Source organism: Cryptomeria japonica, chromosome 6 (genome assembly GCF_030272615.1).
Source record: "Cryptomeria japonica chromosome 6, Sugi_1.0, whole genome shotgun sequence".
NCBI lineage: Eukaryota > Viridiplantae > Streptophyta > Pinopsida > Cupressales > Cupressaceae > Cryptomeria > Cryptomeria japonica.
Window position 1 is genome coordinate 527,909,552 of NC_081410.1, and position 72,089 is coordinate 527,981,640.

The following is a 72,089-nucleotide window of genomic DNA, read 5'->3' on the forward strand; positions in this document are numbered from 1 at the left end:
GAAGATATTATTGTACCTATGAGAGGGAACAACCAACCTTTTGGGATCATCGACTTACAACCTCTTATATCAATGTAAGATGACATATTTAATCCCCCACAATATTTTTTCCCTATATCTTAGTTAAATCCATGTACTCTTTACAATTGTAATGCACGCCAAAATGCCCTAGAGAAAATAACTAATCTAACTAACAAATAGAGATAAATTAAAAAAAAACCATCTACTAATGCAACATATTACGCTACAAGTACTCATATGCTTAAATCATCATCTACAAGAATGCATAAATATCTAAAACATAACCATATTCTTAACAACATACTACACAAGCAGATTAACAATACAACAACTGTCCATCCCTAGGGAATCTCAATGCTATTACTTAACTAGCAATAACACATAAACACATCCATAAACATGATACCATTAATATTCCTTACATTTACTTCCTGATCAATTGCTTTCTTCCTAATATGAGAGTTATGAACTATCAAATGCAAATCCTACATATCCAAGCATTAACTCTTGGATTCATTTTAAGGCACCAATCAAATGTTCCTAATTCCCTCTTTAACCAATCTAGCATGATAATATCCTCCTTCCACATAAAATATCACCTAACACAAATCTAATTCATTTCCTTTAAGAGTAACCATATAACCCACAAGATACTCATTCATATACATATTCTAAAGATACCAACATTAACGAATAACATCTTTTCAATTTAGTTCTTTTGCTTATAGACATACATGAATCATTTTACATTCCACTATTGTCCATAGATACACACAAGATAATCCAATCACATTACTTAATCATTAAATTCCTTTCCAATCTAGAATGACACACATAATGAATATCCAATTACAACAATCATAATCTTTTACAACTCATCATGATCTCAACCTACTGCAAGTCCTATTATGCATGATCACAAGATACCAATTACATAATCTTTTTGTATAATTACATCTTTCTCATGATATAAAATACATGATTTCAATCTCAATTACATTTATTATGCTCCAAACATCCGTCCACATGAAGAGAAGATATAAATTCACATCAATGCATGCTAGCATCCAATGAAGAACATCCCAATGGAAGAAGGCATCAAGCCACCCGACTATGTGGAACCCATAAGGAACCACCTCTCGTGCTAGGAGATGACACAAGGTTCCAACTAACACTCTAGACCTAGGCTGATACCTAACAACCAAAAGATAACTCACAATCATAGGAAGGAAACCACACAAATAATACAACAAATCACATCACAAGGCTAAGTTGAAATGTAATAAACTCTCAGAAGCATACCAACAATCAAGGCATAAGGATCATGGACACATGTAGGGAAAGAATGTCATCACATTCTATCCTCACATAGAATGGAAAAATCCACACCCTGATAGACATGTGGAGCCATCTCAACCTATGAGAAAATCAAGGGAGTTTGGCTTACCGTCTCTATGGTCTTTCCAAGCTCATCTCAAGTCTTGACTCAAGGCCATGAGGTGGGGCTCCAAAACTAATTATTATCTTATTAGGTGAGCCCTAATTACCCATCCCACTAATTAATTATTATATAGTTATCACTTAAAAATCAAAGCTAAACTCCCCATGTGGTTTCTTGGCAGGTCTAGACCCTAAGCATCCTTACAAGGAACCTCCTAGAAGCCTATTGCTCCTGTATTGGCAACAACAATGCAGAAAACTAAGAGGGGCGGGGGGGGGGGGGGGTGTTAATCAAAATTCACCAAAATTAAAAAAATTAACCTCAACTTTAGTTTTGATCAAGAACAACAATAGAAAAGATAAACACCGCATCAACAACATACATAACACACATTTAATAAAAAACATACATAACACACAATTTTTTGACATGGAAAACTTGATTAAGAGAAAAACCATGATGGGAACCTACCAATAATATGATGATACTTTGCAGTAGTATGTGTAAATATTACAATGGAGAATGCACATGCATTCAGACACACTTCCTAGAGCTTACTACTAAAAAACAAAAAGGGGGGGGTGAATCAAAATTCACCAAACTTAAACAAATTAACCTCAACTTTAGTTTTGATCAAGAACAACAATAGAAAAGATAAACACCGCATCAACAACATACATAACACACATTTAATCAAAAACATACATAACACACAATTTTTTGACATGGAAAACTTGGTTAAGAGAAAAACCATGATGGGAACCTACCAATAATATGATGATACTTTGTAGTAGTATGTGTAAATATTACAATGGAGAATGCACATGCATTCAGACACACTTCCTAGAGCTTACTACTCAAAAACAAAAAAGGGATACAACCCTAGGAAGGCTCATTGCCTTACAAAGATCGAACAACAATCTAGATTACATGAATTGAAATAATAGCATCTTCACATTCCTGATCACAGTTCTGGTTAAGCACATATACTCAAACTCTTCTCTTCACACTTTTGCACACTCTTTCACACTTCTTCACTTTTCTCCTCTGCTAATGAAGAATCAAAACAATATTCGCACACACAGATACCTCTCTCAAATGAATATTACATGTATTTATACAATTCATCAACCTTAACCTCAAGGTCGGATCAACACGTAAGACCTAATTACAAAATTACATCACACGATACATAAATCATAATGCGGACCAATACAATGCCGACAAGGACCCAAATCAAAACCTTGAACATGCAACACCACCGAATATCTCGCCAAGATCATCCACAACACATAACAACCATTGGGTCGGCTAGAAATTCCTATAGCACAAAGAATACCACAGGACCAATGAAATCTTCAATAATACACACCATGATCAATGCGAACCACCAAAACGGATAGAACATGATCGAATAACATCAACAAGAAACACAAATTCCTCCGCAATAACTGCAACAACTCAGATAACTAGAATCACCATCATTTTCCTTCTGGACCTCAAGAACACTAACAACAATCTGAAAGATACGCGTGTGCAGTTCCAAATCATGAACCACCCAAATTAAGGACACACATGAACATCCCAAAAACTCTCCAAAATCTGCACAACATAAAGAATCAATTCCAAACCAATACAAACTAGAAATCACATCTCTGCAATACAAAACCAACCATCACACCGGATCACATAACTTGATCAAATCCCCTTCTAGAAAATTGAAACTCATACTGAATCAACTAGAGATAAGTATCTCAAAACCCATTATTCCACATCAGCACATCTGCAACCAAACCAACTCTTTGCAACACAGAAGCACAAGAAACACATGAATATGTTGACATCAATGATAACAACACATTCCAACAACTCTAACATCCAACATCATGACCTCGGTCCACACATGTAAGAGCCCACTTTCCCTAACCATGGACCAATACCCTAGGGTAAAACACAAATAACCAGATCACAAGGAGGCTCATACAAAGAGATTCCACATATAACATCAACATACTAATACAAGTCTGAAGCATAACTAAGGCCATAAAGCCATCTTGGAAATCAAGAGCCTCGATCATAGATAACACAAAAATAAACAAGAGTAAGTCATAAGTCTATCTTACTCAGCCACAAATAAAATAAAATTCTCAACATCGGAGCATATCCATCACACTGGAGCTTACATAAATCATCCTCAACAACAAGGCATCCTCCTACTTGGTGGAGCTAAAACAACATATATGCACAACCCTTCTTGTCAGAGCCAAAAACAACAATAAAATGACCAATACAGAACATAAGAATCATAGAGAAACTTGGGCCATTCACTAAAAGCCTCTCGTACAAGCCAAAATCCAAATTTTGATCATAAAAGGGCAAGAGCTGACAAACTGACAAAACTGGGCAGATTGGCGCATCCATGGAGCAGTTTAGTGCATCCATAGTGCAGATTAGTGCATCGATGGTGTAGAATGGTGCATACATGGTGCAAAATGGAGCATCCATTCCATTCTATAGCGCATTAGTGGCATTTTGTGGCGCATTGAAGCTAGTGACCCAAAACTCCAAAAACGAAAGAAATAAAGTCATGATTTTGCCTAGTATTGAACATAGGCTTACAAAAGGGTACATAATCATTCCCAAAAGGTGAGTAAGATTGAAATAGAGCCAAAGTAAAACACAAATAATGCAACAAGACCATACAAGAGCAATTTAACATCATGCAAAGTTATCCCAAAGCATATATTTGATCAAAATTCTAAAAAATGGGACTCCTGACAGGGTCGAATAAATAATCTACTCACAAGGAGAAATAAAAAGACTCTCTTAGTCACATGGACAAATCCACCCAATACAATGCTACTCTAGACAAGAGAAAACCATCAAAGATACATAAGACATTCACAACTTATAGGAAACATTGTCGACATCCACACATAGACAACATACATTTATTTATATATAGATATGAGTATACATTCATTTTCCCCAAACTGTATAATAATACTATAACACATAATATCCATATTGTATTTTTCCCACAACCAATTTCATTCATTCATGGAGCATACAATTTTTTCCATAAAATAAAATTTGCAAAGAAGAGGAAACTCCACCAACCTGGAAGAATAGAACTTATGGAAATGCAAATTGTAAAAGAGAAAAATCCAATTCCAAAATTAAAATCAAGCCAAGCATTTCCAACTCCAAGCAAATCAAAAAATCCCAAGTTGCAAAAAAATCACTCTGAAGCTAACCACAACAACACATAAGGAAAACCAATAAATAAAATTGAAACCGAAACTATAGAAAATTCCAAAAAACTATATTCTATACCTACCATGCATGAATATGAGGTAAATAATATAAAATAGTATTATTTACTTACCCCCTCAAAATTACCCAATAGAATAATAGGATAGGTAAACTCTAAAATATTTATTTGCCCAATTAGTAACAAGAGGATATAATAATATAATATCTATTAATAAATAATGATCAAAGCTCAATTAAATAAATCTAAACCAATTTATATAAATGCCACAAAATAAATATAAGAGCATAGCCAACATTAGAAACAACAATTAAATAATAAATAAATAATAAATAATCAACTAAACAATATCACTAAACCAATTAAACAAATATCAAAGCACCAATTAAATATAAACCGATAAACCAATAAATCATTAATCAAATAAATGAATATTAAACCTCAACAATAAATTACCAATAATAATTAAATATCCAAACTATAGCATAATTTAATTTAATTTAAAATTTATAAACTATACAAATCCAATATCAATTAATCACATAATCAAACACTCACAAAACCTCAAGACAACTTGACACAAGGGTCTAACAACACATTACAAGGCACCACAAGACAACTCAACTAAGACACTAAACTAATTAGGATATCGACTAAGACCTAGAGTATAAGGAAGGAAACTTATGCCACCTCCAACAACTTGCCATTGGAATAGAGACACGCTCAGACCCATGAGACCAAGTGGAGTCGATGTCTAGTACCTACAATCCTACAACTACCAATAACCACGAGACAAAATATGCAATAACATATACATATCATAAATGATTAGGTAAGTGATAGAGAATCACTACATTATATCATGCTCATAATGAGTGGTATGATATTGTCTCTAACATGAATACACTAGAAGACAATCACAATCATTATATCATCAACTCAATCATCCTAATCATGGAATAGGGTTATCATAATCAAAACATCATCAAAATCCCATAAGTGATACAATCCATCATGAACAATGAGCACATACAAGATCATCAAGTAAGTCCATCATCATAGTCATTCAAGTTATGTCAATCATCCATAAGAGTCGTCATATAACATATGTTAATATGAAATGTCTATTATCATTCATAACATCTAATCATATAGATAAAGTCATAAATAATCACCAAAATATCAATGGTATGTCTAAATAATTCTATTGATGCATAAATCAAAAGATGAGTCAAGGAGGGACACTACATAAATTGACATAATTCAGTTATGTAGGTTTTAAATGCTTTCATATGATGTTGGGAGCTCAAATCATGGCCATCACCTTAACCTTAACCTTAACCTTCATTACTAGACATTGTCATCATTGGATGCCATCAATATCCCTTTCCCTAATTGCAACACACATTTCTACACTACCAACCCATTTTTCAGACTATGTTGGACAATTATGTGTTGTTTGTTGTGGTTATAGGCTACCACAACCAAAAATTTAGCTACATAATAACTCTAATCACTTAGCACTACAGTTAGCTCACCTTAGTGGTCTCTTTGTCCCACTCTGCTAATGTGTAAGACGTGGACAAACAACATCGATACACCTTGTAAAGGGGAGATACGCAAGGTCAAAATGTATCATTGTGTAGGTTGAAGTTATGGGATATTACCTTAAGTGTTAACACAAGCCAAGAATACTTATTTGATTGGTCTTTTCATACTCACATACAAATGACATAACTGTGATATTGATGCAAATAGAAGACCAAGAACCCCATAGGATTTTTCAATTTTTTCAACATTCAAGCACAAATTTTAAAAACCATACAATGAAAGTGAACACATGCAAACACTTACAACATTCTATCAAGATATCAAAATAGAATAAAGGCTACACAAGTCTTCAACAATATACTATATATGATATTTCTCACTATTTATTATAGATTTGGGCCTCTCAACCAACCCCACACTCCATTTTATTTATCTTGTAAAAGATACCACTATATTGTTGTCACCTAAATGTTCAATGTCGATCAATTAAGAAAAAAAAAATCTATTTTAAAAATACTCCAGGAATGGACAGATTCTCTTCACATTACCAGATCCTCCTCTCTCCATTCTTTTCTCTTCCATCACTTCCACATACCATATCACCTTCTCTATCTTCAATACAATATTTTTTAAGGTTTTTATCGTTTAAAAAAACAATATTTTGTTATTTTAACAACTCAAAAGGTGAGTGGTTGTCTCACTACCCGCACCTGTTTCTTCCTTTTTTCTCTCATACTAACCTCAAACTCTCTCTTCCATTCCATCCTACATTCTATTCTTTAAAAATAAAAATAGATTTCAACTATGTCTTTTGCTTTGCAAATAGCTCTAAATCCTCAATCGTGTAAAAGATTTCAACTTCTAACTCCAACTCCCAATTTATAGAGAAGTAATGGAGGGAATTTTACTATTGTTTCCAAAAAACCATGAGTTGGAAACCAGCTCCAAAATCCCATGCCAAGATAAGGAAGTTGACCATAAACTTAGAAAGTTGCTTTAATTGCTTTACTTGAAATGCACATGGACGCCTCCATCTCAACCAGTCAAATTAGAAACTTCAATAACTTTCTTGAGACTTGAAATAGGCAAGAGTACTTGGGCACCAAAATTTGAATTGCAAAAACTAGAAAGTTTTAACACGAAATATCGTGGTTTCTTTCCACTCCCAAGTTGAATGCTAAAATGGAAAATTTTGAAGATATTCCTTGAAGATGCCATCAACATGTGTCAATCTCTTATGCAAGTTGAAACATTAGGACTTGGCCAAATATTTATTAAATATTTAGACCTTATTACATAATTTATTCACCTAAAACATTATGACCTAGAACTCACCATAAAAATTAAATTAAATATTTGTTTCATTGATGCAAGATTACTCTTACCTAAGCATTATATCCGTCAAATTTATATCGTGATCAAACTCATTTAATATATAATTCAATACCAAGTTATCCATTTTTAGGTAAGATTACTCTTACCTAAGCATTATATCCGTCAAATTTATATCGTGATCAAACTCATTTAATATATAATTCAATACCAAGTTATCCATTTTTAACTCAAACGGCACAGATCTAATCTCGTAAGATTTTAATTTTAAAGATTCATAGAATATTACACTACCATCAAGTACATTAACACTTCTCAAAACCCATTTAAAGAATTTGATGCTCTCTCATGCCAATTTCTTTGGAGTGGTAATTTGTAGTCTTCAAAGTGGATCCTTGTTAGATGGGAAGTTGTATGTCGTCAAAAGAAGGAAGGGGGTCTGGGTCTTCGATCTTCTATCTAGAATGGGTAGGCTTTAGCAGCCAAATTGTATTGGCGCTGGTGTACAAGTCAGAAACAACTTTGTGCTCAGATTCTTAGGATCATGTATTTGTTCTTTATTGGTCAGGTGGATGTTGGTCATTATCCTTTAGAGGGTAGGGGCTCTGTGATTTGGCACACTCTAAAAATTGGGGCCCATCTTGTTAAAAAGGGCCTTTATTGGATATGTAATCGAGGCTCTTAAGATCTTTTTGTTGAAAGAAGGGATCACTGGGGGGGGGGGGGGTGAATCAATGATCTACTGTAAATTGAAACAACAAACTTATTATTTATCCACCGGTTAACAATGCATAACAGATAAGAACATAAACATGCAACAATAAAAACACAAATGCACAACACCAAATTTTTTACATGGAAACCCGAAAAGGGAAAAATCACGGTGGGTCTGGAACCCACAATATTCATATACTATGGCCAGCAGTACATAAATATTACATAGATGTGAATGCATTTGCATTCAGGCTCACTAGCTAGAGCTCATTGCTCAATAAAGTTTCCCAAAGGGCTACAACCCTCAAGGAAGTCTCACTGACTTACAATTTGTTTACAATGTGTAAAGACAATGAAATGAACTCTTAATCAACATCTAACTATGCAAAGATGAGTTCTGGTTAGGGTCTGAATCTCTGACTGTCTTTGTTCTACTAAATACTTTGTCGTTGTCTCAGTTAGCTACCAGTTGATCTGAAAGCAAAATGCACATGTTAAATTGCACTCAATCGTATCAAAATGGAACACCATACACACAACACAACAAAAATCAATCACCAAAACAATCTTATATATCCGGTCTTATCACAAAAACAATCTTTTTCAATTCGGCTTCAATAAGTGTAACATATAGATCAAGTCGGCTTCAATCATGAACAAAACATAGCACCAGAAAAAAATATTATAACCACACACTTCCTAAAGGTCTTCCATATCATCAAGATAACAAAAATAATCACTAGAAACATCGTAATCACCAGAGATTATTCCGGATCAAAGCATTATTCAAATACCCTATTTTGCCCTATTTTGTCGGTTAACTGTCTATCGGTTACCTCCATCTACCGAATAAGTTGAGTGATGACCGCCAGATTGATTCACCATGAAGATTTTCTATCAATGACAACCCTAAACAAATAATAAACCACCAGAAGTCTCCTGAAATCACCAGATGAGTGTCAATTGCCAACAATCTCCCCCTTTGGCATTGATGGCAGCACTTGTGAAAAATGGCTAAGTGTTGAAACCTATACAATCGAATGAAAGAATACAAGAATTTAAGAATTCTAAGGCTCCCTCTTAGATCAATAATCCATGAATCTGCAATACACCAGACTGTACATTCCATACATATAATCAATCTGTACACTGTATATTTTTCACCTCATCTCTCCCCCTTTGACAACAATACCAAAGATAGGGTGTGTACCATAATTACCTATACACACACACACACACATGCACCAGAGGATTAAATCTATACATTCTTCAATACATCCACATATGCCATCTTCACGAACCCAAGATATGTGCTCCATCCTGCTCGCAACTTCTCCAAAATTGAAACAAAACCATTCAAAACATAAGCATAAAACTCTATAGTTGCGATCTCAGTAGGAGTCTCTTGAGACATGTTCTGAATGCACTCCATCCTATGATACACTAAGGTGTCCAACTGGGGACCAATTAAGTTCCGAAGTTCACCTATTTGCCTGATCATTCTCTCCTTCTCCTTCTCAAAATTCCTAATCTGCTCAGTGATATTCAAAATTTGTCCCTCAATACTGCCGATTAAATTGGCTATGGGATCATAGGCCTGAGAAATATGAGCTAACTGCCCTTTACAATTCTCTATTTGCTTGTCTATCTCAATAGTAAAATTGGTCAAAATTAGACAAGACTTGTAAATTTTACTGCCTTCCACCAAGGCCTCATCAATCAGTTTCAATTCATTATCTAACTGTGCCTTATCATTATTAATCATTTGCAGAATTGTTTGAATTTTAGCATCCTTAAACTTCTCCATACCTTGTCGAGCTAATGCTTTAGATAAATAATCAAATTGGGTGGATATATGATCAGTTAAATTGTGAAGCTTACCAAATGAATTGATACTTGCATCGAGTTGTAGATTCGGTACCACCTGTTCCAAAACTTTAACAGATTTTTCAATGAGTTTCTTCTCTTTAGATTCCGATTGTGCTAAATCTTGATTGGCTTGTGCCTCAAGAGCAGCAACAACTATCATTCTCTTAGCCAGAAACATTTGGTCAAAGGGTTTATCAAAATTGATGTTGAACTATGGAAAACTCCTTAGGCTTTGGGTTTTTGTAGTGTCAATTGCCACAAGTACCAGAGTCTCCATTCCCTTACCCTTATCCTTATCTGATTCATCTTGTTTCACCTCTTCTTTCTTTTCACCCTCAACATGTCCAGATTTAACTTCTATAGGTGCCACTTGTGCACCAGTGTCACCACTTGGTGCACCATCCTCTACCTCTGCTGGTTTGTCATTATCTTTTGTAGGCTCATCCACAACAGAATCCAAATTTTTTTGTTCACCAACGTTCTGAGTATCCTCTTCTTTATTTACATTGTCTATCGAAGGATCTTCTGTCTGACTAACATTATCTGGAGTGGTAGTATCTACAAGCTGGTTCTCAGTGAGAAACTTTTTCCAGATTTCATCGGTTTCTCTCCTTATTTCTTCAACTCTACCAACCATCAAACTGTTAACCCTCTGCTTACTTTTGAATTCCTTCTTATTTGCTAACAAAATTAATCTATCAATTTCTTCTATTCCTATGATACTGTTGCACTGATTAACCAGTTCACTTTCCTTAATTTCTCTGTCCATTTGGCTAGCAGATTTTTTCCTAGCATCAATTAGGTTGTACAAATCTTTGGGAAGATATTTTTCTAACTCAATTAATGCCTTACTAAATATATCCATATACAAAATTACTACTTCCTCAATCTACCTCTGATCTTTATCATCCATATTTACATCTTTAACAATCATACGGGGATATTCTTTAAATTTCCATCTTTAATAATCTCATCAATTAATTCCTGAGTAGATAATGGAGGAATAATATGATACTTTGTTTTAGAGGATTTCATCATACTTGGAGGATTTCATCATACTTGATTCTAAGGCCTCATCCAGATCAGACTTTGTCTTCTTTCCTTTCTTAGGCTAGCCTACCGGTTCAGGTTCAGATCTAGGCTTCTTCTTCTATTGCACAACCTTCTCACCATCGATTTGGGGTTTCTGGATCACTCTATCAAATTCACCTTTCTTTGGTGCCTTATGAATTTCTAAATCAGATTCAGTCTCTGATTCCATCAGAGAAACAACTACATACTCTCTTTGTGTCTTCTGCTTCTTCCTCAGAACACCTTTCCCCTTAGCAGATACACCAGATGTCTCGGCTTCAGCAGGATGTGTCTTCATTGGAGTGGGAGAAGGTCCTGTTACCTTTATTTTAATAGGGGCAGATGCAGTCTGCTGTTTCTTTTCTTTTTCAACTGCATCCCTTGCTTCCCTAGCATCCCTGACTCTTTCTCAGGGATGGCCTTCCTCTACAAGAATATCTTCAACAATCTTTGCCACCTTCCTCTTCCTTGCCAGTTCAGTGAATTTGGAGTGTAACTCCATTGACTTCTCTTTGGAGGTTCTGAGCCTCTCCTCCTTGGTGTCTTGTGAAGAATTTAGCAAGTGTTCAACATATGCTTCCAAGGTAGGCTCATCGACCTCATAACCCATTGGCATTATCCAAATAGTCTAGAGTTGAATTGCTTCCATTAGGCATTCATCCTTATTCACCATAAAGAATATTGTCCTATCATATTTCTTGACAATTTCTTTATGTATCCTCACTCTTTGCTTCATTTTATCCTAGAAAGTTTTGAAAAAATCCCATAATGCAACATTTTGATTGTCTTGGTTGCCAATACTGACAAGTCCTTTCTTTATATGTTGCGCTTGACCGGTCTTTCATAAGCCCACTGGACTCTGCCAGTTCCGGGGATTTGGTTCATGAAGTAGAGGGTTAGGCAGATAATCAAAATTCCAAATTTAAAAACATGCTTCTTATCCTTTTTAATCTTTTTAAAATTTATCAGCAACTCCTCCAACAACACACAACATAGGTCATAATGATCATCTTCCTTGACCATTTTGTAAGCAACATGAATTGCGGTGCCAGATACCGAATTCAGTCTGTTGGATTGATACACCTAATAACCAATCACCATTGAAGAAAATTTAACATCATATTCTTTTATTGTAGTGATCTTCATTGATCTCCCATCAAATTCTACATTGGTTAGTTTGTTTACGGTAGGGTTTGTAACCTTCCGTAGCCCTGGCTTCTCACCGATTTGATTCAAGTAGGTAACTACCTTAATTGAATCCATAGTGACCTTGTAAGGTTGGTCCAACCACATAAATTTAGCATGGATCCTGCTCAACACATATCTTACCCACTCCTCATCAAAAGTCGAAAGTTCACAAATTGGGTGAAACCCTTTTTCTTCAATTGTGCAAATTCTAGCTTACGATTGCCGATATCATCCATGATTTTGTCAGTATACAGGTCCAAGATGTCTTCCGAGCTGGTTTCTTCAATTTCATAGTGAATATAAGCTCGAACATCATCGACATGCAAAACTTGATATGGAACAAAGGAAAATGTTCCAACTGGGTCGTCTTCCATTGATTTGTAAGGGCATTTCTTGAATACAAGACAATTCATGTCTTTAACCTCAACCACCAGTGGAGTAGCAATGGAAGATGCAGATGCCATTTTAAAATATCAGAAAATCAGACTCAGAAAAATGCCCTTTGAGAAATATCTTAACCAATTGTCGGATGCCCTAGATCGCTTTGCCGAATTTCTTTAAGCTCTTTGATCGCCTGGAAACTTTGATCGCCTTGTTCTTTAGTTTCAAAACACTATTTTCAAAGTGAAGAATGATTCTCGTATCTACCCTTTTAACTTTGCAAACCCTAATTTCACTTTGAAATAAATGCACCTCAAATATTCAATCAGATGCCCTGTTCAGCTACCGTATGCCAAAATCAACCATCTGAGTTCTGAATATCAACTGCCATCTGTAATCCATTGACCATAGATCTGATCAAAAGGGTATTGCAAGATTCTCATTGGTTTGCCTCTCCCTAAGGCCAAAATCCCTAGTTACCGGATGAAGATTTTGCACCAGATTCAGGTACAGATCTGTTATCTACCTTAGATCCATCCTTCTTTACCCACATCTTCTTATCTTGATCTCTGATCTCATCAACTTTTGCCTTTCCTTTTTCATCTAATTTGTTCTTATCAACCAGAGCACTGTTTTTTCTTCTGCAGTACTTTGCAATGTGCCTGGTTTTGTTGAATGTTTTACAAACAATATTACTCTTCATAGGTCTGAAGTTCACCTGGTTCTCTCTTGTCTTGCACTAATTAGAGATGTGTCCAAACATTCCACGGGCATAGCATCTTTTGTTCTGAAAGTTATTCATGATGACTCTACACACATTTGACTTATGTCCAAAATTATTGCATATGAAACACTGATCAGTAAAGGTAGAAACATTGTTCGTATTGTTCATCATATTGTTATTGTTTATCATTCCATTATTCATCCTACTTCTGCGCTGACTTGCCATATGACCAAATTTGTTGCAAGTAAAAAATCTACCATTGAATTTATGAGCATTAGGTTGTCTTACCGGAGGATTCTTGTTCCTCTTCTGATCAAGTTTAGCATTGTCTTGTCCAGATCCGGAGGATTCAGCTTTCTCAAATCCTAGGCCTCGCATATCCTTTCCATGTCTCTGACTTTCCAGCATCTCATCAAGTCTTGCTGAACTGGCTTTAAATTTATCTTTGTATTCATTGGCAGTAGCAAGTTAATCCCTCAAGGTAGCAACCTATCTTTCAAGTTCTTGACCAATATTCCTTGATTGTGTCAATTCAAGCTTCAACTAATCATTCTCGTAAGTAAGCCTGAAGCATTCATCAACTCTTTCCTTCAATGATTGTGCCAGATTTTCTTCATTCTTTTTTTGGTCCTCGATCTCCTTAGTCAGTCTCATCACAATGGATTGCATATCATTCTTCAAAGCATCATTCTCTCTCTCAAGCTTGTTAACCTCATCATCTTTGTCCCAGTATTCCATTATTTGATCTTCTTTCTCCTTCAACTTGTCCATTAATTCCTTCCTCTTTTCTCTGTAGATACTTGCTTGATCCTTCAACTCACTAATGAATTCATGAGAAACATTCAAATTCTTCTTCAAGGTACAAACCTCACTTCTAGCAGCATCAATATCCTCAAGTGCCACATTGAGTTGTCTCTGGAAACTAGAATCCATTGAATTAATCTCCCAGATCTTCCTCAAGTGGTCAAGCTTCCTCAAAGGAACTAGGCTTTGATACCAATTGTTGAAATTAGGGATCATTGAGAGGGGGGGTGAATCAGTGATCTACATGAAATTGAAACAACAAACTTATTCTTTATCCACCGGTTAACAATGCATAGCATATAAGAACATAAACATGCAACAATAAAAACACAAATCCACAACACCATGATTTTTACGTGGAAACTCAGAAAGGGAAAAACCATGGTGGGGTTGGAACCCACAATATTTATATACTATAGCCAAAAGTACATAAATAGGAATGCACTTGCATTCACGCTCACTGCCTAGAGCTCACTGCTCAATAAAGTTTCCCAGAGGGATACAACCCTCAAGGAAGTCTCACTGACTTACAATTTATTTACAATGTGTAAATACAATGAAATCAACTCTTAATCAACATCTAACTATGCAAAGATGAGTTTCGGTTAGGCTTTGAATCTTTGACTGTCTCTATTCTGCTAAATACTATATCTCTGTCTTAGTTAGCTACCGGTTGATCTGAAAGCAAATTGCGCTCAATCGCACCAAAATGGAACACCATACACACAACACACCAGAAATCAATCGCCAAAACAATCTTATATATTCCGTCTTACCACAAAAACAATCTCCTTCAATTCAACTTCAATAAGTGTAATGTGTAGATCAAGTGGCTTCAGTCATGAACAAAACATAGCATCGGACAAAAAGATTATAACCACACGCTTCCTAAAGGTCTTCAATATCATCGAGATAACAAAAATAATCACCAAAAACACCATAGTCAATGGAGATCATTCTGGATAAAAGCATTACTCAAATACCCTGTTTTGCCTTGTTTTGTCGGTTAATTGTCTACCAGTTACCTCCATCTACCGGATAAGATGAGTCACGACCATTAGATTGAACCACCATGAAGTGTTGCCATCAATGACAACCCTAAACAAATAATCAACCACTAAAAGTCTCTTGAAATCACCAGATGAGTGTCAATTGCCAACACTTTTTTGGTCGGATTTTTGGGATGGTAATCCTGCTCTTCTTACCATGTATTCGCATTTACAGTCCCTCTATGATAGGTTTCTAGTAGCTGGTTGGGAGAAGGTTATGCATTATAAGTGTGTTTGGAATATAGGCCTAACTGTGGGGTACAAATGGAGGGAGCCTGGTAAATGGCTGTCGAGGGAGGGGAGGGTTTAGAGGAGCATCGAAACGATGGCTCACATTCTTGCTTCTAGGGCATGCAACTCTTTGTCTGGGTAGGATGTTTTGGCTTGGGGCAGTGCCTCGATGAGAAAACACTCAGCTTTTGTAGGTTATTTGGAGCTTCTCAAATAGATGTTTGGAGATATGGAGGTACTGTGGTGGAAGCAGGTCTTGAGTAAATACTCTTGGCCAAAGTGCAATTTTTTCATGTGGCTGGTTACTCATAATCAATGTCTTACATGGGATATGTAATGCCCCGCCAGAAACCCCTAAGGAAAACAATCCAACTAGGCAACTAAAAGTGTGTAAATTTTTTTTTTTTTTAAATTAAGTGCATAATCATATCAATAGCACGTTTAATGACACAACGGAAGTCTAACACCTGATTCCCTAAGGGTTACCAACAAAGATTACTTTGTAGATTATATTAACACCATGGAAAATCCTATTGTTTAGCTATTTAGGAAAATTAAATGTTTAAGATAAAAACTACACATACATCTGAATTCCATAATGAAAGAATCAAAGTACTCCAATATATTTATTTCCAATAGATCACATATACAAGAGATTATAGCAACTGAATAACATACATTCCAATGACTCCTTTTTACAACATCCATAAATACATGGTTACCAAAAAAATGCCATGAATTACAAAGTTAAAATATCAAGGTTCCATAAAGGTTTGATACAATGACCTCAATACTTCAACTGAACAATGATCACAAACAAGAACTGGTACATGAAACCACGAACCAAGAACATCAGCGAAGTCCTTCCTCGCTTGAAGATACATTCCAGAACATCCGATGGGAAGTGGCACTACCACCCGACCATGTGATTCCGAAATGGAACCATCCCACTGTGCTGGAGATAGTAGATAACCCTCAAGCAAGCAAAATGAGACAAGTACGAAAGGACTACAAGACTCCACAAACATTCATGTGACTCAACTCACAAACACTAGTGACTCTAAGGAGATAGTGTCATTGCATAGCTTACGATGGATACCATGGTACAACCTCCTAGGTCCCAGCTCTCTATCCTGGTAACCTCTCCCGGCTTCCAACTCCAACTAAGTCTCATGCGGACCCTACCAATCCTTTCATGAAGACAAGGTGGTTAGTTTGCCATTCCAGGCCTTCTCGTAGCATTATGAGCCCTGTACAAGCACTACACCTATGCACGAGGCACATTATCTTAATTAATGTTTATTTCATCCATATCAATTTTTAGGTTATCACTTTTTAACTAACTTTCGACGGGTTATCTTGTCATCCACTTTGGGCACGGCCCCCGCTCGAAAGCCACTCTCTCTCATAGGACACTACAGGATAGTTCTCTTTATTAGAACTCTATGTCGACATGGACAACCATACCTAATCCTGACATACCACAGGTGAAGGAAACAAATTTCACTAACCATAGATTGACCATGTGGACAAAACACGCAATGGCTCAGGTTATACAATCTACACCTGACCAAGAAATATAATAACATTGAACACAATGACATCTCAAACAAAATCACAACGGAATTTAAACTTGACTGCAACACCTTTTACACAAGACCTAATACAGACAATCTTTCTTAAAACAGCCAAATGTATAAATAGCTTGCAATTTAAGATTTCCAAAAAATAATAAGAATTTCAACTATATTAAACCAAATAAATCAAAGTCGTCATTTGTTGAGAAAAGAGGTAAATAAATCAGGGCACATGGACATCTAGAGAGCTTAGAATTTTAATTCATAAGAAATGTCGATACTTTCTTAAAGAAACATATTTGCTATATTACGTCTTCCATAACATCTATCATGCTCCCTATCCACTAACCCTATAATATAACTACAAGATTAAATATCCCTATTCACTACTATAGAAATTAAATTAGTTAACATTTATTTCACTATGATTTCCATTCAGCTATTTTAAACGACTAATAATTATATTTTTAATTAACAATGATATAAGCATAATCATATAAATCACCATAACCTATGTTCAAAAATACAAATTCCACCCTTCCTTAAATATTAAACAAAATCAAATGAAACCCTGACCTCTTTGCAAGCTTGAATTTGATTTGTGAAACTTCTGACGATCTTCCAGCAATTAGCTCTATGCCTTGCTTGTCAATCTCAAACTTGCTATTCTTCAACTCACTATTCTCCAACTTGCTATTCTCCAACTTGCTATTCTCTATTCCTTCGTTGCATCTCCATCCCCCCTTCTCTTCCCACTCAATGGTTATATATATAGTGTAGCCGTCTACCCACTTTCCTACTTTCGGGCTATCTCTACTAGAGGTGGATTGATTCCAAGTGACACCACTCAAGATCTAATTACAACATAACAGTCCTAGTCGTAATTGAACACCTATGTGTTCATCATGTAAAGTTCTTCATTACCTATTTCATGACACCACACTTCTAAAGCGGTTAAGTCCTTATTTATAGATAATACATGTGGCTTTTGACTTCAATACTAAATTGACTTTACTAAAAATAGCTTCCTAAAAATAAGCAAATTAAATAACTATCTAATACACGTTGATAATGGTGGATATGGGTGGGTTTACGTGGGTTGGTAAACCACATTATTCTCCAAGTTACTCCCTACATTACCTCCTAACCCTTCATTAATTCACTCCACCACATACCTTAATGGATATGGTTGCATGTTAATCGGTGCCTCCATTGAATTTGCATGTTAACGTGGGCTATGCATAATGTAAAGGGAGGAGGGGCAAGTATAATAAAAAGGGAGGAGGGTGGTCGGTAGAAATACTGACCCCTCCCTTTATTAAGGAGGTGGTCGATAGTAATATCGACCACCCTACTTATTAGTTTTTATTAAAACTTTATTAAAACTTACAACCCGCCACCCTCCAATATTTGCTATTTATATTATGTTATATATTTTTTTTAATTTATTTTAATTTCCATTTTTTTTCTTTATTATATATTTTTATTATAAAGTTAATTAATTAATGACCCTTTTATTAATATAAATATTTAAACATTAATATTTAACAAATTAAATATATATGTAAATATATATATTTTGATTCTTCAATAAAACAATATTTATAATTAATTTTTTTTTTTTTAAAATATATTTTTTTAATATATCATAATTACATATTTATATATTTGTATATGATCGATTCATATACATATGTATAATATGTATTTATATTTATTCTCACGATAATTGTTTATATATATATATAGACGATCGATTTCACAATTATCTAACTAATATTTATATAAAATTTGTATTATTGTAACCAAAACGATGCTTACTAAAGATGTATTTCTTTTTGTATGAAAGACAATAAACATTCGATATATAGTACGTTACGTCGTAAAATCCAACTTATAAATAATCCTATTAAGAATGATCAACATAATTGAATATGACTCATAATTACCTACGTGTATATGAATATGTATATGTCTGAGTCCGAATCTACATATTAAATACGTATAACGATAGTATAAATTGAAAACCAATCATCGAACATAGTTTTCGATAATTCGCCTACTTCTACACGAAGGACGTTAAATCCTAGCATCACTATTATCAACAATCTTTCACCCTTCATGGACAAATAAACACAAGAAGCAATAATTAAAATCACTAAACACACAAACAAAGCAAACCTCAAGCAAATACTCACAAAAATCAAACAACAAAATATGAAGGCCGAACAAACTAACCGGACGACCAACTGACAACACTGACACGAGTGTAATTGAATCAAATAGGGTCAACTACTATCTCCTCCATTTCCATCGGAAACTATATAAGGTACGCTCATACCTGTGAAGCCAGGTGGAGACGATACCTCGTACCTACCCGGTACTTGTACCTGCAATATCTTGCATCATTGAACCACACATGCATATATATAATATAGAAAACACGACATACACATCGATGAAGGAGGATCATGACGTTCCCTGTCTCATCGAAATGAGTGAAGGAAAATCGTCCCATTGCATCCAATACACTCGCAGACACACAACATATAATTCCACATTGCATAGATAAAGTAAAATGTTAGTACATAGCAATAATCCATAAAATGCCATAAATCACAAGTACTAAAATACTGCAAATAAGTTATGCATCTCATTCAGATAAAGTGTGGAATAATGTCATATAAGTCTGAATAACAAATCATGGTAATGTATCCACTGAAAGTAAACAATAATAAAATATGAGTCTAATGAGTTCAAACGAGTAGGGGTACTACAGGATAATTTATGTAAGCGGGGATTCCAAGGTCCCTTGATGTGCATTTTGTGTCACATTGATGTGGAATCTGTCTCTCATCTTTTCTTTCAGTGTTCCTTTGCTAAGGGGATCTGACATGTATTGTTGTAAGTTTGGGGCCAATCCTGTTGGCATGTCTCTTCTCTGGTTGAGTTTTGGGCCCATTGGGGAAGAACCCCTATGAAGACCTCTTTCCTTCAAGTGACCTAGGCTATTGGTCCCTCTTTAGTTATTTGGCATATTTGGTTGGAACTTCTAGGAATCGTAGTATTTTTTAGGATGGTAGGATAGTTTTTTAGCATTTGTGGTGGAAAATTGTTCATTCTCTTCAGGAGACTGTTCTTGCAAAATGTGACTTTTTTGGAGGTGTGGATCCTAGGGAGGTTATCATTTGTACTTGCCTTACTCTCCCTCTTCAAGGAGGTACATCGCCAATTGTTGGTCAGGTTATGAGGAATTGGTGTAGACACCCTCTGTGCAGAATAAATAGGGAGGGTCGTTGGACCCATCCACCTCAGGGAGTTTTCAAAATTAAGACTAATGGTTCCTCCCGTGGGAATCGTGGTCATATTGGTATTGGTGGGGTTGGTCGTGATAGTTTTGGGGACATCGAGTTTATTTTTTCTGTGTATAAGGCCTTTACATGAATAATCTTATGGAGGCTATGACCATCTTGTACGTTGTTGAACATAGCTCTATTCTTGGGTGGAGAAGAATCATTTGTGAGTCTGATTCTTAGGTGGTGGTCACTTTTCTTAATAGACAACAGTTGGATGGTGTTAGCTAGCAATTATAGTTGATTATTAGGCAATTCTTTGGTTCTGTTGCGCTTTCGATTATGTTGTTTTTAGGCATATTCCTAGGGAGTGGAATGGGGTTGCTAATTGTTTGGCCAAATGGGCTTCTGATCAAATGTATGCCTAGAATATTGATGATAAGGGGCAATTGCCTCCTGAGATGGCTGCTTTGTTAGATTGTTTAGTGGACAGTGACAAGGCTCTTTAAGCCCCTTGTGGGACAACTTGTTCTTCTTTGTATCTTTCTTGTTCTTGAATAAATTTTTACCCTTCTTTTAATTTAAATGGGAGAAATATGTCTTGTCTACATGAACGCACTTATTATAACTCAAAATCATATACAATATATTTAATGTGTTTGGCTTAAGCTCATCATAGTTGTAGGGCACATGCATTGAATGCATTAACATGAGGAGTGACATGATATCTTATAACTATAACTATTGGTGCATGGAAAGTGGCACTAGCTCAAAACATTCTTCAATTTAAATTATAGACATAAGACTGCGATGATGGAAGTTCAGAAAATTGTGCCTCCCAACCTGATTATTCTTATCTCTTTTAACCGTTACTCTTGTTTCTTCAAAGATTGGAGGTGGCTAAATAGTTGCAACCTTAGATCCTCACCCCTTAGAGATCTTTACAAGCAACTAGTGTCGGACATAACCTTATCTCATCAATTAGACTCTATTTGAAGATGCAAGCTAAAACAAACCAGCTAAAATAAACTCAGCCTCCAAATTTGGAAATCCAAAGCTGACTCCCAATCCCAGCTTATTATTTGGAAGCTTCTCCATGTGAAACTCCCAATGGGACCCCGACTTAACTTCTTCGTCCCACCCCCTCCTTGTTCCTTTTGTGGTAAGCTTGAATCCTTCAAGCATTGCTTTGGGTCTTGCCCTCATGTACAACTATTATGGAATGAACTTTTTGCTTTCTTACCTGCCCTTTTCCACTTTCCTTGGTCTTAGAAAGCTGATCTTCTCTGATCGTCAAATGCTCATAACATGATTTCCAGTTCCTTCCACTTAACCATAATCAAACATATTTTAAAATTTAGATGTTTGTTTGCTCTATCCCACTCCTTTTCTCCTTTAGAGATTGAAGTCCAAACTATTTGCTCAACCTCTTAACTGTAATGATGTTCATACTTAGCTCTTTATAAGATCAAGACAATGCTAGCAGGGTACAAGCAGAAGATCTCCTAACTTAGTTGAAGCATAAGATTTCATTCTTGGATAGAAAATTGAGACTATTCATCCAACCAGACCAATGGAATACTGCTGGAGACCATGAAGACCCAGAAAAGGAAGGTGCCTAATTCTTCAGTAGCTATCATTGTCACTCAACCAACTAGTTGTAACTGTTTTTTTACAGACTTCAACATCTTTAGATGGTTCTTGTTCAGCCTGTTACAATGAAGTTTTATTTGGCTAAGTTACGTTGTTTGTTAAAGTTTTTAGTCCTGATGCTTGACGTAGAATTCCAGTTGATAGTACAACTGATTTGAGTCCATTGTCTTTGAAAAAATTTGTTGCCAGCTAAGTCTTCGCCACAGTGAAAAGTTCCATGGCTGAGTTTATATTGTTTTCTGCAGTTTTCTATAAGAAAGCTTCAACTGATTGCAGTTGAGATCCGGTTTGTAATGTATGAATTGCTCTTCTACTTTTATTTTTTCATATATATAAATAACAGCAGCTACGAGAACATGCGACATCTACGCTTCTAAGTTCCTTATCTTGAAAGCAAGACTCTTATCTGTTTCGTCAATTTTGGTAGGCTGAAACAAAATAATGCCAGTCCAAGTCAATTTTGATGGGCTGAAATAAAATAATGCGAGAACAAGTCAATTTCAATAGATCGAAATAAAATAATGCGAGACCAAGTTAATTGCGACAGGCTGAAACGAGATCATGCTACACTATATAATGGCGAAGAGTTGTATATGCTAAACATTGTAACATAACATTTCAACTTCATTCATATCTGCACAGAAGAAAATACTGTAATGGCGAATGTGGGCACGAAAAAGTTGGGGCAGCAGGGACTGTGTGTGTCTGAACAGGGTCTGGGATGTATGGGTATGTCCTTTTTGTACGGCCCTCCCAAACCTGAGCAAGAGATGATTGACCTCATTCACTATGCTGTCAACAGAGGTGTCACTTTACTTGATACTTCAGACATGTATGGACCAGAAACAAATGAAATTCTTCTAGGAAAGGTCAGTTTTGTTACCAAATATTAATCTCACACTTCCAGGGCTTTCAAAAAATATGCCTAAAAGCTTTACAGATGGTTGTCCGTGTTCTCTTTCAGAAGTGTCCTGTTTTCAATTCTTAATCATATTGTTCTAACTTAATGTATTTTCTCATTGTTCTAACTTATGCATATTGCCTTTATTGTTCCTAAATAGGCTCTGAAAGGCATCAGAGAGAAGGTCCAGATTGCCACTAAGTTTGGAATCACTTGGGCTAATGGAGAGTTCGGCGTGAGCGGAGATCCTGCATACGTCAGGGCTGCCTGTGAAGCAAGCCTCAAGAGGCTTGATGTAGACTACATCGATCTTTATTATCAGCACAGGGTGGATACTACTGTACCCATAGAAGCTACTGTAAGTCTTCAGATCTCAAACCTGTAATCTTTCACCAAAATATTTTTTATCAGCTACTGTAAGTCTTGAAGATTTGAAACCTGTAATATTGCGGCAAGATATGCTTCATCAAGTTACTGTAATTCTTAAGATTTCAAACTTGTAATCTGGCTGCAAAATGTTCTTTTATCAAGCTTTTACTGAGGTCTAGCAAAACAAAATAAATCTGATAACAAGCAATTGACTTGGCCTTTTACACAGATGGGTGAACTGAAGAAGCTGGTAGAAGAGGGAAAGATAAAATATGTGGGTCTGTCAGAAGCCTCTGCTTCAACAATCCGTAGAGCCCATGCAGTGCATCCAATCACTGCTGTAGAGCTTGAATGGTCTCTCTGGACTAGGGATTCCGAGGCCCAAATTATTCCTACCTGCAGGTATACAATATGACAGTACAATAACACAACAGTCAGTAATTTCATTTTTCATTCATTTATGTAGAGCACTGAGAACAAATATTTGTGAATTTGGGTTTATACCAAAATTTGAATTGGAGTTTTTAATAAAAAGCTTCTATGAATTTAAATAAGTCGTTTGAGATGCTGATTAATTTAATTTTGCTACTTCCATTCGCAGGGAGTTGGGGATTGGGATTGTTACATACAGCCCTTTAGGGAGGGGTTTCTTTGCCTCAGGAGCAAAACTTCTTGAAAGTGTGACTGATTATGACTACCGTAAGGTATAGGATTGAATTTTTCTTTTGGTATGTAAATTCAAGTTCAAACAAAATAAAATCTGAACACAAATCTGTTTTACGAGATCAAAGTGGAGAATTGATGGTGACAATTACTTTGAGTTCATTTTATGATTCTAGATTAATCCAGATCGTATAATTGATTTGTTAAACAGGGGAGTCCAAGGCTTCAAGGTGAGAATCTTGAGCACAACCAAGCTCTATTCCAAAAGCTAAGTGAGATCAGTTCACGAAAAGGGTGCAGCCCAAGCCAGCTTGCTCTTGCATGGGTTCAGCACCAGGGTAATGATGTTGTGCCCATACCCGGAACCACCAAAATTAAGAACCTGAACGATAACATATTCTCGGTCTCTGTACATCTGTCTGCAGATGAGATGAAGGAAATAGAGGCCATTTTCCCTGTAGATGCTGCAGCTGGAGGTCGAAGCAGGGAAGAGGAATTGCAAATGAGCTGGATGAATTCAGAAACACCCCCTTACAGTACTCTCCATTGAATGAAAGCACATAAATGTTTGTATGTAACCTGCGTGAAATAAGGGCTTTGCAGGGCAGAGCATTTGCAATTGAACTAGATAAATTATGGCATATGAAGCATTAGTAACCTAGAAAAAGTTCCCAATAAATAGTTTTTTTGGTCTTGTTCTACTATATCTTATTAGATATAGTATTTTCACAAACTATTAATAAAGAGCTTTGGTTTTTTTCAGTCTTGTTCTACTATATCAGTAATATCTTATGAAAGATGTACTGTTTTTCAGTCTTGTTCTACTATTAGTACAATCTATTAATAGAGAGCTTTTGTTAAATAACTGTATAAAGATTTATAAACCTGATAGAAATATATGTCATTAATACTATTCATTAATAGAAAGACATAAAAATGAAATTGAAATATATGTTTAAGACCAGTTAACTATTTCTATTTCTCTATGAATACTGGGATATTAACATTTTGGCAGGACAATATTTATGGACTTGTGATAAACCCAAACACTTCCAGTCAAGAGTTTGTAATATAGATCTAATAAATGAGCTGTAATGTCCTCAACCTTCTCTCAAAGACATAATTTGTGGGTTCGAGCATCAGGATAATCTAAAATGCCCATCTGGTGCCAATTACATGTTTTATTACCAAGACTGTGTACAAGAACCGGTGGCTACAAATAAATTCACATTTCCTTGAAACAGTATTAGACACACTCAGAGAAGTAATATCATCACCGAATAAGGACCATATATGAAAAAAACCCATACACAAATTCTCGAGTCATTTCTGATCATTTTAGTTTAAACAAAAATAATTATATAATGGTAATAAGTTGTATGTGGGAAATATTTGTCATATCACTTTCAATTTTATTGGTATATAGAGAAGAAAATAGTGTCATGCAGAATATGGGTAGAGAAAAGTTTGGACAGCAGGGTCTGGGATGTATGGGTATGTCTTTTTGTAACAGTGGTGTCACACCTGAGCAAGAAATGATACACCTCATTCAATGTTGTGGACAGAGGTCTCACTTTTCTTGATACTTCAGAAATCAATGAAATGCTTATAGTAAAATTCAGTAATATGATTAAATCTAATATGACAGCTCCATGATAATTGAAAACAAGATGGCTTTGAACAAACTGCCTGCAAGCTTTACAAACAGTTGATTTGGGACAAAGCATTACTTAAAAGTGATCTAATGTAACTTTAAAGATGCATATATTGAAACCATTAATCGAAAAATATTGTCCCTGGTCTCTTCCATCAGTATATATTGTTTTCAGCTATTAAGATACATTGTTTCCAATACTTAAAATCTATTACTTATATGCACTCAATTTATTTTCTAATAACTTACTTGTAGGTGAGGTTGGCCATGGTCTTGTTTTCTTTTCCTTGAGGCATTGATCAAAATTGTTGAAAAAATATTTCTTCCCTTCTCTCTTCCATACAACCTTTGCAGGAATTGAACCAAAGTTGTATGCAATTCCTTCTTCAAACAGGTTGTATGGCTTTGGAGGATCAAGGCCTAGTAATAAGACTAGATTACCAAACCCAAAAACTGCTATCAAGCGATTGACTTTGCCATTTATACAAATGGGTGAATCCAAGAGGATTTCAGAAGAGGGAAATATAAATTATACAGCCTCTGCTTCAACAATTCATAGAGCCCGTGCAGTGCATCCCATCTCCGATGGTCTCTCTAGAGTAGGGATTCTCAAGCCCAAATTATTCCCACCTACAGGTATACAGTGTGACAGTATAATAGCTCAATAGTCAGTAATTTCTTTTGTGCAGAGATCTGAGAATAAATATTGGAAGGATTGAAAAAGTATCTTGGTACAATTTTTCACAATTACAAACTTTGTAAGAGATATTTGTGACTTGCAACTCATCTTCTCATGGTGGATTTTGCTAAGTCGCTATTGACACCATATATTTTAAGTTGTATGGTTTGTTATTCTTGAACCTAAACTAACTTCTTTTACCTAGTGTTTTATTTATCAATAAACATTTATCAAGGCCTCTTGCTGGGATCTAAATTGCCTCATCTAAGGATTATCAATCTTTCTTGTTTATTTCGTAGACAACTTGAGGTTTTAAAGAACTTTTTTTTTTCACTAGACTTCAAGAAGCTTGGACTTGCATTTAAGGCTTGATAGTTTTTATGGCACATGATTTTATTAAGAGACCAACCTTGTCTCTCTTTTAAATTTTCTCGTATTTGACATGCTTTCTAAGTGCAGATTCCTTGTAGCGTTTGGAAAGACGAGAATTTGTTATTTTGTTGGTTGCGTAGTTATTCATTTTTTGTTTTACACTAAAGCTATGATTTTCTCTAATGTACTAATGTAGATTTAGATGCAAGCAAACAAGGTTGCATTTGAAGTTGCTCACTTATAGGTTCTTCTAGACAAATGGGTAATGACATATGTACTATTTCTAGAGTGCCATCTCCTTTTATCTCCCACCAAGGTCACTTTCCTTGACATAGACATGGACTAGTGAGCCTACCAAAAGAGATCACTGCTCCCAATCACATTAATTCCAATCACCTTCCATGCAGCCAAATGATCAAGTTATCTATGGCTGGTTCTAGCCTTCTTGCCCATTTTTCACTTCTTCACTTGGATAAGGTACTTTTGGGTGGCTAGATTATGGCAGATTTTTCACTAGAGTTGATTGTAACTTCTCTTGTTCATGTCTAGCAACTTGTATATGGAGATCAAGAAGAGGAGGGTGCTCTTTTAGTTGGGAATTGATTTGTAATGGTTGCTTCCTCATTGATGTATGAGGTAAGCTAGATTACCGCGATCTATTCTTAATGGTGTAGCTCTCAATGTCTGACATCTTTGCTAGTTCTTGATATTTGGACTTGGGCCCCTAGATTTTATTTATTGTTTGGGCTTGGCATGATAGACTTTGAAGACGTGCCTCTACCACCCATGTTTTTTTTTTAGACCATTGGGGCAATGACCCTTGTAGTTGCTAGAGTGTCATCTCTTGCTATCTCCTATCAAGTTCATTGGACTCCTAACATATATGTGGATGTAGTGAGCCTACCAAAAGATATCATGGTTCCTAGTCACGTGTATTTCAATCACCTACTAGACAATCCGAGGATCATATTCCTTATGGGTGGTCCTAACCTTCTTGCCCATCTTTGCCCTCTTCACTTTTGAAAGGTACATCTAGGTGCTTAGATTATGACAATTCTTTTCCATTATAGTAGATGATTTCTCTTATTTATGTCTGGCAACTTGTAAATGAAGATCAAGAAGTGGATAGTGTTCTTACTAGTTGGGAATTGGTTCCTAATGGTTTATTCCTTGTTGGTGTATGGAGAAAACTAGATTATCATGATTCCTTCCTAACAGTGTAGCTGTCATTGTCTAGCAACATTTTTGGTTCTTGTATTTTGTGCTTGTCCCCCTAAATTATATTTTAATTTTGTCTATTTTTTGAACTTGACCCTACATCCACCCTTTATTTTGTGAAAAATATAATATTCTCTTTTTAATATAAATGTTGTTATTCATTAAAAAATAAAAACAAAACTAAAATGAAAATGACATGAAAAGTCAAATCTCATCATTACAAATTTAAAGATTACTTTGTTCTTTATGCACAAAAAATTGGAAGTTGTTTCTTGTTATTAGAATTTAAACAAAATAGATAAGAGAGAATCTTTCTAAAATTATATTTTTATATTTTTTATTTTCAAATATTAAAAATAAGTCAGGTAACGATAAACTTCCAACTGATCTATTATGTCTAATCATGCGAGTCCAACTCAATTTGGATATATACAAAACATCCGTAATATAAGATTTCAAGTTGATTGATATCTGAAGAGGGAGTTGGTCTCATAACATTTCAAACTTGATGTAGAACGTGAGTTCAAAAAAGTTGGGTTAGCAGGGACTTTATAAACATGTATTTGACAGTCATCTATAAAATGGGTGGTGAACAAATTGAATGCTCCTTATTTACAACAACTGTATTTGGTCTGGAATATTCTAGAATCATATCATGGGATGAGCTCAGAAAATGGGAGTTAAAATAGTTTTTATACTCTATCTCATCACTACGCATAGGAGAGATGAACCCAACTTGACTAAAACTAGTTTAATAATGGTATTTTCACATTGTAGTAAAGTAATATTCATAATTTGTGAGCTTGCGTAACAGGATAACAAATTCAAGTTTCAAGGTAGACAATCTAAACTTTCTATCTGGTGCCAATTATCAAGACAAAGCACAAGATTCTATAGCTACAAATAAATTTACATTTCCTTGAAGCAATATTAAACACATTCAAAGAAGTAATATCAACATTGTATAAGGTTCATATTAAAAAGAAACACAACACAAATTCTAAAGTTAGTTCGGATTATTTTAATTGAATGACTAGCGCTTGCACCAAATAGAGGTGTAATGGTAACAGTGATAGCAATATATGCTGAAAGTTTTGCAGTTTTAAATATAATATAAGATATTTGTACAATGCAAGATGTGAATCATTGTGTTCTTTGAGTTGGGTACACTACATACATTTGTCTCTGGAGGTTGAAATGTTTTTGCTCATCTCATTGTCATTTAGTTGAAGATAGCAATGCATGGCATGTGCACAAGTTATGAATCACTATAATTTTGATGCTCTCGTATATGAGTTTTCCTTGCAAGATGGAAATATGTTAGAATTAGCAATAAATGGGTTGTTTATGCTAGAATGCAGATGTGGAAAAATAAAGTTTGTGAGATATGTAAAAATGTAAAAAGTATGAAAGAGATTTAGTTTACAACTGTGTACCTTTTTCTCTGAGAGGGACGATTCATGTAATTGGGCTTCTTCTTTCTTCCTTATAATCGTATATGGGTTGTGTTGCATTTTAGGGTACCACTCGAAGGAGAATGTTGATTTGATGGAGGTCATGCAATGATTTGACTCCGGATATAGCTATGAATGTCAAGCCTTGTCTTTTTGTTTTCCCAATATTGATTGTTGTCTTCTAGAGTGTTAATCCTTGGGATTTGTGTATTGTAATAGCCCATGCCATTGTGAGTGGTATTCGCCTATAATTACCTAGTGAGACAAGTGTTATTAGTACAACTTTTGGATCGTCTGGGTTCCATGGTGGCCAGTAGTTATCAATCCTTGTTATAACACATGTTGGGATGTCTAGGGGTTTGGATCCATGCACATACATGATATCAAACACTTCACCTAGAGCTCCATTTACAAATCTTGTTTGTGTCCATATGTTGATTGTTAGCATGATTCACTAGCCCTTGCACAGTAATACTTTTGTCTTGAGTTGTTCATCATCAACATCCGAAGTTGGTTTGCTTCAAGTATTTGTTGCACTGCTTATCGCAATTGGTCGATTCAATTGTTTTTACATCCTTCAATCACATAGTCTTACGAAGTCATTAATAACAAATAAGTGTATTAAATTGTTAAATTGTTCATTTTAACTTGGTGTAAGTTATTTTTTTGTCCATGTCATTAACAATTGCCAATCCTCTTGTATTGCAATTGTGTGTTGCCAAAATTTACTACCAAAAGTAGGTTATAATAACTATTAAGTCCATGGTTCCTAGATTAAAGCTAAACTTCACTAGCTTAAAATTAGAGACATGGTCTCTAGAAAATTCTTCTAAGCCTTGTGATCTCATTTTCCATTGCAAGCAATTGAAAAAGTTAAAGATGTTTGAAACATATTTTAAGTAGTCTTCCTAACATCCTCCAATATTGATTTGGCATTATGTGTCATTTTTTGAACCTAAGAAATTATGCTTAGATGAGCTATTACTTTACTATAATCCCTAAATATGGTACCTTTCCAAGTTTCCAACTTAACAAATTCTTTGTGATCAATTACTCGCAAAGGAGGATTTATGTGTTGTTGTGTTCAATATGTTCAATGATAAAGATCCTAGATGTGAGAGATTGCCTTCTAAGTTTTATACTCTTTGGGATATTATGGGCAACAATTTTCATAGTTTATCTAGAAGCTTTCCATTATAATTATTTAGGGTGATCAATCAATGAGGACAATAATAAATTCAACCTTAAAATTGATGACCTAGAGGATATTTGCAATTGGTATACCATCACCTTGTTGAATGTCTCCTATAGAATTATTACTAAAGCTTATGCTCTTAAACTATGACATCTTCCTCAACTAGTTTGCCAAGAGCAATGTTTCTCAAAGTTGACTTTTTTAGGACTTATGGATATATTGAATGGCCTTTCAATCTTTCCATACTTCATGCATTATGATTTGGCCCATGTTTGTGCATTCAATTAAGATGCTTTTTCTTGTATCACCATTAATGGTAAGTATTCCAATCCTTTTGAGCTCTTTAAGTCTATTTGTCAAGTTTTCTTTTTAGTCAAAAGCATTTCCTAACCTAATATCTATTCAATTCATCAATTATCACTTTTAGATGACTCCTTTGTCACCCTAATCAAGGATGAGGATAATTAAAATTGAAAGGCTTAAGGTTCAAGAATCCAATTGCAAAAGACTCAATACTACATATAATTTTTCCTTCCTAAGCTTGGCTAATTTGATTCTTTTGGTTGGAAGTGGATTTCTCATGAGGAATTCTTTAGATTTATTAGCACCCCCTTTAACTTTCTAGGCACCCCTTGCTAGGTTATGGAAAGTTTTAATATCCATAATTAAAAAAAAGTTGGCTTCTTGGATCACTAAGCCACTTTCATGCCTAGTAATCTTTTTATCTACTTTATAATTTTGGTAGTTATTCATGTTTACTAATCTTTATGTTGGATTCCTTCTAAGGCTTCCTATTTGAAAATTGAAAAACTCCTTAAGGAGTTTTCAAGCCTCTTTTGATAGTCACAAAGGATATCACATATGGCTTGGGATTATTGACATCTCCTTCATGATTTTAAGGGTCTAGGATTACTCTCAATCTATTGTCAACGCTTAATACTTTGTGCTAAGTGGATTATTAGGACCTTCGAAGATGAGGAAGCTTAGAAAGTTGTCACCTAGCATTATATTTCCTCTATTATTTCCTTTGACTACCACATTGGAAAGGCTTTAACCTCCATACTCTTCTCATTATGAAGGAACTCATTTAGATAAAAGGGACATTTGTGATTAAATAAACATCTAGAACTCTATGTAATCCATCAAGCCTTAGATTTTGTGGGTCAAAAATATTTTCATAATAGTATTTCTATTGATTAATAGTTTATTTAGCCACCACAAGTTATTTCTTGTCAAGACTGGTCATTATCTAAAGCCCAAATTGAGTTTGAGCTTGATTTTTTTTAAATAGAGAAGTAAAAACACCACTAGATCTTCTCAAAAATCTCACCATGAATTTTTTATCATAGCCTAAGGCTAAGTTGAAATTCTAGCTTTATAGCTAGGGCCATCTTTGCCTTCTTCAGTTGGATAAGGTACTTTTGGATGGATAGATTATAGCAAGATTTTTCACTAGAGTTGATTGTAACTTTTCTTGTTCATATCTAGCAACTTGTATATGGAGATCAAGAAGACGAGGGTGCTCATTTAGTTGGGAATTGTTGCCCATCTTTGCCTTCGTTACTTGGATAAGGTACTTTTTGGTGGCTAGATTATAGCAAGATTTTTCACGAGAGTTGATTGTAACTTCTCTTGTTCATATCTAGCAACTTGTAAATGGAGATCAAGAAGATGAGGGTGCACATTTAGTTGGGAATTGATTCCTAATGGTTCCTTCCTCATTGATGTATGAAGCAAACTAGATTACCATGATCCGTTCTCAATGGTGTAGCTCTTGATGCTTGTCATCTTTGTTGGTTCTTATTGTTTGGACTTGGGCCCCTAGATTTCATCTATTGTTTGGGCTTGGTGTGATATACTTTGAGGATTTGCCTTCTACCACCCACAATTTCTTATAGACCATTGGGTTGATAACCCTTCTATAGTTGCTAGAGTGACATCTCTTGCTATCTCCTATCAAGGTCGTTGGACCCCTAACATAGATGTGGATGTAGTGAGCCTACCAAAAGAGATAATGCTTCCTAGTCATGTTTATTTCAATCACCTTCTAGATAACCCAAGGATCATGTTCCTTATGGGTGGTCTTAACCTTTTTGCCCATATTTACTCTCTTCACTTGGGAAAGGTACATCTAGGTGGCTAGATTATAACAAATCTTGTCCACTATAGTAGATCATTTCTCCTATTTATGTCAACCAACTTGTAAAGGAAGATCAAGAAGTGGAGAGTGTTCTTACTAGTTGGGAATTGGTTCCTAATGATTTATTCCTTGTTGGTGTATGGACAAAACTAGATTATCACGATCCCTTCCTAATAGTGTAGCTCTCATTGTCTAGCAACTTTTTTGGTTCTTGTATTTTGTGCTTATCCCCCTAGATTTTGTTTTAATTAATGATTACTTTGATCTTTATGAAAATAACAAATTGAAAGTTGTTTCTTGTTAATATAATTTAAACAAAATATGATGGAGATAATATTTCTAAGCTTATATTTTAATATTTTTTATTCCAAATAATAAAGATAAGTACAATCATGATAAACTTCCAATGGATCTATTATGACTATGAGAATCCAAGTCAATTTGGATAAGCTGAAAGAAAAACATGCTACAGTATTCAATGGCCATATATACCTATTAATATTTCAATTTCATTGATATCCGAAGAGGGACTGGGTAACGTAACATTTCAAGTCGATGCAGAACGTGGGTACGAAAAAGTTGGGTCAGCGAGGACTTTATAAACACGTGTTTGACAATTCTACGAAACAAATGATATGCACACGTCTTTGTCAATGCTCCTCATTTACAACTGTATTTGGTCCGGAAGATTCTTCAAAATGGTTAAATAGCTTTTCTAGTCACAACAACATGATTGATAGATTTTGAATGATACCTACATCTCATTCGCTCTACATCTCATTCGCTAAGTTGTGGACATTTATGGATGAGAAACAATTGAAATTAATGCACATAAATGTTATCTAAGACTTAAAAAAAAAAAATCACATTTCGTTGAAACAATACCTATTAAATACGGTCAAAGAAGTAATATCAACATTGTATAAGGCTCATATTAAAAGAAAAACCAACACAATTTTTAAAGTCAATTATGATAATTTTAATTAAATGAGTAGCGCTTGTATTAAATGGAAGTGTAATGGTAGCATCGATAGTAATATATGTTGAAAGTTTTGCAGTTTTAAATATAATATATGAGATTTGTACAATGTAATATGTGAATCATTGTGTTCTTTGAATTGGGTACATTAAATACATTTGCTTCTGGAGGTTGAAATGTCTTTGCTGGTCTCATTGTTGTTCAATTGAAGATAGCATTGTGTGCAAAGATATGAATCACTATAATTATGATGCTCCTGTAGATGAGTTTTCTTTGCAAGATGGAAATATGCTATAATCAGCAAGAAGTAGGTAGTTTAAGCTAGAAAGCAAATGCGGAAAAATAAAGTTTGCAAGATATGTAAGTATGAAAGAGATTTAGCTTGCAACTATGTACCTTTTTCACTTAGAGAGTGTAGCGTCCTAAAATTGCGACACTTGCAATTTCGACCGCATTTGGGTCTTCACGATGGCGATGCAACACGAAACCTGAATGGAGACCCCGAAACTTGTTCATGACATCAAAAACTGCATTTTTCAGCACCCTGGCCTGATCCCTCCTTGCACCTCGCTGTCCCGGGAGGTGGGACCATGGCGCCCAGCGCCCTGGTCCCTGGCCCTATTTTGGGCCCGGTCTCTTATGGGGCTTCGGGTCTTTAAGTTTGCAAATTGGAAAATAATATTTCCTGGTCGGCCTAAGGTCGGGAAAATCAGTCTGTCAGCCCTAATTGACAAGTATATAAACTACATTTCCTCTCCCATTTTGGTAGATGAAAAAAAGGCGGAAACGATATTCAAGCATTCAAGCATTCAAGCATTCAAGCATTCAAGCATTTCTTCAAGCAATTGATCATTCTAAGTCTCCATTCAAGGCTAAATGTTGCATTCAAGACAAGGATTCAACCATTGAAGAGGAGATCACATACAACATACAACATACTACATGCATTACACCTTCACATGTAAGAATACAAACATTCTTACAACAAGGTATCAGTACTTGTTTACATTACAAACATTTACATTTACAGCATTCTCATTTCTTGGTTAATTCCAAAACCAGGGTTTGACCTAAAGGCAAACCCCTCATCCCTAACCCCCCAATTGTCCTCTCTTTTCTGTGTGTAGGTTGCAGGTACGCGGCTGTAATTGAAGATCTGGAATCCTTGTGCAGAGACGAACAGACCCCCCTTCGTTTCGCGGATTTTTCGGAGGACCGTGTGCACACCGGGTGCCATCGTCCCGTCAACTTTCGCTCAAAATTGCAGAACAACACCGTCTCGACATTTTACTGCTAATTCCAGGTCCGCAGCTTCATCCCATATCCCTATCTCTGTTTATCAGCAAATCTTTCCTACTTTACATGTATTCTTAGTTTAATCTTTCTATCTACATTCTTTACAAAAGAGGGCATCCTTGATGTCACAACCCTTGAAACTCGTTTAGAATCCAATCTTGCATTATGTGGGATTGGATCTTGTGGGTTTCAACCCCTCTTTTGAATGTAAAGTCTCTCCTAAGTGAAAACCATCAACCCTAGTGACTCTCCCTTCTCTCTCCTCGGAGTTGGGGAGGGGAGAACGACTAGGGTTCGATTTTTCCGCTTTACATTTTGGTGAACCCAACGTGAACATCCTCATTCTGATTATTCATGGTTAGATCTGAAAATTTGCTTCCCTAATTACATTTCCATGTTTGATCTTTTGCAAATTTTAGAGGTTGATTGCATAAAAACCCTAAAATTTTCTTTTTAGTAATTAAGCTTGTGAAATGTTTAATTGTTAATGCTTGTTTTAGATCTACCCTTCTTGCAAATTGTCAATTCATATTTGTGCTTTAATTCTGAAAATTAAGTGGTTAAATGTCAAAACCCTAATTTTTAAGACCTTCTTGATTCAACTTTTGACTGATAATTTCACTAATCAAAACACCTCCAAATCGGCTGTAACTTTGGATTCCGCAATAAAATCACAATATCTTTCATCCCTGAAAATTTGGAAAAAAGTTGCGAGGACCGTGTGCACCCCAAGCGCCATCGTCCCCGACATTTTTTCCGAAATTTCGGGAGCTAGATCTTACTGTATTTTTCTGCTAAAATCCAGAATTTTGGCTAATTTTATCAATTTTAACACTCTCAAAATTAAAGTCGAAGTTGGTCTAGCGATTGCTTGGATTGAGGCTTCTAATCATTCAAAAATTGTTGAAATTAAAATTCATATCAAAATTGTGTTCCTTACTGTACTAAATCTAAAAAGTGTGTTAGCATTCATTCGAAATTTCAGTGTTTTATTCAAATCTTTACAATTTGTGACTTTTGAAATTAAGTGTTTAATTGCAACAACCTTGATTTCCACTTTCAAAATCGAATTTTGCATGAAATCGAGTCAACTTTTAAATTTTAAAACTTGCATTGCTTTCAGTATTCCTTCTAAAATCATAAAATTCAAAATTTCAGTTTCCCCCTCTTTTCCAAAATTCAAATTTTACATTTTTCAACAATCTTGGTAGGGTTCAATTTTGAGATTGCAACTTTAATTTGGCCTATCTACAGATCGTAAAATCACTCAATTTTTTCAGATTAGCTTTAAAATCATCATAACTCTCATCCCTGAAAATTTCGAAAAAAGTTGCGAGGATCGTGTGCACTCCGTTCGCCACGGTCCCGGACATTTTTTCCGAAATTTCGGGAGATTGTCCTGATTGCATTTAACAGCTTAAATCTAGGAGATTGGCTGATTTTATTGAAATTTGCTACCTCTAAAATTCAAAATTTTCTCTCTCTCTTTAGTGCATGAGTTTTACAACAATAAGCCCTACTTACACTATTCCCGTTAGACGAAGCCTTAGAATTAAGTCTTTCCAAGGTTTAATTACTGAGGAGATGGAACCTAATTTGAATGGCCTTTTTAACGAGGACATGGGTAATTCCTCTAATCCCCTTAATGATGAAGAAGCTCTCCATGAGGTTTTTGTAGAACAACTTTCAAAATTGGATAACCAATTTGATGATTTTCGACAATGGATGTCTCAAGAATACCCTGATAGTGAAGCTCTTTCATTAATTGAGGGTCTAAAACGTATGGTTCAAAGTGATAAGAATGGAATCGATATTTTGCATGGTATTGCACACATTGTGGATTCGAATGTGATGCCTATGAAGAGTTGTGCTGAAACTTTGGGTTATACACAACCTCCTACTCAAGTTAATCATTCTATTCCTTTGACAACTTCTATTGCTAGTATACCTACTTTTACATCAAACATAATGACTACTTCAATACAAGACATTCCTCCTATGATCACTAGTCATGGGGGTAATCCTTCTTCTTCAATCAACCCTCTTCCTTCATTCAATCCAACTTCTTCATTCATTCCTTCAATGAGTGTTCCTCTTATATCTCCACAAATGAACATGACGCAAGGGGGCAATTCATTTAACCCTTCCATTCCTCCTTGTAGTGTTCCTCCTTTCCAATCATCTCCTATGACTAACTATCATAGTGTCCCACCACCTTACTCTCTACCTTCTTTCAATAACATAACACCTCCATCACAATCTAACACATCTAATATGAATTCTTCTACTGAAGCGACCATTAACAATCTTGCACAAACTGTCTCTTCTTTACAGCAACAAATTGCCTCTATGAATCAATCTAAGTTTAGTGTGCCCATATTTGATGTTGCGAGCCCACTTTCTCTTGACATTGTTCGAGCTATTCCCCCTAAACATGTTGAAATTCCGCATTTGGAGCTTTATAATGGTAAGGGTGATCCTCTAACACATGTTAAGACCTTTCAAACAATATATATTGATTTTGCTTATGACCAAAGGTTGCTTGCAAAACTGTTTACTAGAACATTAAGAGATAAAGCCCTACAATGGTATTGCTCGTTGCCTTCCTATTCTATTACTTCTTTCGAACAACTTGCAAATGCTTTTATTCAACAATTTCAAAACAATATAAGTCCTAAAGTTACTTTGATTGATTTAATGCATTGTAAACAAGGTGTTAAAGAAAAAGTGACTGATTTCATTGGTAGATATAAGCATTTGTATGCTCAAATTTCTTTTCCAGTGCCTGACAATGATATTCAAAGAATCTTTATTTCTAATTTACAAAAAGATATTAGAGAAAAACTCCTATTTTCTGAGTTTACTTCTTTCCAACAGTTGTGCGCAACTCTTCACAATTATCAACTGACTGTGAGTCAAATGGAACAAGCAAATCCTATGGCTCCAAGTGATAAGGGTGATAGTAGTCAACAACCATTTGGGAAGTTTAAACCGAACAGAGAGTCCATTAAATTCAATGAAAACATCATCAACAACAATGTGAATGCGGCATCAGGTGTGCCTCCTATTTCTAAGTTTTTCAGGAAAGAAAGAAAGTTTACTCCTTTGAATGAATCATTGCATAGTATTATGAATAAGTTATTGGAACAAAATGTGCTTACTCTTCCTCCTATAAGGCAAATAGATCCTGCAAAGATTAATTCACCCTATTTTGATAACAAATCTTTTTGTCAATTTCATCATCATCCTGGGCATGATACTGAAAAATGTTTTGCTTTAAAGGGTAAAATTCAAGATTTGATTGATAATAATACTATCTCTGTTTCTGGAGTGAATGATAAAGGCAACACATCTATAGCTCCTCCTAACCAAAATCTTCAGATTTTTACTGATCCATTACCTTCTCATACCTCTAATGCGATTGATACTACTGATTCCTCTGTCTCACCTGATGATCTTGTGTCTATGACTCCGAATGTGATTAACTTTGTAGAGCAGTAGAAAATCCCTAAAGAACCTTCCATCACCTTTGATTCCAGTGAAACTATCAGGGCACCTGATGGTCCTTTATATATAGTTGCAAAAGTCAAGAATACACCTTGCCGTGGAGCGCTTATTGATCCTTCTTGTATGGTTAATATCATTACTGAAGAATTTCTTTTTACTTTGCAATTGAATCAAGTGATGTATGATGAAACAAATGTGGTTGTGAAACTATTTGATGCATTTTCTTCTCCTGCAATTGGTTCTATTACATTACCTATTGAGGTCCATAACAAATCCCTTGATGTGGACTTTGCTATTATTCCATCATCCGAACAATTTCGTGTGAAGCTAGGCTATCCTTGGCTATCTTCCATGAAAGCTATTGCTTCTCCTATTCACAAGTGTTTGAAATTTCCCCACAATGGTGAAGTTGTTACTATCAATCATAGTCTCTTTAAACCAGCTGAAAGAACTTCTAGCGTTCCTATTGATTACTTTTGGCCTAAAGAATTCCAATCTCTTCCTCCACGAAGTGATCATCTTTTTAAATCTTATCAAAAGTGGAAGAAAGATATGTGAACCTAGAACACCCAAACTTGACATTCCTATCGTTCTTGAGAAGGAAGTTCTTCCTTTGAAAGATAAAACTAATGTCTTTCCTCAAGAAGATTCCCAGCCCATTCCTATGAATGTGACTATGCCTATATCTAATAAACTTCCTAAAAGTAGACCTATACCTCCTTGTCATGATGGACTTGGTCTCCTTCCTAAACCGAATATTCCTCCTTTGTATGGAGCAGTTCCTCCTCCTTCCTCTTATGGAGAGAAGAGACCTTCCTCTTCTCCTATTGTTCAACCTAAGAGACCACAACCTAAACACCCAAGTGATAAGGATGAGAACATTCCTCCTCCTCAATCTTCTCAACTTCCTACTAAGACTAGACGAAATCGTTCTGCATGTGAACGCCGACGAAAGCGTCGTCTTAGAGCTCAAGCAGTTGCTTTTCAAACTTTGCAATCCCCAAAAACACCTTCAACTAATATTATTCCATTTTCTCATCAACTGACGATTGAGCCGAAATCTCCTGAACATAAGATGCATGATGGTCTTGATCTTGTGTGAGTTAAAGATCCTATTTTTATAAATCTTGATGATGATATAGATGAAAATGTTATTCATGATGAAAATGCTACTCCTGTACATTCTGATAGTGAATATGAATATGTTGATGTTAATAACCATCTATCTAACGAATTTTCTAAAGCACTTATCCTAGCTCCTAGACAAGAACAACGTGGCTCGGAACATGAACATAGCCCTTGTTTGGATCTTGTGATAGCTCCATCTGCTGTGTTGGATGTTCCTCCTCTAGCATGTTTCCTACCTTCCCGAAATATTGATCAGCAAGATCGGGGGGTAGATGACGTGCTAGACTAGTTCATTAGCATAGCAGACTCTCTCCTCCTCTCTTGTGTTACTTCTTCTATGTGTTATTCTCATTCTTCTATTTGTTGTCCTTAGTGTTGTCTACTTGAGGACGATGCAAAACATTGAGATCTCTTTTGGTCTCTCTCATGTTGACTCAAAAGACACATGTGTTCCCTTCTTCTAGGTGACCTTCCTTGATTGGGGAATGAAGAACAATTATGCATACATACATATGATATACATGAATTATCATACAGCATACTGACCCCGAGGAAAGCGAAGTCACCTTGTGCTTTGTGTTTTGTGTCTATTATCCTTGGGCTTATCTCACACTTGGGGGCTAAATCCTTGTGATAACGTGCTCCTTTCTCATTTCTTATATGTATCACTACCTTAAAGCAATCACCCCCGGTGAGGCGTGTGCGATCGCTTTAACGTAGGGGGGCATACATCCCGTTCATATCTTTTCAAGATACTTGAAAATTTCTTGACAAATTTAGCTTTGCCTTGAAATTTTTTGATATCTTTCTTGCATGACTCATAGTGAGGGAACCTTACTACTGACAGTCATGGTTCTCCCTTGTGATCTTCCCTTTTACTTTGTCAATCGAAGTTGTAAGATCCTTAGTCCACTGGGGGCTTGGTGTATCTTGCCTCCTTGATGTGGTGAAAGTTTTTCAATGTTGTTTCCTTGTACTTTACCAGAAGTATGAGCGTACGCTTATACGCCCGCTAAAGTGGGGGCTAAATGTAGCATCCTAAAATTGCGACACTTGCAATTTCGACCGCATTTGGGTCTTCACAATGGCGATGCAACACAGAACCTGAATGGAGAACCCGAAACTTGTTCATGACATCAAAAACTGCATTTTTCAGCACCCTGGCCTGATCCCTCCTTGCACCCTGCTGTCCCGGGAGGTGGCACCATGGCGCCCAGCGCCCTGGTCCCTGGCCCTATTTTGGGCCTGGTCTCTTATGGGGCTTCAGGTCTTTAAGTTTGCAAATTGGAAAATAATATTTCCTGGTTGGCCTAAGGTTGGGAAAATCAGTCTATCAGCCCTAATTGACAAGTATATAAACTACATTTCCTCTCCCATTTTGGTAGATGAAAAAAAGGCGGAAATGATATTCAAACATTCAAGCATTCAAGCATTCAAGCATTCAAGCATTCAAGCATTTCTTCAAGCAATTGATCATTCTAAGTCTCCATTCAAGGCTAAGTGTTGCATTCAAGACAAGGATTCAACCATTGAAGAGGAGATCACATACAACATACAACATACTACATACATTACACCTTCGCATGTAAGAATACAAACATTCTTACAACAAGGTATCAGTACTTGTTTACATTACAAACATTTACATTTACAACATTCTCATTTCTTGGTTAATTCCAAAACCGGGGTTTGACCTAAAGGCAAACCCCTCATCCCTAACCCCCCAATCGTCCTCTCTTTTCTATGTGTAGGTTGCAGGTACGCGATTGTAATTGAAGATCTGGAATCCTTGTGCAGAGACGAACAGATCCCCCTTCGTTTCACGGATTTTTCGGAGGACCGTGTGCACGCCGGGCGCCATCGTCCCGTCAACTTTGCTCAAAATTGCAGAACAGCACCGTCTCGACATTTCACTGCTAATTCTAGGTCCGCAGCTTCATCCCATATCCCTATCTCTGTTTATCAGCAAATCTTTCCTACTTTACATGTATTCTTAGTTCAATCTTTCTATCTACATTCTTTACAAAAGAGGGTATCCTTGATGTCACAACCCTTGAAACTCGTTTAGAATCCAATCTTGCATTACGTGGGATTGGATCTTGTGGGTTTCAACCCCTCTTTTGAATGTAAAGTCTCTCCTAAGTGAAAACCATCAACCCTAGTGACTCTCCCTTCTCTCTCCTCGGAGTTGGGGAGGGGAGAACGACTAGGGTTTGATTTTTCCGCTTTACAGAGAGAAAGTTCCTGTAATTGGACTTCCTTTTTCTTCCTTATAATCATCTATGGGTTGTGTTGCATTTTAGGGTACAACTTGAAGGAGAATGTTGGTTTGTTGCGGATGTCATGCAATGATTTGACTCTGGATATAGTTGTGAATGTCAAGCCTTGTTGTCTTGTTGTCCCAATATCAATTGTTGCCTTCTAGAGTGACATTCCTTGGGATTTTTGTACCATAATAGCCCATGCCATTGTGAGTGCTATTTGCCTATGATTACCTAGTGAGACAGATGTTATTGGTAATTTTTTTGGATAGTTTAGGTTCCATGGCGGCCCAATGTAGTTATCAATCCTTGTTATGACATATGTTGGGATGTATGGGGGTTTGGAGCCATACACATACATGATATCAAACACTTCACCTAGAGATCCATTTACAAGGCCTACTTGTGTCCATATGTTGGTTATTAACATGGTTCATTGGCCCTTGCACGACAATACATATTTCTTGATCCATTCATCATCAATGTAAGTAGTTAGTTTACTTTGAGTATTTGTTGCACTACTTATCACAATTGGTCGATTCAATTGTTTTAACATCCTTTCGTTATGTAGTCTTACCAAGTCATTAGTAGCAAATAAGCACATTGAATTGCTAAATTGTTCATTTTTACTTAGTGTCAGTTGTTTATTTGTGTGTGTCATCAACAATTGCCAATCCTCTTGCCTTTCCCCTGCATTATGTATGTTTACCAATCTCTAGTGAAATTGTGCATGCGTTGGATATTCACCTTGTTGGTGAAATATTGTTTGTAAGGTCAAAATCATTGTAAATTGGTTCCACAATGCTATAGCATTCAAGTGTGATGTGTAGATAGGCTTGTCCATCATGGGCGACAATTGTGCGAGATCACCAATTAGAATCATGGATACTCCAAAGTGCATGTGTTGCTTGTTGGGGAAAGCTTCACATAGTCTAGTGTCTATTCATAAGAGTAATTTTGGCCCTATGAAACTCATCTCATCAATGAGAACATACCTTATGTGTTGTGTGTCTTCTTTAATTTTTGTTAGTGTTTTCCCTTGTAGTGCACATATTTCTATGATAGGTATCTTGAGTTTAGAATGTATATTTGATGCATATATATTGAATTCAACAATTCTAGTAGGAGCTAGGATAAGAATTTGGCTCCTTTGTTAGGGAGTGTTACTCTAAAGTGCATTCTTTATGAAACCGATTAGATATGATTTCTCTGTTCATGTTGTTCCTTGGATGATCATGTGTAATGGTTCATTTAAATGACCCTCTCTATGATTGGTAATCATTGATACTACTATTTTTTTCTTTGATGATCGGTATAGTTGGGCACATTGGGCATAACTAGTATATGCTCATTTTGGTTATAGTATTTTTGTGCTTATGAATTTCATTGCAGTGTCATGTAGATGTTGGGGTATTGTAACTTCATCCCATCTATAATTGCTATCAAATTTACACCTACCAAGAATTTTATATTCATCTAGGTTGAGATTATTTGTAAGGCCCACTCGAGAAAGCAACTCCCATTCTTGCATTTCTACTTTGTCCCATGTGTTCATGTCATCTTCATTGTGTTCTTCTTCTTCTTCGGGACTAGGATTCACTTTGGTGGTACAGTTGACATGCTAGATGCCATATTTGTTTGTGTTCATCTAGGTCCAATTCATGATTATTATCTCATTATTAAGGCTCATGTCTCTTTCTATGTTCCAAAAGTATTTGTATAAGAGTAACTCGCTCCAGCAGAATGTTTCAAAGTATTCTGAATCTTGCTTTAGAATGTTGTAGAATTTTGGGAAAACATTAACAATGGCCTTTAATTTTCTCTTTTCATTTACATCCTCTATAGCTACAACGTAGGAGAAACATCTTATGGATTCCATTAGTATTATGGTTTCTAATTCTAGAGGGAGTTTAATATAGGAATGTAGGTAGCTAGTTTGTACTATGCTTTCATCTCCTACTCTTGTTGGTCAATGTAACAATTTTTATCTGATATTCAAAATTATAAAAGGTCTGCCACACAACAAGGGTAAATTTCTTAAGCATATGGCATGTTTCTTGTGCACCTATATCACTCTCCACTACAAGTTATATCATGAACTTCCAATATGTTGTCATGGCGGTGTCTTCTATCTTTTGGCTTGTGGATATTCTTGTTAGCATATATTTACAACTCCTAGATGCCATTTCCACTTTTGATGCATATTTGGCAATGCATTTCAAGATGAGTACATGTGAGACGGTAGGTTGACAATCTATGTCGGCTCTCCATATTGAAATCATTTCCATATATGTATGTTTAGTTTGTCATCATTTTTTGTAGGCTCATATTTCTTTGTACTAATGTTATCACATGATAATGTGGAGTTACCCTACTCTTTCAAGGGAGCTTTGTATCAACATTCTTTTTTTCCCCTTCTTGCGCAAGCAAGCTCCCTCTTTTCATTTTGTGTGTCTTTGGACATGAATAATTATGTTATCATAGACATCAGAGGCATTCGTTGCTAATATTTTGACCATATTTAGGAGGCATGGATCATAATGGGGAGATCGATGTATTATATTATTTATGTGTGATGCATCACGTGGGTTCCAAGCATTGATGTACATATATTGAAGAATTATCTTACTTTTTCTACCTATATGTTATTTTCTCAATCAAGATTGTCCATGTCTAGTGCATCTTGGGGCCAGAGGAATCCATGGACATGCATAGTCCCTCAGTGTCTTCATTCATATCTATACCAATAGTCTTTTACATTGAAAAGTTTCTCGATGACTTCTTCATGGAAGATTGTAAAGATTCGTTGTAGGCATAATGATGTTACATATGTGGGCTATTAATTACATTTTACAAATGGTGGTTATTTGGTTGCATTGTTTTTTATTACGGGAAAATCAAGTTTTGAAGGGACCTCGAAACCCTTTACAAAGGAACCATAAAAGATAAAAGCATTAAGAAACTAAACGGGACAGACAGTGAAAAAACCAGCACACAAGTCCAACACTACCAGCAACAACCAGCAAAAACAAAAAGAAAAGACAAATTACATTATGTTTTTAAGGGCATTAGCCAATTTCTCGCTAATCCCTTGCATTTCTTTGATATTCTCCCTGAGAATTGGGATTTCCTTTGAAGAAGCCAAGGCAGCCTTTTTCAAGCTCGCCCTGGTCCTTTTAGCTGCACCTCCAAGAGCACTATCGACATTCCTAGCCTTAGTAGCAGCCTCTTCAGCATCAAGGTCCACAATAGACTTGGTAGGGCTGGGACCATCAAGGTATTGTTAAGACCATATCATTTTAGAGTAATTGTTGTAAATCTGGTCACTTTATGTCTGATACACTTATTGTGAAGAATAGTGTGGACAATCCTATTTGGCTAGTTATGTTTGATAATTTAGGTCGACACTCAATCCAATATGGCCTTGTTCTTCTCATGGAAGACCCAAAATGCATTAGCTCCTCAACTGATTGTGTGTCAGGGATATTTTTAAGGTGTGTGCATAGGTTTTCAATAGTGGTTAGTATGTTCTCTTTTGCATTTTTTTTTAATAAAAATTGTTGCAAGTCCCTGGCTAAGATGCCACATCATAAGATTGGAGATGAAATAACAGAACCTTGGAAGCTTCCCAAATATTTGGTCATGAAACCTCATCAAGCATAATACATAATCATGCATTTTCTCTTCTTTAACCCATGGTTGTGCTTGTAGTGCAATACCGTTTGATAAAAGTGTAGGGAATTCTATATCGAGTAAGCCTTTAGTATTGCATTCATTAATTGGAGATGAGTTAATTTAAGGAGAAACAATAGTGTTAGTTGTGTTACCCTCAAGCTCTAGTGTTTTCTTAATGATTTCTAGTTCACAATATTTTCTTGGTAATCTAGCCACAAAGGATGATGTGTTTGTTGTAGTATTTCGAATTTATTCTTCATCACTATCATCTTCGGTATGTGGCACCATGAATTTTCTCATTACTTTCAATGATATGTAACATGCCCGAGATGTTTGTACATCTATCTTCGACTCTATGGGAGCTCTTTTTATATACTCTTAATTGTTTTTGGGAAGCTAATTGTGTGACCACTATACTTGTGTTGGCCTCCAACAGTGTGGGTTACTTGCAAGATAGGGTTTACTCTAGCAATGAGCATTTCTTCTACTTGAGTTAGTTGTCCTAAAAAAACAAGTTTCTCTCCTAGGTCCATGTTATTGAGTGGTCAGAATCGATGTAAGCCTTTTTCATTAAAGCACCTTCAATAAGTAGTTGTATGGTATGATGAGAATATGAGCATGCCAAGGTAGGATTATTTGCATATGCTACATGTTTGTAAGTTATAAACTACGTCTCTTCTTTGTTGAAATATTTTAAATGTTGTTACAAACTTAGAATTGTTTATGAATAGAGGCATGTGTTCTACTTGTTTCTCTTGTTGGGTAGTTTGTTTTTGTTTTTAGGGGTGCTTGCGTATAGTTATCTGGTCTTTATGTTGGGCATAATAAGATTGGCTCCTTTTCTAACTCTTCTCTCTCCTAATTTATATTTGGTTTGGGCTAGACTGGCTCTCCCTAGTCTAAGCATATACCATTTGTTTTTAGGATATGGCAAGCTAGATTACTAATAATCATACAATCAAAAGTATTGAGCCAATAAGAAATGTCATAAACACAATATAAGTGAAACAAGAAATGATAGAAGTAATAGGTTATCCATATATGTTCACACGAGTATAATATATGAGAAGCCTGGAAAAATATGCTTGACACTTATTACAAAATGCGCACTTGAAAAATTATATATATATACATATATATATATATACATATATATATATACATATATATATATATACATACATATATATATATACATACATATATATATATATACATACATACATATATATATATATATATATATATATATATATATATATATATATATATATATATATATATATATATATATATATATATATGCAAACATGCACAACTTTTTTTTATGGAAATGTAATAGTCGTCATAGTACAAATTTGATATCAATAACTTTGGAACAAGATAATTTCTTCCCACTCACATCCTGAGAAGCTTAGGTTTTGTCTTAGGATTACAACTTAGCCTTAGCCATGTGACTTGATCTAACATTGTGTTTGGGCTACATCATACACTTTGTTGGCCAAATTGTTTTCCTATGTAATGCTTGTATCTCTTGCATTTGCAAGCCCATTCTAAGTGCCATTATTCATTAGTAAAACTAGGGCTAGTGCAGCATTTAACAATAGATAATCCATCACTCCTTTACATACAAATCATAACCTTTCTTCCCCTTCTATTTTATTCTTGGTATTCTAGCGATCATGCATATATTTTTTGTGCTATTTGAGTTAGCCTTAAGAGAGTAGTGATCTAGCATATGGGATGCCAACTATTATCTCTCATCATCACGCTCAAACTACTGTCTGTTAGCATTGCTTCAGTCATTGGGTTTAGCAATCATGCATATGTATTATTTGGTCCATGAATTGGGTATTATATAGTCGAATTTCTTTGTAACTAATATTGTTATAGTCTAGTACAAAATTTATTAACCATCAATATTCTTTTAATTTTATTTTATAGTAAAATCACAAATGTTTGTGATCTGACAATTATTTGTTGTCATTGTTTTTCATTTTTCACATCTTCTATCCTTCATCTTCACAAGTCCTCTTAAAAAGTATGTTAAAAGCACTTTTGTAAATGACAAATATTGAATATTACAATCTTATTTCTAATAGATATTGCTTTGTATATTTTTCTTCAAGATATCAATCTTTAATTTATCACATTCTCTATTATTTATTTTCATATCTCCTTATCCATTTTTTTAAGGATAATTTAAGTTTTGATAGTATAAGTTTTATAAGGACTAGAGATATAAATCACTATTGACACAAGTTTGTTTTAGAATCATTTTGAAATGTGATTCATACATTTTGATACATTTAAATATGTCAAAATTTTCATGTTGATTCAATTAATATTAAAAAATAAATACAACCACTACATTGGATTTTTCAAACATCTCATTTAAATAATGGGAAAACAAAGTTGAACAAATATTATCACAAATATCTAAATATACTTGATATTTTAGTATTATAATTCTATTCAATGATCTATTAAAGGAATCTGATTAAAAAGCATTTCAACAATCTATATTGTGTATCAACATTATTTCTAAGGCCTCATGTAGTCACATTTACTTCATGTTGGTAGAAAATAATGTATATAGTTCTCACAAAAACATTCTTTTTAGTTAGATTATCTTATGAATTTAATTGAACTTATAAAACCTTTCATTTCTGAATGTTGTTGTTGTAGGAAATATTGAACACTGAGGGGGGGGGTTGAATTAGTGTTCTACTAATTTTATTTTTAACTAGACCTTTTAATCGGCTAACACATTTAATCAAAATAAAGATGCAGGAACACAAGAACAACAACCACAAAATCATAACACCACAATTTTATACGTGGAAACCCTATTAGGGGAAAAACCACGGTGAGAATGTACCCACAAAATGAGTATACTCAAATGAAATTTTTACAAAGGGAATGCACATGGCACACTACCTAGAGCCCACAACTCAAAAAGGAGGGCCACTGCCTACATAATCGTTAATAAATGTTTACAAAAGAGTTTGAACTAAAGAGCAGAATCTACAAATTCCAAAGTATAGTTTCGATTAAGTGCTATACACTGATTTTTTGCACTTCAAATCTTACTGCTCTATTACACTACTTTGCTCTGATTCGGAGCACTAATCACTATCTTTCACATGTGAAACTATGCATAATCGATCATACACACCTTCCACCCCATCAAAATTATCAATTACATTGTTCTTATATATCCACAACATGAAATCACATCATCGCTTAGTCAAGTCAACAAGATAGAGAATATTTTCCAAATGTGTATGCACTATCGACTGAATTTGAACTCAAATACTTATGTGGACAAAAATATTTGTCCACACACTTCCACAAATATCGGCTAATCATTTGGGATCATAAAACCAATCACAAAAATTTCTCTACCAAATTTGCACAATGATCAACTTCACTAGTCGGCTTGATATTCATTGGTAGACCAAAAACCAATACATGGAAGCTTCTATCGTGCACACAAATTATCATCAGAGACTTAAACTCTAGAATAAGTTGTTCTAGACATTTGACTACCTTCCCTTAGATCCACAAGACAAAATATACAATAGAAATAAAATGTCAACCAAAATACTATACATTGTCTGATACTCTGTGTCGTATGCTTAAAATCATCATTGCTTAACTAGAAATGATAAGGAAAATCACGAATCCCTATTCTATCTAATAATTCAAACACCATCAATAGAATAACACAATCAAAGCAATAAGGATGTAAAATATCAATTAAGACTCCCTATCCCATGACTGCATATGGCTTCCATTGTTCTTCTCTTCTTCATGGTATGATGGCTCTCATATATTATGCTGGCAACCTGCAATTGACACAAAGATTCAAAGTTCGTGATTGTTGAAAATGGAGATTTGATCATAAATTTATAGAATTTTGGAGAGGATTGATTGAGAGGCGGAACATAATGATCAAGAAGTGGAACTCAGGCGAGATCACATGTTGATTGATAGTTAAACTATCGATTTGGAGGTGGAATAGAATAGATTGAATTGTTGATTGAGAAAAAAAACAGATTGAAAGATGAAAAAGAATGATTCAAGGAGAATTAAATAATGATGCAATTAATCAATTAATTGAATTGATCAATTAAAATAGATTGAAAAGTTAATTGAAGATGACTGGTTGAAAGCTTTTTGGAAAAAAGAAAAGTGGAAGATAGAAATAGAGATTGAAAAGATAATTGATTTAATTAATTAACTAATTTAGCATGTGCTTGCACTTTGACTTTGATTTTCAATTTAATCTTTGCATGATATTTAATTCAAATATTGAATTTATTTTAAATTCAATTTGAATATATTTAGAACTTGACTTTTATTTTCAATTTAATTTTTGAAATCATGCACATGTATTAGAAATTAGAAGAAATTAGAAGAAAATGAATTTGAATTTGAGGAATTAAATGAAATGAAATTAATTTAGAAGAATTAGATGAAATTAGAATTTGGGGAAATTTGAATTTTGAGTTACGAGAATTAAATGAAATTAAACGAAATTAGAATTTGGGGATTTGGAATTTGAATTAGAAGAAATAGTTAGTTAATTAAATAATTTAAAGAAATTATTTAATTATTTAGAAATTGAATTTCATTAAATAATAAAGATTATTTAAATTAAAGGATTAAAATCACAATTAATTAAATAATTAATATTTAATTAATATCTAGAAAAGAGTTAAATGATTAATTGATTAGGAATAGAAATTGAAATAAAATAATTAGTAATATGATGAAGAAATATGAAGTTAGAAGAATGATTAATTAGCTTAATTAAATAATTAAAGAAATTTTTTAATCAATTAGAGGAATAATTAGTATATGATCAATGAGACATTTTTAGGTGTCTACATTTTGTTCTAACTTGTCTGACTTAACCAAATCTTCACTCTGACTTCCGGTATGAGCAAATAAGGCATTACAGATGAGATTACTGACTTGGGTTGCCATCAATGACAACATTTGAGTAACTGTGCAGTGTCTCTTGCCAACAATCTCCCCATTTGGCATTGATGGCAACACTTAGTGAAAAATGACTAAGTATCAAAATCAAAACCAACATATGAACACTGCAAAAATCAAAAACTCCAAAATACCAGACTCCTCCTAAGATGCATATACCATTTTTATTGTCCTACTATCCCCCTCTGACATGAATGGCAAAGGTAGAGTTTCACACACCAAAAATCCATGCAAAAACCTATAAACAAACCATATATTTACAAACAAACTCCCTAATTTATAAGAAATTGAAGATGTCTACAAAAACGTTCTTCAATAGGTTCAAATCATTGTCCCAACCCTTCTTGAGACATTTCAACTCTAAAATGTGACCATTGACCAAAAAATGTCTGCATCTCCGTTGTTTGAAGATCTGTCGGATCACTGGTTACCATAGCAGCTTGGGCTTCCTTCAAAGCACTGAACATTGTTTCCATCTTTGGAGCTATTAAAGTCTGAAGTTCACCAACTCTGCCAACAATCCTATCCCTATCATGCACTAAGCTCTTATTTTTTTCAAACAAGGATATGACTTGAGCTTCTTGGCTGGCCACAGAGACTGTTAAAGGATCAAAAGACTGTGAGATACCTTCCAATAGCTTCTCATTTTCCTTTATCTTCTTCTCAATCTCCTCAACAGATTTGGAACATGATAAACATGACTTTTAGATGCTTCCTCCTTTAGATAAGGTATTTTGAATTCCTTTCATACAAGTGTCTAACAATATCCTATCATTTGTGACCATACCCTTCAACAGATTGAATCTTTTTGCATCAAATTCATTTCAGATCCTAATTTCAACAAACTTCTCTAGAGATTCAAAATGAGTACTTACTGAATTTATCAGGATCTTCAATTGTCCGAATGAAGAATTAGATGTGTCCTTTTGGAATGAGGGCATTATATTTTCTAAAATATCGGAAGCAAGATCAAGCAACTCACTATCCTCCATGCAAGATTTCAAGATCTCTTCTCTTGCCTTAGTCTGCGCATTTGATGTTAGCTTCAACTTCTAAATTGGAGAGATTATCCAAGTTGATTAGCCCTTGAAACAATGCCAGATCATCACAGGTCTTCTTATCCTTCTCAAGAAAGTCCTTAACATCCTCAATAGTGTCTCTTGACTTAGAGACAACACCAACAATATCAACCTTCTTCTCCTTTGCAACTACCTCTGACCGGACATCTTTCATATCTTTAACTTTAGATGGATCTTGAGTCTCCATAGATGCAATGGTGTCTATTGGTTGATCTAAATAATTCTGAGTATCCTCAATCGCATCTACTTCCACTGCTTCCTCTCCATCTTTCTACAACACATCTTCCTTCTCTTTATTTACATCATCCTTTTCTAGAAGATAGAATTGGTTCCTTTCAAGGACCGCTTTCATGATTTTCTCAGTCTCCTCGATTACATCATCCATTTCTCCAATCATAAGATTATTAACCCTTGTTTTTCTCCTAAGATCCCTTTTGGATTCCTTGATTAATATGTTTATTTCTTCAATAGCTATTACAGGACACAGATTAATCAATACATATTCTTTTAGCTTTTCATCTTCATCCTTAGCACTAACTCTCCTCATCTCCAAAATATCATATAGTCCTTTAGGTATCTCAGATATAATCTCAATCAAAGCCCTATTGTATGTATTCAAATATCTAATAGTGGCTTCCTCTAAACTCCTTTTCCTATCGTCATCAAATTTTTCATAAAAATCAGATTGAGGCTTCAAATTTCCATGCTCATTCACAACACTAACAACCTCATCTACTGACATAAGGGGTTTAAAATTTTTTTTTACTTTCTTACTCACCTTTTCCTCACCGGATGGTTTAGGTTTGGAAACTTTAGAGGCTTTTACACCCTTTGACTTCATTTCCTTTACTGCCTCATCAGACTTAGTTTCTTCATTATCAACAACTTTAATGAAAAATGTTTGACTCTTGTTCGTCTTCCTTTTTCCTTCCTTTTCGGATGGCTTTTCTTGGGATTTCTCAGCATTGACTGCCTTGGGAGAACCAAAGATGGTAGAAGAACTCCTAGTTTGTCTTGATTTTCTAGGAGATGCACTTGGAACGATAGATCTTACTTTGGCAGGTTTCTCCTCTTCAGCTACCATGGTTCTCTTTCAATCTTCCCTCACAACTTCCTTGGTTATCCCAATACTCTCCACATATTCCTCAACTTCCTTCCGGACCTTCTTAGGTCACTTGAAATAAGAATGCGGTTGAAGATCTTTCTCTGCAAAAGTGTTGAATCTCTCCTCTGAGGTGTCAATGGGCTTGCTCAAAATATGTTGAACATACATATCAAGGATGTTCTCATCAACCTCATATCCCATGGGCATTATCCATATAGACCTTGGCTCCACAGCCTCCACCAAACAGTGATCAATGTCAACCATGAAACAGATGAAGTCCTTGTATTTCTCAATAATAGATTTAGGGATTCTTTCCCTAGCCTGCATCATGCCTTGGAAGTTCTTGAAGTACCCCCAAAGAGTAGACTTTCATACCTTGTTGTCACCAATACTGTACAAATGATCTCTTATCTGAGTTGCAATCGACTTATCAATTGACCATTGAACACTCCCAACTCTTGGAACTTCATTCATGAAGTAGAAGAATAGGAATAGGACCAGAGCACCATACTTGAATGAGTTCTTCTTATCCTTTTTAATCTTAGTCAAATTCTCCAACAACTGGATGTGCGACAACTCACAAAGGTCATATTCAAAATTCTCCTTAATCATCTAATATGCAACATATATTGCAGTTCCAGACACACAATTCTCCCAGTTGGAATGGTAAATATTGTATCCAATTACCATTGAAGTGAATTTAACATCCAGTTCTATGATATCATCAATTGTCATTACCTTTTTATCTAACTTCAAACTAGTTGCATCAGTGACGAGCTGATTCTTCACAGATTTCAACGTGGCCAAACCACTGGATGAGCTGAAACCTATCATGGCTCTAATGGATTCCTTAGTGATCTTTAACGGCCTACTCAAAAACAAAAATTCATCGTGCATCCGACTCAAGATGTACTGGAGACCTATTTGTTCTCTTCAAATATGGAAAATTTGATGAATTGAATGAAACTTTTCGATTCTAGTGCCTTGTACATTGCTCTTAGGTTGTATTCTTGATCTCTTAGATGATACATGAACACATTCATCAGTTGCGAGCTTCCAAGTTCATCCATATTCATGTGAATGTATGCTCTAATATCCTCAACATGCAAAATTCCATATGGAATTGATGAAAATGCACCTAAGGGTTCTTCCTCAACGTGTTTAAATGGGTATTTCTTGAATCTAGGGCGATGCCTTTCAGTAATATAAAAAACCAATGGCATCCATTCTTAGAAGTTTTGATTTGCAAAATTACGCAGATAAATACCTTTTTCCATCAGGTTAAGATTTGCAATGAAAAAATTCTTGCAACTTTGTTTTCTTGGAGATTCTCTTGCAGAGCGCTCTAAACTTCTTTTGCTTCAAATGCAAAGTGACAAATGACAAAGATGTTGGAATCCAAGAAAACTAAGAGGGGGGGTGAATCAGTGTTCTACCAGAATGATCAATTTTAACCTTATTAAAACATGCATTCACCAACTAGTATACCGGTACATATAAGATTGAAAGAAGTAAAGCAACCAATAAGCCAATCAAACAAATGAATATCATAACACAAATATTTATATGTGGAAAAACTCAAAGAGGAAAAACCACGGTTGGATTTGATTTGTGACCCACAATATCAATCCACTGGCCATATGAAAAGATATTACAAAATATGGGGGCATGCACATGCAAGAAGGCTTACAGCCTAGAGCACACTGCTCAATCACAAAAGGAGCCTCACTGACTACATACAAATCTAGACTACCATCCGGAGAAATGATTGAACTGCAAAGATAACATCTTCTATGCCTGAATACAGTTCCGGTTAAGCTCTGTCTGTTTCGGTTTGAAACCCTCAACCCTTATCGGAATACCCTCTTACATAAATATCCTCACATACATGATATCACTCATATATTTTGCATCTCCTTCATTATTTCCTCATACATACATCTTACAAAATGATCTAATCAACTGACCTATATACCCTTTACAAATTATCATGCCTTATGTCAGCTTACAAAGATAATTACAATATGAATAAACATGTCGGCTCAATAACATAAATACATAAATATCAAAATCAATTGCTGATGCCAGATCTCCTAAATGATGTCAGCCTCCAATACCAATAACCTGATGAAGTCATGTCGGGCTGCAATGTCGGTAACCAAAGATTTCCCTTAGAACTGGTGAAGATACCTGTCGCTGCTGGTGTCGGTGCCAGTGAAGTGTCTGCCGGTAAATAGCCAAACCACAATATGAAAGCTGGAACATGATGCCATCAATGACAACATATAAAAACCAACCAAATGAGTGTCAATTTCCAACAATCTCCCCCTTTGGCATTGATGTCAACACTCATGTGAAAAATGGTTTCCATTTGTCGGACTCACCCTGAGACTACTCCCCCTGAGCTGAATATCCATCTGTGATCAAGATTTTAACAAGATACTCCATACCTCCATATCTTATGATGCCAAGAATATATTTTTCACCTACACTCCCCCTTTGAAATCAATGCCAAAAAAAAAGCCAAAAACCGGGACGAAGAATGAAAGATTGTACAAAGAATGTCCCAAAAATACCTTACCAGAGCTGAATATACTTGAAAATTTCTAGATAGGATTTCTCCAAAAGCTCTAGATAGGTATCCCAGCCTGATTTAAGTGTGTCAGAAATAGATACAATTCCATTAATCATATGGGCATATGTCTCTTTATCCTTAAGCTTTGTCAGTGTGGGCTTACCAACTGTATCAATACATTCCTTCTTATGTACACTTAATGAATCCAACCGGGCACTCACCATTCCTTTAAGACTTCTAGCTCTCCTTATGATTTTGTCTTTTTCCCTCTCAAGAGCTAAAACTTGAGCTTGCAATACCAAAATCTGACCATTAATAGATGTAGTCAAAGAATGTGAACCATCAAAAGAATTGATTATACCTACAATTTTCTCCTTAGATTCCTTAATCCTCTTATCCAAATCAACTGTAAGTAAACCTATGTTACAACATATTCTGTAAATATTGGTACACTGCCTCAAAGCAATATCAATCAACTTCAACTTATCATTAATCTCCTTCTTCTCTGACTCAATCATCTGATCAAAAGTTGCTCTCTTAGCCAGTGTAAACCTCTTCAATGCCTGTCGGTTTGATATCTGTTGTAAAGGTTGAAAATCCTTTGAGATGTTCTCTATGATTATCTTAAGCTTGTTAGATGGGCTTGCTTCTTAGTCAAATTTGCACTCTGGGACAAGTGTATGCAAAATAGGAATAGATTGATTAATAACTCCTTTGTCCACAAATCCTTCCTTTAACATTTTTTGTGCAACCATCATCATGAGCTCAGTAGAACTCATCTTAGTTATGCTTTTATGTTCAGCCTATGAGGTGTCAATTGACAAAAATGATGGGATCACAACCATTTCCCTGCCAGATTCCTTTCCCTTCTCCTCTGATGGTTTATTAACTTTTATAGCTTCCTCTCTTGCACTGATGGCTTCACCACTAGGTCTAGTATCAGTTACTGTCGGTTCCTCCTTATGAATTGTGACCTAAAACTATACATAATGATTCTAAGGACTATTATCCTCAACATTTGTAATTTGTACATTCTTTGAATCTGTCGGTATCTCTACATTTGTGTCATGTACATTAGAGTCTACCTTTTAACTTCCAAGAAAAACCCTAATCCGTCACCGGTGAAAGATATCAGATCTCGGTTAAACATCTCCATGCTGAATAAGAATATCCAATGTTTGGAACATCTTCCAGAACCTCTTCGTGGGGTGTAAGCAGTATTATCATTAATTTTTCCTACCCCTAAGGCATCTGCCTCAGTTGTCGGTTGAGCTTCCTGCCGGTGCAGGAGCAACCTCCTCTACCAGTTGACTAATTGGAGCATTCACATCTACAGATTGATCTTCTGAATTTCTGACCCATCTCTTGGTATGATCTTGCCAGATTATATTGACCTTCTCTTTCCCTTTCTTATTTGATCTTTCATTGTTAACTGATGGATTTACGCTTCTATATAACTTAGCTATGTGTCCAACCTTATTGCATGCATAACATGTAACATTGTTCTTTTGAATTGCTTTGCTAAAACCGGTATAATTTCTTGACTTACATTGATTAGCCATATGTCCAAATTTTCCACATGCATAACATTTTACATTCATTTTGTAATCTTCTTTCTTATGACCATTCTTATTGCATTTAGAACATTGACCGGGAGCAGAATTATTGTTCTAATTTGGTCTATTTCTACATTGCCTAGCCATATGACCAAATTTATTACAAACAAAGCATCTACCATTAAATTTGTAAGCATTAAGCTGCCTTACCGATGCCTTATGGTTCTGATCTTCATTTGCAGTACCAGAGCACTGACCTTGTTCAAATCCAAGTCCACTGGAATCTCCATTCTATCTTTGACTTTTCAATAACTCATCAAGCTGTGTTGAACTAACCTTGAATTTGTCTTTGTACTCACTTGCAGCAGTCATATCATCTCTCAGAATTATAATTTCTCTCTCAAGTTCTTGTTCCTTACTTTGGGATTGCAGTAAATCAGTTCTCAGCATATCATTCTCATGACCCAGCCTACCACATTCTTCAAATTTGTTTTTCAGAGATACAACAAGATTTTCTTATTTTTTCTTCTGGTCCTCAATCTCCTTTGACATCCTCATAGTTAAGGCTTGCATTTCATTCCTCATGACCATGTTCTCCTGACTCATCTTCTGACACTGTTCCTTAAGTGCATCTTTCTCTTCATCATCCTGATTTTGCAAATATTCCTTCCTCCTAGCTTGAATAGATGACAGCGTCTCCTATAGGATAAGAATGAATTCCCGAGCATAATTCAATTCATTTGTAACTTCAATTTCTTCATCCTTTTGGCATCATAATATTTAAGTGCTACCTCAAGATTCTTCTCCAAACTCATATCCATGGATTTCAGATTCAGGATCTTCCTCAAGCTGTTAAACTTCCTCTAAGGCAAAAGGCTCTAATACCAATCATTGGAATCCAACAATATTGAGAGAGGGGGGTGAATTAGTGTTCTACCATAATGACCAATTTTAACCTTATTAAAACAACATTCACCAACCGGTATACCAGTACATATAAGATTGAAAGAAGTAAAGAAACTAATAAGACAATCACACAAATGAATGCCATAACACATAAATTTATACGTGGAAAACCTCAAAGAGGAAAAACCACGATTGGATTTGTGACCCACAATATCAATCCACTGGCCATATGAAAAGATATTATAAAATATGGGGGCCTGCACATACAGGAAGGCTTACGACCTAGAGCATATTGCTCAATCACAAAAGGAGCCTCATTGACTACATACACATCCAGACTACAATCCGGAGAAATGATTGAACTACAAAGATAGCGTCTTCTATGCCCGAATATAGTTCCGATTAAGCTCTATTTGTTCCGGTTTGAAACCCTAAACCCTTACCCGAATACCCTCTTATATAAATATCCTCACATACATGATCTCACTCATATATTTCGTAGCTCCTTCATTATTTCCTCATACATACATCTTACAAAATGATCTAATCAACTGACCTATATACCCTTTACAAATTATCATGCCTTATGTCGACTTATAAAGATAATTACAATATGAATAAACATGTCAAATCAATACCGGTAACCAAAGATTTTGCTTCCAACCGGTGAAGATACCTACTGGTGTTGGTGAAGTGTTTGCCGGTAAATAGCCAAATCACAATATGAAAGTCGAAACATGTTGCCATCAATGACAACATATAGAAACCAGCCAAACGAGTGTAATTTTCCAACAAAAGATAAGTTACCTTTTATTACTCACACACTTAAATTTTTAGTGCAATAAATGCACTAACCCTAAAATTCCTTATTCTGCTCATAGCTTCAAAGATTTCTCTGCAAATATTCGACATCAACACAAATCCTTCCAGAGATCATTCCAAAATATTTGTAGTACCTCAACACAGTGTCTATCGACATTGCGGATTCAGGCACCAACTATTAAGGGGGGAAATAGGATATTCTTGAAAACTACCCCTGGGCCAAAGGCCTTAATTCAATTTTTAGAGGAATTTCAAGCACCAGATTCAGGTGCGGACCCACTCCCTATATCAGTCTCACTCTTCTTCACCCATGTCTTCTTCATTTTATTCTTGATCTCATCCACATGCTTTTCCTTTATCATCTGCTTGCACATTCTTGTTATTGTTTACCGGACCATTCCTGTTCAAATTCTTGCTTTTGCAGAATCTTGCAATGTGACCAGACTTGTTGCAATTGTAGCATACAACATTTCCCTGTCAAGGCCTGAAATTACCTTTATTTTCTCTTGATTTGCACTGATTAGCATGCATCCAAACCTACCACATTCATAACATATAGCATTCCTTCTATTGAAAGAGTTATTCATCATGCTTCTAGATTCGCTTGATTTATGCTCATACTTATTGCAATTGAAACATTGACAGGAGAAAGATGGACCATTTTGATTCATTATATGTCTGGATTGAGTAGCTTTGTGACCAAATATAATGCAAACAAATAAATTACCATTGAAATATAGGTATCATTGAGCATTAGGTTGTCTTACCTGAGACCTTTAAGCTTTGTTCCTCTAATGTTTGACTTAGGATTGCTTTGACCAGATCCAGAGCTTTCACCTTTCTAAAAACCAAGACCTTGCTTGTTATCTTCCTTCCTATGGCTTCCAAGAAGAGATTACTTTAGTGGCGAATATTCGCCAATGGCGAATTTTTCACATTGGCGACCTGGGAAATGGCAAATATTTTGTACCGATTGGGGGTGGCCATTTCGCCAGAACATTATCAATTTTCGTCAAATTCATAGCCCAATCATAATATGTTTTATGTAATTAAATGTTTCTATGCGAGGATTTCACCAATACAATATACGATGGACACACATTAAATTTAAATTTTTCGCCTACACTCTTTGAGGTTGCTTTAATAGACGATCATAGTTCGCCTATAGACATATAAAGATTTGTTAGCCAGGGGGATCCATTTCGCCTGACATTTTGTCGACACGTGTCTCCATCACCCCAATTTTCACCAACTATATTGTATTTTTCAATTATTTGGACAACCCATAATTGCCTCAAAAATTATATAAGTCGTGTTATAGTTAAGCGGGATTCACTAAATATTTGTTGACCATATAAAATTCCTGCAGAATTTTCCATATAAGGATTGGTATAAATACATTCAAATATCATATCTATCTCTACATAATCTGGTGAGTTCTAGGCTCTGAATTCGGATCAATAGTGAAGTTTCAGACCAAGGAAAATCGTTGTTGTTGACTGCATTGGCGACTACTAGTGACCTAAAGGCGAGCGATTATATTTTTGAAGTGTTATAATATTATTCTGAATTTATCTTTATCTGTTTGCACTGTTGAGTTCATTCTTATTCAGTGGGGACCTTTTAGTTGTAAATGGTCAGCCGGGAGATTCAGACCTCAGACATCTATATTGTAGGTCATAGGGCCAATGAAACATATATTATACTTTATAGTCTATTATTACTTCTTCAACAAATTGATATTTTTTTTGCAGCCGTTATTTTGTTGGAGATGTCGAATAGGAAGAAGGGTAGGAAACCTGAATGTGGGGAAGGCCATGAAAGTCCAACAAAATGCAGAATGTTGTCTTTGTACTTTGGCTTTGGAAAATATTGTGGTGAAAATCAGGAAGGTACATCACCACAAGTATAAGTACAAAATTCACAACCTACACTACATGTTGAAGACGATGATGAACCTAATATCTCAGATCAGGATGATCTTAAAGAATATTATCTAGTAGATACCCAAGTTAGTTGTAATGATATAATCGACTTGGGTGATAATACCATAGATGATAATGCATAGAAGGGGAAAAGAAAAGCCATATCAAAAAAGGATCAACCAAAATCAAAAAAGCATCAGGAGTGGGATATTTCATTGAGAAATTTTCAAATTAATTGGGCATCAAAGTATCCATGCATTGAACCAGTAGATAATCCAATTGAAGGCGAACCTCCAATAGAATGTAGTTGTAAGATTTGCACTTGGAAACATAACAAGGAAATTAGGTTGCAGCTAAAATTTGACACCATAGAAAAGCATAGGTGTAAAGTTTGTTGGAATTTTGATTTTGTTGGCATTTTGCATATAGATTGCATTAATGATATGTTGTCATTGATGTCAATTGAACTGGTAATGGTATTCATGTTATTGCTGATATTGTTGTTTTTGATATTGGCTAGTAACCGGTAAGAAGAGCTTTGTGGAAGATGTTGTAAACTGGTGTTTTAAGTTTGTGAGTTGAACCGGTAAACCAATGTAAAGGGTTAAACCTTTCTATGCAATGTAACCCGTAAACCCTATTAGTTTTTAAACCCTAACCGATGAAGTTTGTTGGTTTATTACTTGATGAGCGGTAATGATGGATACATGTGTGATCATTGTATGAGGATAAGTTTAAATTGTTTTGGCGCGTTTGTTTATTGTCTAGGGAAGAATCAAAGTGGATTGCATCCAATGCACATTGCATGATGAGTTACAAAGTCCAATGAAGTAGTGATCATGGAGCGGTTGGAATTTTTTTGAAGAATGTGAAGAGATTGTCATGATTTCTAACGATCAAGATTGTACTGACTTGTTTGTAATCTCGATGATGAGAATTAGGTTTTTGTTATGTTACCAACCTAATTGATTTGTATTTAAGGTCGATGAAGTTGTTTGTAAAGGTTGTTGGCAAGATTGGCAGAAACCTGTTGACTATGTTGTTGCCTAACCAGTGAATGGATTTGCACTTTGAGTGAAGGCAGATTGAAGCTTAAAAGAATTTGATCAAGCAAATGTAGTGCTATTCAGACAGATCAAGAAAAAATGTTGTTTTCTAACAATTACAATCCCTTAACCGGGTAAGCTCTAACAAGCTTGGTTACTCATTAAATCCTCTAACAAGGTGGTCCATTAGCTTGGATTCTTAAATCCTCCAGCGAGGTTACTCCTAACAAAGTATTGTGCTTTTCATCAAGGCATATTTGTAAATCCCTTAAGTGGGTGATTCCTAACCGGAATTAGTTCTTAATAGGACTTATTGTAAAGCTTTAACAAGCTTGGCTCCTAACAGGGCAAACTTCAGAAGAGTTCATATAGCTATCCTTGTGATTCTCATCTCACCGTGGTTTTTACCTATTTGGGTTTTCCACGTATAAACATTTATGTCAAGTGGTGAATGTTTTTGTGGTTATGATCTTATTTGTTGATTTGATTAACTTCTGATAAGGCATGATAACTAAAAGCATTGAGAGATGAATATGTTGAGTTATGATTAAGCATTGTTGATGTTTAAAAGATTGAAGTTGTTTATTGTTAAGATGTCATAACAGTCAAACTGGTTGATGTCATGTATTCTTATGAATATTGATCTTGACTGAGATATGTTTACTTTGTGTGATTGAATTTGAGTTTGGGAACTTTGTATCAATTTTTCAATATACTGATACACCCCCCCTCTTAGTATTCTACCTGATACTTATTCTTTCATCATACCATCAATTGGTATCAGAGCATCTCAGGGCCTCTTTAATCTAAAAGCCTAACAACTTGAGGAAAAGATCTTGTAGATCATGATGAAGAAAGAAGGTCCGAAGTTCAACAAAGATAACTATAGAGTATGGAGTGATAGAATGAAGATTTGCATTAAGAGTCTTGGTGGTTAGTATTGGGATCATATAGGAACTAAGTATATTAGACCTAATGGAATCCTGACTGATGATCAGAAGAAAGAACAACAAGAAAATCACTAGGCATTAGAGGCTATTATCAGTTCCTTGTCTGATGCTGAATATGTAGATGTTCATGGTCTTGAAACTGCACATGAAGTATGGCAAAAACTTGAAGAGATTTATAGCGGTGATGAACATGTTAAGATTGCCAAAGAGGAGAGTTTAAGAGGAAAGTTTGATGACATGAGAATGTCTGAAGGTGAGAATATCCAACAGTATGGTCAAAGGATTAAAGAGATAGTTGGTGAAATAAAGAGTGCAGGAGGGAAAGTGGAAGATGCCATAGTAATCAGTAAGGTACTGAGGACCCTGATACTAATCTATGCTATCTGAGTTGTAGATATTCAGGAGCTGAAATCTATTGACAAGACAAAGGTAACTCTTGACTCTATTATTGACAAACTTACTGCTTTTAAACTAAATGGCTATGATGGTAGTGTACAAAAATCAGAATCTGCATTCAGAGCTTCTGTCTCTAACCCATTTGTGAGAAGAAGTAGAGATACCGACCATGGTTATGAATCTAGATCCAACAAAGATGTTGATGATGAAGACAACCTAGTGGAACTTGAAGCATTATTGGCAAAACGACTGCCTAGAGGCACTGGTAAATATAGAGGTAAGCTACCTTTGAAATGTTTTGCATGCAACAAGATTGGTCATATAGCAACTAATTGCCCTAATGGTGAAAATGAATACAAGAGAGAAAAAATTAAGAAGTATAAGGGTAAAGGCAAGAGAGATTGTCTTGTAGCTATTGACAATGGTACTGATGAAGAATCTGATGATGATGCTAGTGAAGATATTGTGTTTGTAGCTGCATATGGTGAAAATGGATAACGATAATAACGATATTGAAAGGATAAATGAATTCAACCACAAAAACCCTAGCCTAACAACAACAAAGATCCACCATAACATATGAAGATTACCTAAGACAATGCAAATCACATGAAATCACAAAGATTATACCATCACATGTCCAATAGGGTTTGGATCTCCATTCTTCCTATCTCCATTGATCTTGCTTGATATATTTCCTCTTAGATTTTATGTGTGCACAAGAGCTCAACAAAGAACAGAATGTGGTTGCAAGTAGGATCGCATATGCCAAGTAGTCAATTGATCAAGTAGTTAGAATGATTGATTAGAATAAATGATTAGGGTTTGATAATGAAGGAAGCATCTCCTTATATAGAAGACACTATATGAAATGGAGGGATAAGATTGAGAGGTGTAAAAGGAGGTCGGCTATGATTAGAGGGTAGGTAAAAGAAATAATAAAATAATGAAAGGGATAGGTAGTGTATGAATTAAGAGATGAATGACATGTGTCATGGGTAGAAAAGGTTAATGAATTAATTAAATAAATAAAGATTTATTTAATTAATAGAAGGAGTGAGATAAATTAAATAAATAAGATATTTATTTAATTTAGGAAAAGGATAATTTAAATAAATAAATGTATTTATTTAAATGAGAAATAAGGCTAGAAGAGGATAAATGAATTAATTAAATAAATAAAGATTTATTTAATTAATAGAAGAATTAAGCTTACATAATTAAATAAATAAATATTTATTTAATTAGATTGGACAATTTTAGGTGTCTACATTTTACCCCTCTTTGAGACAATGTGGCTTGTCGCGTTGTTTCAAAGAAGATAAGATGAACTGATACAAAGTTGCCCCAAGATGGGAATGATATGCCCCCTTGAGAGATTGGATGAAAATGTCTGAAAAGATCGCAGACAATCTCTTGATAAGAAGGAAATACTAGAATGGACTGATCGGATAAATTGACAAAGTCACGGGATAACGAGGACTGACTCGGGAGGCGAGGGCTAGGGCTAGGGTAGTCTATAAGATAGACCATGGGGGAAAATACATCCTCATTGTCATCTACACATCCACGAGAGCAGAGTGCAGAGCGAAAATAGAGCAGCAGCAGTTAGCAATGATGGCCTTCGTTCACAGATTCGACCGCGTTCGCCGATTTCAGAGGCTAGCAGAGGTAGGAGAGCCGGTAAGTACCGCGAAACCTCCTTGTACTTTGTTGCTTTTATTGTTGTCATTAATGCATGGTAGATAGGGTAATAAATGCGCTTAGAATAGAGTCCAAAAAATGTCCAAAAACATCCAGGTGCATCTGCGTTGGTGCCAAGCGCGTCTGTGCTCACGAGGCGCGTCTGTGTTTGTGCCAGGCGTGTCTGTGATGGAAACCGCATCTGTGCCAAATGCGGCCGCGTTTGTGATGTGTAGGCGCATCCGTGCCAAGAAGGCACGTCTATGTCACCCAGGCGTGTCTGTGCAGAGCATAGGCACGTCTGTGTTTTTTAGGTGCGTTTATGCAATCTTCAAGCGCGTTTATGTTAGGAAAGCACGTTTGTGTCCAAAAATGTGAATTTGGGTCTTCTAGGTCAAATCGACAATTTTGTGATGAACATACACTGTCGATTGGATAAGCTGCTGAGAGGATACGCTCAAGAAGGCCCTCTAGGGAAGACTAGAATAGATCAAGGCACTTTGTGATGAACAATGAGTACCAAGATAGAGTACTTTGTGATGAACAGGGAGTACTAAAATATGAGCATTACTTTGTGATGAATAGTGAGTGCAAGTGTGAGCAGCACTTTGTGATGAATAGTGAGTGCAAATGTGAGCAACACTTTGTGATGAACAGTGAGTGCCACACACGTAGTACTTTGTGATGAATAGGGAGTACCACTAGGATAGAAGCAACACTTTGTGATGAACAGTGAGTGTCACTAGGATAGAATGCCACATGCATTTAGATAAAAAGTAGCATTTTGTGATGAACAGTGAATGCCACGATGACTGACATGATTGATTTGCTTGACTGCAGGAGTATTTACCTATGCTGGAGTCACGGGAGAGATTCCCGTCGACTTAGAGATTGCGACCTGAGCTGACAGTCGACTACTGAGCCGCGATTGAGGCTATGGGATTGAGACATATTCTGTATGTGCCTAAGTTTCAGGCGAACATGAGATTGCTAACTGCACTGGTGGAGAGGTGGCACTTTGAGACTTGCACTTTTCATTTGCCGATGGGGGAGATGACAGTCACCCTGGAGGATGTATACAGGATTCTGCAGATACTAATCGATGGGGAGCTGATTCCGTACGATCGAGATGGATACAGGGATGCCCTTAGACGAGTGTTATAGGATCCAGGACTAGAGATGAGGGTGGGACATGTGGCATGGGATACCATGACATGGACAGGATTAGCACTACCAGCAGTGCTAGGAGGAGTGATCAGTGGGTTCCTCTGTCCGGATAGGGTGACACGAGGGGTGGCCGCAGAGGACATAGGGGCCAGGAGAGAGGATCTTGGGGCGGGTCCTTCTAGGGCTCAGACTCCATCGAGGCCAGCTGGCTCTGAGGGAGGGAGTTCATCATAGCCGTAGAGGGCTCCCTATGTATCAGTTTTGTACCATTTTGTATGATGATGTAGACACCTTCGGGTGATTATAGCCATATGATTTTGACATCATTGTATCATGACACTTTATATATATATGAGATGATTCATCTTTGCGGCAGCTATATGCATGTGTACCTATGTGATGAGATGTTTTTATGTGATGCTTATGATATGGATGCAAATATGTACATGATGCAATGCAATATTTTTGTTCTTTTATGTTTTATATGTGTATGCATGATGCAAATGTGAATGTATGTAATGCAGATGAATATGATAATGCAAATGTAAAATGTGCTAATAGGTGTTGTGTGCAGGATGTGATGCAGTTGTGATATCTATATGTATGTATGAAATTCTTATATGTGGTAATGCAGGTGCAACTACATGAAATGCAAATGTTTTTGGTGTGTCATTATACTCAGTCATGCGATAGCAGGCTATGCGAACTCGAGAAGGATGATGGAAGTCAATCAAGAAAGGGGGATGAAAGATAGAAGATATGAAAGTGGAAGAGCTTCTTTTGCATTATCATCATTGAGCTTTATTATGGCAAGTAGGTTATGACAATCAAGGCATATGTTCGACCCAGAAAGTCATTGTACCTATTTGCATGGAGATAAGACAGTCACAAACAAGGAATGCCCCAGTTCACACTAGACTCACAGTGTCCTCATATCCTTGGACAAGTCATAGCATTACTAAGAGACAATCCACAGATAGCAAATACAAATAGGTGACGATACCCCATCCTTGCCTTTCTAGTCAAAGACATCCTAGAGATAGAATCGCTAGTCAGAGACATCCTGGAAAAGCTAAAAGACATGTCACCCAAAAGATAAAATCAAAAGAAAACCAAGACTCGACACCAACATCCACCGTAGTCCTCAAGTTTAGTGTCTCTTGTCACTCGTATAAGTCTTATTTGATTGTGGTTACAATGTTTACTTACAAAAAGAATAGATAGCACATAACCATATGTTGTCTGAGTCAGTTGAAAGATTTGATTTTGTTGAAGCCCATTGTTGCTACTGTGTCTCATCTGAAATTGACTAAATCCATGAAACTGATACTTTATTGCGAAGAAGATGAAACTTTATTGCGGATCTGTGATGCAAATGCTGCTTTATTGCGAATTGTGCACGGATAGATTGAAGGAAGCTGGAAGAAACTGTACTCCTCGAAACATGTGATGTTCTCAGTTCCACACCCATCACTAGATGTAGGATTTGCCTTAGCCACAGATAGGATCTGATTTATTATGGATGGAAATGAGTGAAAAGGAAGGTTTATTATGAATGGCTAACCAATCTTGGGTAGATCAATAACAAGCCATGATGGGAATGGGTAAGTTTATTATGGATGAATTGGTCGTGAGTGTGTGCAAAGTGAAGTGATGAAAGAGAATCTTGAAGGAGGAGGAGCAATGTCTCTACACATGGCACTGGTGACCCAGTTTTCAACATGGTACTTGCCTAGGGCGCCACCGAAGTGGTTTTCACAGTTGGACGAAAAATGTTTTTCTTTACTTTTTGCGATTTTTCAATGTTTTCTGTGTCACAAGGCGCCTGTTTGCCAGGTTTTCACGAAGTAACGATTTTTTATTTTTATAATTTTTTTTGTATTTTTGAATTTTTTTGATTTTTTTGTATTTTTTGAAGTTAGGATACTCTGAAGAGCTATGTGTAGAATCTGTGAAGGTGCATGCTGTTGATAAGATCCTCCAAAGGTTCACCTTCTGTAGTTGAGAGCTGATATGCCCTAGATCCATATGTTGCTGTAATGATGTAAGGACCAAGCCAATTTGGTCTAAACTTGCCCTTCTTCTCTCTGTCTTGCTGATTTTTAGGATTTTCTCTGAGAACCAAGGCACCCACCTCAAATGTGCGAGGCTTGACTTTATGATTGTAGATGCATTGTTCCTTGACTGAATGATGTGTAGCTTGAGTGACTATCTTCCTTGATGAAGGAACTGAGATAGAATTACTAGTGTGTGGACTACATAGGCCCATATGCGTGTCACCTGAAGAATTTTGGGCATCCTTGATAACAAACTCCTTTGAGGAAGCTCCATTAAAGGTCCATGATGTATCACCAAAAGGGAAAGGATGTGCGGAACAAGTAGATGAGTGATGAAGGCTTATGATTGCGAAAAGAAGTGAAAGTAGGATAGCATGATGGAGACTTAGGATCAATAAGTATGCTTTTTGACTTAAAATTGTAGAACTTTTGCCCCCAGTTATTTTGATATTAGGGGAGATCAACTCTTGTTCTTTTTGCTTCATAGGAGTTTTATCCTTGACCTTGATTTTTGCAGAGTCCAATAGCTTTTGATTTTGATTTGGACTAAAGGACTTTTGTTTAGTTTTGACTTTTAGATTTTTCTTTTCAAAGCTTGATTTTTCATCCCCAATGAGTAGGGGCTTTTGTAATTCTTGTTGATCCAAGTCTAGGAGCAGAGAGGAAATGGAATGAGTGGATGATATGGTAAAGCTATGTGAGTTCTCAAGAGGGCTGGCGATACACTCAATAGATTCTTCATTGGAACCACTCTTAGGACTATTGATATCAAGAGTTACTTGCACCACTGGAGGAGATTTGCATTCAGACTCAGTAGCCACAACACTAGGTGGTTCACACCCAATTCCTTATAAATTATTTATAGATTGTTCTTCTCGACTGAATGTCTTAGGAGATAGTGGGAGTTGATCAACATGAAAGATATACTCACCACATCCCATGTCTTTAATCTTGAATTTTTCTTTTAGCTCTGTTTGTTTTGATATAGAAGCTTTTAATGATTCTGGATCCACATATGCTGAAGATGGAACAGCTTCTCGATTGGCTGGAATTGTTATTTCTGATCTAGGTCGCAGATTATTGCAATATATAAATGGATTTGGATATGCTTTGACGGTCACTTTAGCTCCATTGTGTGGAAACTTGATACATCGATGATATGTAGAAGGGACTGCGCTCATCTCATGAATCCATGGACGTCCTAGCAATATGTTGTATGTGAGATCAAGGTCTAGGACCTGACAAACCACATCCTTTATAACTGGCCCTACTCTGAGAGGCAAGGTGACTGTGCCTTTGGATGAACACTCTTCATCATCATATGCCTTGATGGTAATTTTGTTTGTAGAATTCATAGCTTTATCAGAATATCCCAATTGTTTAATAGTGCTCAATGTACAAATGTTTAGACCTGCTCCTCCATCTATCAGGACTCGTTTGATTCTATGTTTGTGTATGAAGGCTTCAATGTGTAAAGGTGCATTATGTGGTTGACTTACAGAGGCATCATCGGCTTCTGTGAATGTAAGGGAGTGTGGAATGGAAAGGTATCCCACCATGGCTTGAAACTGGTCCATGTTCAGATCAGTAGGAACGACAGTTTCTCTCAAGATTTTGTCAAGAATGGATTTATGTGTGGGGGATATGCATAAGAGCTCAAGGATGGAGATGAGCGCGGGTGTCTTCCCTAACTATTCTAAAAGGTCGTACTCAGGCTTAGTTGATGAAGAAGTGGTGTTCTTAGCTAGAGCACCTTGCAAAGTGATTTTACCTCGATGGGTTGTAACATGACATTCAGAGGTAGGTTCGGAAGAAGATCCAATGCCTTTCAGAATGATCTTGGGTCTCTGGGTAGAATTCTTAGGGTTTTTGTCCTTGATGATAATGGTAGAGATGTAATTGTCCATCGAAATGTGATTGATAGTTGAACCATAGTTATAGGATGCTCTGGTATAATTGGTTTGGTCATCTGTGACTTTAGCTTTTCCCTTGTCATGTTTTGGGAATGGTTCCTTAAACATCTCATGTTCTTTATTGGATGAGTGTCCTTCAATCTCAATGTCACCCCTATCAATGAGATCTTGTATGATGTTCTTCAGTCGATGACAATTTCTTGTCTTATGACCCTTGCTCTTATGAAATTCACAATATTCCTCATCATTCCACCAATTTGGTTTAACCTTTGGTTCATATGGAGGAAAATCTGGAACTGTGATTACCTTGTTTGCCACTAGCTTCTTGAAGACTGACTCAAGTGGTTCTCCCAATGGGGTGTACTTCCTTCGTGATCTAGAAGTTGTTTGAGTATTCACTTGATTGTTTGTAGAACTTGATCTAGAAAAAATGAATTTGGGTCGCACTGTGTTGGCGTCAACAAGACCATCATTGACTGTGTTCTTGTTTTTATTCCAAAATCTTGGCTTGTCTTTTCCTTTAAAGTCATCTTTGTTTTCCTTAAATATCTTAATGGCTCCTTGTTCAATTAGGACCTTCTCTTTTGCTAAGCCTTTTTCAATGACGTCCTTGAAGGTGGACAAACAAGCTTTCCTTAGATCATAGCCAATGTCTTTGTTAACATTTTGGGTGAACATCTCTACCATTTGTTTTTGTGGAATTTTGCAAGAGCATCTGCTGGCTAGATTCCTCCATCTTTGTAAAAATGATGCAAAAGACTCTCCCTCTTTTTGCTTAGTATTGCACAAAGTAGTGACTGATATGTCTGTCTTTATGTTGTAGGAGAAATGTTGAATAAATGCCTCTGCTAGATCACCCCATGACTTAATACCAGGTGGAAGTTGGGAGAACCATTCCATAGCTCGATCACCTAAGCTTTGTGGGAATAATCTCATCAAATATGTCTCTTTTGAAGCTACCTCAATGCAAGCTGTGAAAAATTGTCTTATGTGTGCCTTAGGATCCCCTTTTCCTCTATACTTATCAAATTTAGGTGTCACAAAGTGTGTAGGAAAAGGAGGCATTGGAATGCTCTTGTCAAATGGATAAGGACATATGTCTCTCATTGTGTATGTTGGCTTTGGTGTATTTATGTCCTCTATTTTCTTTTGTAAGTCCCTGATTTGTTGCTCCAAATTGCTCTTAGGTGGAGATCGACTTCTTGGACCATACCCTATGCTTGAGGCACCAATTGGAGGAGGAGCATGTTGCATATATGGATGATATTGATCATACACATGTTCATATGGAAGAGGTCTATAATGATGCTACATATATGGACCACTTGGTATAGATTCATGTTGAGGAACGAAATATCTATTTTGTCCATGTATACCATACTCTACAGGCATGTCATGTTCTAATGTGTTGCCCCCAAATTTGACATGGGGTTTCCTTGTGTCCAAATTTTGAGCATTCCTTTGAATATCCAATTGCTTTGGTGGTTGATCCTTAACATTGATATGTGATTGAGCATATTTCTCTACATGAGACTTCCATAATGGTCTGTGAAGGTGAGTATCATATGCTTGACCATGTGTATGTGGGACCTCTGGTTTTTGAAACAAAGATGATGGTGATTCAGTCACAGGATGTTGTCTTCTATTGTCTCCACTATCAGGCCTCCTTTGATCCAGGTTGGAGTGAGGTTGTTGCAAAGGTTGATTTTCCATTATTTCCCTGAAGGAATTTGATGGCGGTGTTGTCAGATTTGGCAATGACTCACCCTGTATGGTTAAAGGTAAGGGAGTTATTTTTCTTAATGGGAAGAGCACCGCTGACGATGTCTATTGGGTTGAAGGCCTAAAGCACAATCTTTTGAGTGTGGCACAATATAACGACAGAGGATACCCACTGGAGTTTAAAAATGCTATTTGCAAAATCTTTGACAACAAACGTGAATTGATTGCAACTAGGAAACAAACCAGAGGTAATCTATTTCATCTTAATCCTAAAGTTAGCAACTGCTTGATTGCAAAAATAGATGATAGTTGGCTTTGGCATAGGAGATTTTGTCATATAAATTTTGACAATATTGTTAAAGTAAGTCTAAGACAATAAGAGGTCTGCCTCAGCTAGACAAACCAGTTAATGCTCTTTGTAAAGAATTTTAGTTAGGAAAGATGAATTCTTCAACTTTTAAGAGCAAGTCCTTCTCAGCAGAGCACTTGTTAGATTTGGTTCATACAAATCTATGT

General features: G+C 35.8%; 1 protein-coding gene across 1 annotated transcript; it reads left to right on the top strand.

Moving 5' to 3' along the window:
• Window positions 1-22,761: 22,761 nt before the first annotated feature.
• Window positions 22,762-24,868, top strand: LOC131067981 (auxin-induced protein PCNT115). Its single transcript, XM_058003163.2, has 5 exons — window positions 22,762-23,042; window positions 23,235-23,432; window positions 23,673-23,845; window positions 24,045-24,147; window positions 24,318-24,868. Exons 1-5 carry the CDS (start codon window positions 22,830-22,832, stop codon window positions 24,654-24,656), a joined length of 1,026 nt encoding a protein of 341 aa, XP_057859146.2. The 5' UTR covers window positions 22,762-22,829; the 3' UTR covers window positions 24,657-24,868.
• The last annotated feature ends 47,221 nt before the right edge of the window (window positions 24,869-72,089 follow it).

What these genes read in the sequence shown, in the direction of transcription:
- LOC131067981 (XM_058003163.2), top strand. Translation starts at nt 22,830, where the DNA reads ATGGCGAATGTGGGCACGAAAAAGTTGGGGCAGCAGGGACTGTGTGTG. An exon ending in CTGTACCCATAGAAGCTACT is followed by an intron (nt 23,433 to 23,672) that starts GTAAGTCTTCAG and finishes CCTTTTACACAG; the next exon opens with ATGGGTGAACTGAAGAAGCT. An exon ending in CTGATTATGACTACCGTAAG is followed by an intron (nt 24,148 to 24,317) that starts GTATAGGATTGA and finishes TTTGTTAAACAG; the next exon opens with GGGAGTCCAAGGCTTCAAGG.